Source organism: Triturus cristatus, chromosome 3_1 (assembly GCF_964204655.1).
Source record: "Triturus cristatus chromosome 3_1, aTriCri1.1, whole genome shotgun sequence".
NCBI classification, from domain to species: Eukaryota; Metazoa; Chordata; class Amphibia; order Caudata; family Salamandridae; genus Triturus; species Triturus cristatus.
In genome coordinates this window covers 600,971,697-601,043,785 of record NC_140583.1, presented here as the reverse complement: position 1 = coordinate 601,043,785, position 72,089 = coordinate 600,971,697, and positions in this window count along the sequence as shown.

The following is a 72,089-nucleotide window of genomic DNA, read 5'->3' as shown; positions in this document are numbered from 1 at the left end:
GGTCCGTGGGGAAGGTGGGGTTACCGAGGGTGGTAGGCCTCCAGGTGTTGTCCCGTGTGGAGGGAGTGGCTCAGAGGACTTCAATTTTCTCTGTGTTGAGTTTTAGGCAGCGGTTGCTCATCTAGGAGGCTATGTCTTTCATTCCTTCCTGAAAGCTGTGTCTGGTGTTGTCAGGTTCATTGGTGAGGGAGAGGATGAGCTGGGTGGGTAGGATACTCTTTTGATTAAGCCCAAACAAAGAAACAAAGTGAGTTTAGTTAAAGAATGTTCATTGGGAAAATCCCAGTTAGCTTGCACAAGGGTAGCCCAAAGGAACTCTGTTTTTGTCAAAGAGGTATGAGGGTGAGGGAGACAAAGAAGAATTAATCTACAAATTAAAGGTCATCTGTCTGATGGTATGGTGTCAAGAGGAGGATGCCATTGTATCTAGGGTACAGGGAGAGAAATCAAAGAGATTCATGTTGCCTTCAATGCACCAACAAACCTAAGCACTTTTGGTAGCAGCAGCCCGTATGATTCATCTATGAGACAGAAGGATTTGCGCAAAAAGTCACTGGTTCTGCATTTATTCATGAGACATGCAAGACACGTAGGGAATGATGACTTTCTAGGACCTGGTTGTGGAAGTTGTTCGAGTGATAATGAAGAACATCCAACAAGAGTGGTAGGAGTTGGGCAAGATATGTTGCCCACAGCAAAAGGAGAGGGAACCAAGCCAGAGAAGGACAAAATGAAATCACTAGAGACAGGTGAGTTCCATACCAGCATAGATAGTGCAGCATCTGAGGTATCAGGGCAAAGGGGGGGAGGTGTAACCAGTGCTCGGAGCCCAATCATGGAGAAAAGCATCTACCTCCTCCACTTCTGAGTCTGGACGTTGACACAAATGTCTCCAATTCTTTTTTGTGGCACAAGGCAAAAAAAGTGTGGCTCGAGTGGGCCCCACAGAAACTTAATTGTTAGGTAGATTTGATAGTTTAGCATCCAGTTGCTGGAGTTCTGTAGGTATTGGGAAAACCAGCCTGCCTCCAAGATGGAATTGTCAGCAAGATACTCCACTATGATTTGAGCTTCACATCAAAGAAGAAATTCCACATGTCCTGAGATGGAACAGCCAACTTCTTGGACCTGGTCCATCTAGTCTATTCGAGATGCTTTCCATAAGATGCAAAACAGAGCAATTGATTTTTTTCAAGGAAACTATTCATTCCAATGGCTCTGGCAAGCAGTTCCCGGAAGTTGATATGAAGGTAGGACTCTATCTGGGACCAGGATTCCTAGTGGATTGTCCTGAAGGCTGGTTTCCCTGCTCAGGTTCCTGTTATCCAATTTGATAATCAAGTCCAGTGTGAAGCTGAAATGACTTTCCAGATGCATGATTACAAATAGGCTAGTCATCAGCCCAACTCGTTCAAGCATTCCTTATCAAGAGTGACCTGTGCAGAATAGGAGAGGCTTCTCTGAACATGAAGGGCATTCCATCTCTGTAAGGCCCTGTAGTATACAGCATGCAGGAAGATGGCAATAATGGAGTAGTATAGGAGGCCTACAAGGCTGGCAGGCTCTCTTAGAGAAAGGGAGGGATGAATCAAGGCCAGAAGAAACCCCATCTTTATCCAATGAAGTGTGTCCCAGGGAAACCTAAGGGGGTGTGATTGGGTGTCCTTAATTAAGCCCAGGAATTCCATTGTGGGATAGGCCATATCAACTGACTTCTTAAAATTCACAATGAACCAGGAAGTGTAAGAGGTTGACAGTCAGTGAAGGATGGTAATGGATAGAGTCTCTGGGTATTGACCCAGCAAGAGTATGTCGCCAGATAAATGTTCAGATGATCACTGGGAGTCCTCAAAATGGTCATGGCAATTCGAAGAAGCTTGGTGAAGCATTAAGGAGCAGATGACAGGCTGAGGTGGAGGCAGGTGTACTGCCCCATTTGATCTTTCCAAAGGAAATTGAGGTACAGTTGGTGTTAGGGATGGAAAGGCATGAACAACTAGGCATCCTTTAGGTCCAAGCAGATAAACCAGTCCATCTACTGCAGGGTGTCCTATAGAAGAGGATTGTTTCTCTCTTGAAAAGTTGATAGTGGATAAAGGGTTTCAGAGGTTTTAGGTTAGTCACTGGTCTCAGTTTCTTGATGACCAAGTAGAGAAAGCTTACAAAACATCCTAGAAAAGGAACCCGAATGACAAACCCTTCCTTAACAGCTCAATAACCTCTTGCTCCACAAAAAAGAATCTCTTCAAGAGCAAAACGTTAAGTGAACGGGATATGGTGCTGAACCGGTGTTGTGACAAGGTCTATCAATTAGACTAAGATGGTTTGAAAGATAGTTTGAAAGCTCCAAGGGTCTGATATAATTTGTTTCAATTGATGGAAAAATTGCTGTAATGTTGTTACAATGTTTTCTTGTAACTACAGTCCAGTAGATCCTTCTTGGCCCTCATGCAAGCACAGGTATGTAATAACTTACCTACTTGAGCGAAAGGAAGAGATGCATCTCACACAATTTTTCTAGAGTTAATGTGTATTGGGTTAACAATCAGATCTTGCCAGAGTTTGTCAGTAATATATGTATATTTGTAGTGGTTTGCTGGCTTACTTTTACCCAAAATACACACACACCAATAGAGCCACACTGTTATTTTTAAAGGCTTTATTAAAAATGAAAGCCCAGTTTTAGTGCAGTATATGTCTGGCCTGGTTCCTCGGAAGATGCCCTCCTTATGGCAGCACAGACTCTGAGTTTTTTATTTTACCAGAGTATCGATGTGGCCAAATGGGGGAAGGGGATGTTAGGGTGGGTACTGCAGGGAAGGAGACCTGATAGGAAAAAGGTTAGTCAACAATACTTAGTTCTACTTTCACAAATAATTATTTTTACATTTCGCACAAGAACGCACTGGTTGTTTCCACTAAGTCCAGAATTTCACTTCCTAATGTTAAATAACACAACGTTTTTGATATTCCAAGCTTTATCAGTTCTTTTCAAGGTTCATTGCGAGTTCCCAAAACAAGCCTATTATATCCAAAGATCTCTACTGATTGGGAACTAGGAGTTACTTCCCAATGTGTCTCTCGTGCTATGGTTGGTTGATTTCCCTTCACCAACCACTAGTGCAGACCTATACATGTCCCCCAACTCGCCACCTTACCGGAGTGCTGTTTTTTCCCAATTCAACAGAAGAATTTCTACTTGAGCGTCAGAAGGCGGTACCTCATCCGAGCATCTGATGAAGGTGAGCGGGGACTGAAAGCATGCAGTTAGAGAGTGTGATGTTTGAAACATGTGCAGCCTTGATCTGTAGTAAGACCAGAACAGCTCTCTGAAATCAAGAAAAACTTTTGGGTGTTTGGCTTCTCGATGTGGCAGCTTTTTAAAAACCAAACCTGAATAGCAAGCGCAGCTGAAAGGACACAACCTCTTTAAATAGTGGTGTGGTCTCAGAAGGTGGTACCACCAGTTGATCGCGAGCTACCAGTAGCTCCCAGCCTTGAGTCCATTTTTAGCTAAAAGCTACAATAAATAAGTATTACATTTTCCTTTTAAAGTTAAGGAAAGGCTATGTTTAGTGTACATTATTGTGATAATGAACTGTGCTCCCCTCAGATTTATTGCCCTTGTGGGTCACAGAGGTTCAGAACTGAAGCACTGAGGTATTTTACTCTCAAATAAATGTCGTTCTCAACTCAATATTGGAGCATGAGAACAAAATGGTATTTCTGTATGCTTTTAAATCAGAGAAAATTAAAATAAAGAGTTAATTTAATGATAAAGTTAAGTCTTCATTTTAATTTTCTCCCTTTTCATAATGTCACATTTACAGGCAACTTGCTGCCATTGGCTGGTAGACACAGTGCCATATTTATAACTGAGAAATGCAGTCATTTTCTTTTAAATGGGAGAAATTCAAAGTGAAGATTTTTTTTTCTATCAAACAAAGTCTTAATGTTTTTCTCTACTTTAAACTAAGGCTAATTATGTCCTAATGTTTTATGAAGCATGTTCCTTCACTTTAAACTCTTCTCATTTAAACAAATGACTATATTTCCCTGTTCTAAGTATGGCACCATGTATACAGGCCACTTGGAGTAATATGCCTGCTATTTGATTAGACACTTAGACATGGGAGAAAATTAAAATGATGAGTTTTATGTAATGCATATGAACATAAAGTTAACTCTTCAGTTGAATTTTGTCCCATTTCAAAGTGTCGCAATTACATACAACAGACATCTTGCGCCCAGTGGCTCGTAGACACGGTGCCATATTTATAAGAAAACAATACAGCCATTTTTTAATGGGAGAAGGTGCAGAAAAATGTTCCTTTTTGCAAACGTTTTCAGAACATTTTTCTTTAAATTTCCATGGTGAAAAGTATGTCCTGTGCCATAAGTACAATCCACACAGTTGCTCAGTATCCCACACACATTCACGCAAATATTCATACATCACCCACAGACTATGCACTCACTGACACACATGGCAGGCCTATCTTGTAAATGTAAATGTATGTGTCTTGTAAAGCGCACTGCTGCCCTGAGGCGTCCTGGCGCTGTAGACCGCTGGGGAACCCGTCCTGGCTATCCCTGTGAGATGGTCCCTCCAGGGTATCTCCAAGGTGAAACCAGGCATCCCCGGCGAATGTGGGGGGCCGTTGTGGAGATGAGGCAAGCTAATGCCCAGAGTCGCCGAGTGTGATCCCTGGTTAGAGTAGGCACCGAAGCGAGAATTATCGAGTCCGCTGGCCCTGGTCCACAACCCTGCCGCGTCGGGGATTGAACCCTGGTCCCAGGCCATCCTCTGCTTCTGGGTCTGCTTCCTCTAACCAGTGAGCCACACCTCTCCACTTAGTACCTTAGCCACAGTATTTTGTTCAAACCATAGAATTGGGCTCAATGGACATTAGGTTTAAGCCAGGTGAAGAGGTGTTTGGTAATATGAGTTTCTTGGCCTTCAGTAGCTCACGAGGATTTTCACTTATCAGAAGTAGCTCTCATTACAGAAAAGGTTGGGGACCCCTGCAGTAGCTTAAATCATGTTCCAGAACTAATACCTGCTTTCAAAGGGAAACAACAATGAAGTCACCAGAGTCAGCACAATCAAGCAAGTCATCAGGGTCAAAGGGCCATTAAGCATGTTCCAGACCTGACACCTGCTGCCAAAGGAAACAATGAATGAATCATCAGCGTCAGCACAAACAAATGAGTCACATAGTGAAGCCCCCTACTGGCATAAGTGTTAAAGCACACAAAACAACAACAATAAAGGCATTACATTATTTCAACATATCTTGTAGTTTAAGCATTGGAACATTATTGGTTCAAACATGCCGATGGGTTGGACTTGTAATACTTGTTTTAATTCTTGCGGGAAGGAGTTTGTGACAGTATATATGTAAACATTTAATTGCAGAAACAATAATATTGGTGAGTAATATAACAACACAACATCTGAATAATATGAAAGTTGACAGCTTATAATGTGCCAATCTATGGTGGAATCCCTTCTTTTCTAGTCCTAGCTAATGTCTACACTAGCACCAAAATCTTGCAAAAAATAAGACCTTCCTAGATGGTGCATATGCCTACCTGTTCATTGCTCATATTTTTCAGTTTTCTGTCCGCCCATGGGCAGGCTAGATCTCATCTTTTTTTATGCTGCAATTCTCAAAATTGAAAATTGCGATCTTGGTGCTTGTTTGTTGTAGGTGCTCTGTATGGAATGGATGTGGCTCTCTACTTGAGATGTTTGTAAACATGCTTTATATAATATTTCTGACATTATTGTGGGAAAAATTAAACCTGTCATTTGCGATGAAAGGTGAGAATCGAAGCATGTTAATTTTTGTATTGCCATCCAAAGTCACAGTGCTTTTCGTAAATGTCACACTTAATGAATATATAACATATAAGCTAGAAATACACTAACAGAAGAATAACAAAGCATTGTTGTGTTGTAAATGCATGTGAATGAAATAGCTCAAAGCAGTTATACATTATAAACTACAGAAAAGGCTTTAGGCAATGATGAGCCTAACAAACAAATATACATTAAAAGGGGGTTCACAGGCCGAAATAAGTAAATATACACCACTCCCTGGTATAAGGGGGAGATGAAGGAGGAGAGGAAACCACTCCCCAGAAGTAGGTCTAGATTAGGCTCAGGAGGACATAGGCACCTCTGCCTCAAGTAAGGCCCCTCTGCCTCAAGTAAGGCCTCTTCTTCTGCCATAGAACCTTGCATAATAGAATAGAAATGAAATGAAATGAAAAGAGTTTTTATATAGTGCGAACAGCTGCCCTGAAGCGTCCAGGCGCTAGTGAATAGATGAACCTTCTGCCGAGGTGGATAGCTGAGGGGGTAGGTTATTGTTAATTTATTTTAGTTGAAGAGGAAGGTTTTCAATTGCTTACGGAAAGTTAGTAAGTTGGAGTTGGACCTTAGATGAAGGGGGAGAGAGTTCCACAGTTTGGATGAGTTATAGGAGAAGGAACGGCCTCCTGATCTGGATCTTTGTATGTGTGGGACAACGGCTAGAAAGGCTTTGGAGGAGCGAAGCTCTTTCCTGGGGTAGTAGGGGGTAATCAGGGAGTGGTTGATTGCAGGCCCGGATTTCCAGAAGGCTTGGTGGGTAATGCACATGGCCTTGAACTTAATTCTCTCCCTAATAGGGAGCCAATGCAGAGTTTTTAGACCAGGACCTATGGAATTTCTGCGGGGGATTCCAAGGAGAGTGCGGGCTGCGCAGTTCTGGATCCGCTGGAGTTTATTCAGGCAGTATTCAGGGGCCCCTAAATATAGAGCATTGCTGTAGTCAATGCGTCCGAATTAGGCCCTGGATGACTACCTGTTTTGCCACAAAGGGGAGAAGTGGGAGAATTTTTTTCATCAGCCTAATCAGACCAAAGCATGGAGCTGACAGTTTGGTGACTTGCGTGTTAAATGTCAGGGATTTATCTAGCCATACTCCAAGGCTTTTTATGTTGTCTCTGGGAGCAGGGGGGGGGCGCCTAAGTTGGGGGGCCACAGAAGCTCTAAGGTGGAAGGGGCTGAGGGGGCGAGAAACATTAGCTCGGTTTTATCCCCATTGAGCTTTAATCATGACTTTGCCATCCAGCTCTTCACCTGCTCCAGACAGGGAATCAAGTTGGTCGGTGATTGCTGACTGTTCCCATGCGCAAGAGAGACCACTAGCTGAGTGTCGTCCGCATAAGTGACGATCTTAATGCCATGCGGACGAACAATCTCTGCCAGCGGTCTCATGTATGCGTTAAAAAGCGTGGGACTAAGTGAGGAGCCCTGAGGCACCCCACATCCCAGAGGCTTGCTTGAGGAGACTGAGGCTCTTTCGAAGACTCGGAATGTGCGATCTTCAAGGAAGGACTGTAGCCAAGTTAGGGCTTCTCCTGATATTCCCAGGCTTAGAAGGCGGTGGAGGAGGATTTTGTGGTTCACCGTATCAAAGGCGGCGCTCAGATCAAGGAGGATCACTGCCACTGATCCCCCCCGATCTAGGATCCGCCTTGCCTCCTCTGTGACTGCAACCAGAGCCGTCTCCGTAGGACTTGCCCCTTTTTCCCTCATTTGTTTTCGTTTTTGTAGTATTGATGCAGATTCAGGGAGCCATTTTAGCTACCCCTGAAACTTCTGTCTGAGGGCCTGGAGCACAAAATGGTGGCCACCTGTGACATCACCAGCACCCACTGGAACCTACTAGCACCTTCCAGAACATTCCAGAACCCTGTGACAGTTGGAGGCGGTTTAGAATGTTGGGAAGCTAAGACAGAGAGTTGGCAGTTGGAGCTGGCAGTTGGCACCTGACTGGTGAGGAGAGAGCAGCAGAAACTTGAAGGAGGAAGGAGTGAAGCAGCAGGGGTGGAAACTTGTGCCTGGAGTGGGGTCCATAAACCCACCCTTGATACTAGTCCCTACTGACTGAGCCCAGCCTGGAGCCCTGTGTGGGAAGAAGCAAGAAAAACCATCCTAAGGACCTGGACAGCAGGAACAGGCCTTAGAAACAGAGAACAGCAAGATCCTGACCTGGAAACTGGTTTCCCTGGAGTCCGACGTCGAGTAGCCTGAGACCTGGAGCCCGAGGTGGAGAAGCGGCGCCGACTGGAAAGCGGACGTCATACCCGGAGCCGCCAGAGGTCGAGAGAGGGCGCCGTCAGAGGTCGTAGAGAGTACCAGAGGTCGAGGAGGAAGTCACCCGAGGTCGAGTGAGCGGCGTCATCGGAGGAGTGAAGTCCGCCCTCCGGAGTCGTCGGAGACCGAGGTGAAGCGTGCCGGAGGTCGGGAGTGGAGATCGCACTCCGGAGTCGCCGGAACCTGAGGAGAATCGTGCCGGAGGTCGGGAGTGGAGATCGCACTCCGGAGTCGCCGGAAACCTGAGGAGAGGAGCACCGGAGGTCGGGAGTGGAGATCGCACTCCGGAGCCGCCGGAAGTCGACATCGAGCCAAGGCCGGCCGACGTCATCGAATCCGAGGTCGCCATCGGACCGGAGCCGCCCGACGTCGACACCGAGCCAAGACTGCCCGACGTCATCGAATCGGAGGTCGAGATCGAACCGAGGCCGCCGACATCGAAACCGGAACCGCCTACCGGCGTCGTCAAGAACTGACATTGCGCCGAGGCCACCGACATCGAATCGGAACCGCCTCACGGCGTCGACACGACTCCAGCGGCGTCGGAGCATCAGAAAAAGGGCAGTAAGTGGAGTAGAGGGCGCCTAAGGCCCTGTGGAGACCTGAGAGACTGCTCTAAGGGGCTAGGGAGGTGCTGGAACCAGCCTGACTGTGCCAGGGGTGAGCTGAGACTAATTTAGAGGGGTTGTGTGGAGTGAGAGAGCCAGGTCTCTGGTATTCCCCCCTTGATCTACCTCAGTTTAGGCCTCAGCCTTGTCCAAGCCAGGGAGTAGACACCCTCAAGCCTTCCACATCCCCACAAGCTGTACCTGGGCCAAATCAGCCCTTAGGAATTCAAATGTGATCTGATTCTATGAGTGTCACTGTCAGGTTTCAATTATTTATTAGGGGCACTGTATTTATTGTATTTAACCTATTTATTGCTTCACTGTATTTATTGGTCCACAGTATTTATTGATGCACAATATTTATTGGTTTACAGTATTTATTGCCTCAGAATATTTAATTGTATTGCACTTATATATATGCCTTCATTATTTATGATCACCCCTATTTATTGAATCATTAAGCCAGTATTTATTTGACCTGCACTATTTAAAAAGTTTGTATATTGTGATTGTTATGTATTTATCTAATCAGCAACTAAGAGAAAAAGAAGATAAAGAAAGATATTTTCATAATTTTTACGGTGTAGAGTCGTTTTTGGAACGGATGCACGCATGGTTATTGTATGGGTATGTCGTATGCTTAGCATGGTGCCTGATTCCTGACCACTCGAGCCAAGCTACCACAGGGTATGTCTGGGAGAACACCACCACCCTTCCAGTGTGGGAGTGTTTTTCTAACACCCCCCGATCTAGGATCCGCCTTGCCTCCTCTGTGACTGCAACCAGAGCCGTCTCCGTACCATGCTTGGGACGGAAGCCGGTTTGGGTGACATCAAGCAGATGGTTACTCTCGAAAAACCTGGTTAGGGAGGTGTTAATGTGTTTTTCGAGGATTTTGCTTACCCAGGGGAGCAGTGAGATGGGGCGATAATTATTAAGATTGCCAGGGTCAAGATTAGGTTTTTTCAAGAGGGCACGGACCCTGGCATGTTTCCATGTTAGTGGGACTGTGCAGGTCTCTATTGAAGAGTTCAGTAAATCCAATAGTGTGGGAAGAATTACCTGACTGACCGAAATCAGTGTATTCGGTGGGGCAGGGTCACAGGGTGAGCCAGATTTTATTTGTCGCATTAGAGATTCTAGTGTTGCTGAGTCTAGCTGTGGTAGGTGGGCCAGGGTGTTGTGAGACAGTTCCTCTCCTTCGGCAGCTAAAGAGGGTTCTTGGGAAGGTGGATCTGAGTCACTATCCGGGAAAGATGTATAAATTTTGTGTATTTTGTTAAAAAAGAAGTCAGCTAGATCATCACATCGGGGGGACTCATTGGAAATAGCGACCGGCGGGGAGGGGAGCGTAGTTAAGCTTTTTACCGTTTGGTACATTTCTTTGGGCTTGCACTTAGCTGACATTATTTTGTCCTCGTAGTAGACTGATTGTGTTAATTTTATTGCTGATTTGTAGTCTCTAATGGCCTCTCTGTACGTGGCTTTGTCTGTGGCAGCATAGCAAAGGCGCCACTTCCTTTCCAGCCTCTTACAGATACGTTTTTTTCGCTCTAAGTTCTTCCGAGTACTAGGGCGCCGTTTTATGGTGTCTTTTTGAGCTAATAGTGCGGAGAGGTAATATGGAGTCTAGAGAGCTCGTGATCCAGTTGTCGTACTCGTTGTTGCCTTTAGAGGGGTCGCTGCTGAGTACAGGTCTCATTTTAGTAAGGTCATTTGCCCATTTGTTCAAACACAGTTTGGACCATTTCCTCATTGTGCGGGGGATGTGGGGGAGTGGGACACACTTGCGCGTAGTCCAAGTGAGAGGGATCAAAAAGTGGTCCGTCCAAGGAAGACGGCTGAGAGTGCCGGTTACTAGTTGTGGACAGTTGCTGAAAACAGGGTCTAGTAAATGGCCTTTTATATGCGTGGGCGAGGCGACAAGCTGTTTTAGTTCTACTGCCGATAAGCTGGCCGTCAGCTCTGTGGCGACAGTATCCTGTATATTGTCGAAGTGTATGTTGAGGTCGCCCAGTACTGTGAAGTTTGCCGGTGAAGTAATTAATTCGGCCACGGCAGAAGGCAACGCTATCGGGAACTGTTTGAGTGCCCCAGGAGGGCGGTAGATGAGGAGACCAGTGAAGCTTTTATTAGGGGAGAATTCAATGATAAAATGCATGCTTTCACAGTCTGCAATGGGCTCTGAGGGGCAACGGCAGGTGTAAATGTCCTTGTAGATGATGGCGAGCCCCCCGCCTTTACCCTGGACACGGTCCCGGCGTGCGATCTGATAGCCTGGTATGAGCGCTTGAACCAGATCGGGCTCTGAGTCCTGAGTTAGCCATGTTTCAGTCAAAAAGACTATATCTGGCATGAGCTCGTCCAGTAGCATTGATATTTCCAAACTGTGTTTGGGAGGGAATCTACAGTTTAGCAGCAGCATTTGATAGTCCCGCAGCTCATTCTTATGAAGAGAGCAAATGAGCTCTGTTTTACAATGGGGGCACAGGTAAGGGATTTCCAAGGGGTAGAATGCTTGGCAGCATTTGGTTTTTGTGGTGAACCTTAGCCTGTGAAGAGAGTCACTATTGTAGTGCCTATTTGTTTGTGGGAGTGGGGGGTTGGGAATAGGGGGGGTTGGCCCCTAGCCCCGGTCTGCCGCGGACGGGCGCAGACGGGCTTGCCTTTAGCGCGCCTTCGGCGCGCAGGCGGCGCGCCCGCTGCGCGCGTCTGCTGCGCTTCCGGGGAAGGTACATTGTTTTTAATAGGAAGGGGGGGGTGTGGCCTCACGGCCGTGGACGTGGCCTGTGGGCTTCGTGTGGAATGGCGGCAAGTGAGCTCTAACCCGCGGCAGCGCTGTGCTCGGCTGCGCGGAGATACCAGGTGCGGTTTAGGAGGGGAAGTGCCCAGGGAGGAGTGCACAACAAGGTAACACAATCACTTCCAATATTTTAAAAAACAAGCGTACTCCCGGCTTTCCGCCTCAGGAGTTGGTCACATCTATTGCGGGCGAGGAGTTCAGCGCGACTTATATAGTGAGCCAAGAGGGGGCGTGGCCTCACAGCCGTGGGCGTGGCCTGTGGGCTTCGTGTGGAATGGCGGCAAGTGAGCTCTAACCCCCGGCAGCGCTGTGCTCGGCTGCGCGGAGATACCAGGTGCGGTTTAGGAGGGTAAGTGCCCAGGGAGGAGTGCACAACAAGGTAAAACGATCACTTCCAATATTTTAAAAAACAAGCGTACTCCCGGCTTTCCGCCTCAGGAGTTGGTCACATCTCCTAGGGGGCTTGGACCACCCTGGGAAAAGCAGCTAGAGAGGTGCTCCTGCATCTAGTGAGATGTCACTTGCAGCCTCAAAACGTACTTCCCATGAACGACCTTCTAAAACTGTGGATTGGGTGTGCTCAAGGGAGAGAGAAAACTTTGACAAACTTAGAAATTTCCTCAAAAAAGGAGTTGTCGAAGAGCATACTAAGAGTCAGTGCTCATGTCAGCTAACTAGGAATCAAGGCACAAGATAATACATTCTTGTATTCAGCAGACAGAGTAAGGTTAGCATCTCGTAGGAGACAGACCACTCTTTGATTTTATTATTTTCGAATTAGTATTTATTGTGCACAAACAATGATAGAACACCTAGCTTCAAATTACAAAATCAGTAACAAACAAGATATGCACATATTTATTTTATATAGGAAATACATTCAAATAAACCAGTCCACTCAAAAAACAAAAGCAGTAGCAGGAAAACATGAATCCTGCAGAACACACTTCTTACATCATTCAGACCTAAAAAACTACAATAAATCTAGACAGTGGTGGCTGGTAATTTTTGCAGGGCGGGGGTGTACAGGACACGCACACATACTCACTCACTCATACTGATGCATTCACACACACACATTCATCGCACACTCACTCTCAAAAATTCATATATACATGCACACATGCACCAAACAATATAAAAATCACAGTTAAAAAAATCACACTTTCCTGCGCAGCTCTGCCTTGGAGGTCTCAGGAGGGCTGATACTGCTGCCTACTGGACCTCATCACAGAGTGGGATGTGCTCAGTGAGAGTTACTGACCCCACCCAACCCTGTGACAGGGTGTCAGTGATTGATACCCGACCCTGGGCACTTCAGGGCTTAAAACTGAAGCTCCCAGGTCCGAGGCATTCAGTGATGCTCCCCCTCGTCATAAGGGGGAGGGGCTCGAGGTGTTTTTCCAGGCTGGAGATGTCACGCCCACAGGAGCTGTGACATCTTTGGCCCGGCAAAGTTCATCTCAGGCAGCCAGGAGCCTGCACATTTAGCGCATGTCTAGCTGGGCTGCCTGACCTGAAAATAAATAGTGTCTTTCAGGCTAACCTTTGCTCAGCCTGACAGACACTCTTCTTGTTGGGCAAAAAGTGAGGGGTCATGGCCCTTCTGCCCTGTCGGACAGGCCCTGGCTGAATCTAGACCTATGTACAAATATGTAAGAAATACAGAGTACAATACTCAGGTTTGCAGTAAATGCTGTTTCAGCTTTTTTAAGGTCATCATGTTTTGTTCTACCCTCATTTTTTCGCAAGTTTTTTCAAAATGTGGCTTAGCGGCTAGAGCTGCCGACTTTGAATCTGGGGAACCAGGTTCGAGTCTGGGGGCAGTTCTGTGATTCTAGGCAAATCTGTGACATTCTGTAATTCTGGAGAAAATCACTTAATCTCCCCTTGCCAAAAAATGAATGTGTCCATCTGTAATGCAATTGGTGCTCATGTAAAGAGATTTGAAAACTTTTGGTCGACTTCACGCTATATAAAACTGAAATTGCATTGTGACCTTTAGAAATTTACCTTTGAATTTAACCAGTCACCATCTTGGAATATGCAGTATCTCATCTTGACTTGGCAAAGGAGGATGGTTGGGGTTAAGTGTAAAGGTCAGCCATATATTTTGGTTCCTTGTTGTTCAAAGCCTTCCTAGCAAGGTAGGGACATATATATAATTTGCTGCTACCTACTCATCTAGAGCAATTCAGCTTTTAACACATGCACATGGTGATTTTTCTTTAAGGAATAAATGGAACGGACAGCACTGTACCATTTGTAATTTTTTCATCTCTCAGAAGAACCAAATACATTGTCATGCAATGTTGCAACCTAGATATCACCACTGCTTAAACAACTAGCTTATGATAGGCAGAGGCCAGCATCAGATACATTTTAATCAACACATATAGATTAAATTTGGCTGATTGAATCACTGCCTGTATTTGTAATGAGAAAGAGAGCACTAAACAGGAACATAGCTATGGGGACATTTGAGGGCCCATGGCTATGCGCCCCCAAATTACCAACGCAGCTGGCACAGTATTTATCAAAACTAATTTTATCTAACAAAATATAGGCATGGGGTGAGGAATGCTGCAGCACCCCTAAAAACCCATGCTGCATTTCAGAAGGGGAATGAGCAATACAAGTTACTGAAAATTTTATTTTGTTTTTATCTTGTCATATTTGCTGTGTTCAAAGATGTTAAATGTCAGACTATGTCTTTTAACAAAATGGTGATGCTATGTACTTTCTTTCTCTGACTGCAAAGTGAGAGGTTTTTTTTAAAGTGAACTGTGTGACAAAGACTGTAGAATGTGAATTTGTTTCTAATACACAAAAAAGTGAAAAACCTATAAATGATCTCTACAAATATTTAAAAATATATCAAAAGTTATGGAAGCAAAAATTAAGCACATTTTGTATGTAATCCTAACGAGTGATGGAAACAAAGATTTTAATAGGATGAAAACAAATCTTGGCAATGCAGGAATGATAAATATCGTATTGTATTGTATTGTATTGCATTGCATTGTATTGTAGTATTTGTATAGCGGTTCCTACTCCTTTGTGGGGCACTAAAGTGCTTACCCACATGGGCCGCAAGCTACAATATAAAGTGTGTGGATGGAAGGGTGTTTGTTGTCTTTGTTTTGTTATACTATGTGTTAAGTGCTTCCATGTTGTGCATGATGATCACAAGGCGCGGTTATTGTGTTATGGGACGCAGCGCATAGCAGTGTGGTGGATGCTGAGGTGTGAGAGACACAGAGGTGCAGATTTTGTTTTTTCAATATGCTGACAGCTTTGAACAGCGCTGAAGCTCCCTTTCTGGTATTTCTGATGATTATAGTCTGCTTAGTTGGTTACTACACTAGGTTGTCCAATTAGAATTTTTGTCAGCCTGAGCTGGCATGATTAGAGGGAGAGAGAAGTGGAGAGATCTGCTGGGATGGGCATTGTTATTATCCTCCCATACCTGAGTGCCATTGTGAGATGTAAAGAAGCGGCCATAGTGTAGAGATATTTGGGACCTGCGGTCGTGGACTAGATTCAAGTTCTCTGATTGACCATCAGTGTTTGACAGCCCTTTTCAGTTATTTCGTGCCTGTTCATTTGGTGATGACTGATTTCTTGGCCACACAGTACTCGTGATGGACAATCCTCATTGAAGATTTGTCTTATCTGAATGTAAGAGGTGCAAATTGTAGTTAGCTGCCGACCTCTTAGTGTTATGTTATTAGTATTAATGAGGGTCAAAAATATTACATATGGAATTACATAACTATAAAATACCATGATGAACCATAGATTAGCCCTCCTTAACTTACCTGCCTATTAAAGTGGTCTGTTGGTTGAGTTATTTATAATATATGGATTGTAAACACAAGCTTGTGCTTGAGGGCGTTACTGTCTTCCTGGTTTCTGTTGCCAAGATATGGGGTAGTGTAGTTGTCTTGGCAACAGCAATGTTTTCAACTGTCTTCTGAAGTGTGTATGCTTCTGGATGCTTCAAATGCTGGCTGGTGGTGAGTGCCAGGGTTTGGTGGCTTGTACTGAGAAAGCAGTGACTTCTAGGGATTTCTATATTAAGGTGATATGATGTTTTGTGATGCAAGCCTGGCATGCAGTGTCCTGTTTTTTGTTTGTTATGTTTTTTCAAAAATATTTTTATTGCCATTTTAAACACATGGAAAGAATGTTCAGCATAGACACATACTTGAAACATCACAGTAGAAAGTGGACATTTCCAGCCTCCATCTGGAGCACTGACAAACAGTCAAGTATCTTTTCATTACATTCCCAAATATATATGTTGTATTATTTTCAAACAGTGCATTCTTTGCCAACAGAGTCTGGTAACCTCTCTATGTACCTACTCCCTTCCCACCCTCTTCCTTGTCATTATGCCAGCACTACATTATGCCTGCGCTACACCGCAGGGTATGCTGCCCATCACGTGTCAACTCATGTCTTGTTTTGTTAGTAATCATCTGTACCCAGTCATCTGTGGGGTGTTCCTAACAGCAGGATCCAGACCCGGGGGTATGGTGGACGGCTGTGCACCCCCATATCCCTTAACATTGTCTCCCAGCCTGATAGATCTTCCTCTACTTTTTCATTGCCCCGAAGCTGTTTCATTCGAACTGCCTCTGCCGTTGCCCATTCACATACATCCATTACCCACATCTTTGTCCTCGGTGGAGTATGGCTCATCCATGAAAGGACAATTCTGTATTTTGCAAGTACAAGTCCAAGCCTCATAAATTTCCCACTGTGTTTTTTATTCTTGGGGTATGGTAATAGACCTAACAGCACTCTACCAATCTCTTTGGGAACCTCCCACCCTGTACCTTCTTTCAGCTTGGTAAAATTTCAGTCCAATAAGGAGCCAGAACTGAGCAGGGCCAGGCCATATGTACGAAGTCCGCGTCTACATCATTACAGCGGGGACAATGCAGTGATTTTGATGAATTCTACTCAGTCTCTTGGGGGTAAGGTAAGTTTGGTGTACACAGTTAAATTGCACCAGTTTAAACTGTGTATTCGAGCTCACTCGCTTAACCTCTTCAGGTATTTCAATCCAATCCTGTGTTGTCAGATGGTCATCCAGAACTGCCTCGTACCGTGTTTGAATAGGGAGTATCTGGTGCATCTTATCATCCTGAATTGCCCAGTACAGGTGAGAAATAAGTTGTCGTCCCTGAGCCATAAAAAGCATTATGTGGAGCACATTTGCAATATGGGGCTCCTCCTGAAATGAGGACCATAATTCCTGAGCCACCTGGGAGATCTTCCTATATTGCAGGAACTGCCAGTTCCCTAATTCAAAGGTGGTCTCCGCACTTTCTCGCGTAATATATTGTTTATTTTCGAAAAGTCATCCATTGTTAGGCAACCACCCTCTTTCCACCTGCGGACCAACATAGGGGCATATTCTCAAGGAGCTATCGCTGATTTAACGGCACTTTATCGCAGCCAAAGTCACGATAAATTTATCACCCCAGTCACAAGCCGGTGCTAATAGCCCACAGCACCAGTTTACCTGCGATAGCAGCCGCCAAAAACATCGCCACAGATGACCCCGGCAGGTATCGCTAATGAGATGCAGAGTAGGCGTTCCCGAGCAAAAAGCCACGACAACACCACTCCACAACATTCTCAACGACCAGCCACATCTGCGAAAAGACCACGAAACATGGGATAAGGTGCGTTAGCTGCAGGAAATTAACACCTGCTCTGACCTGGTGCAGAGTCAGACGACAACCTGCATCAGAAAAGGGAGCCCAGCCCAGAGCCACACCTGCAGAACAACAGATGCCATGGAGCCCCTGAACATGCGTGACGGACACCCAAGAGTGCCACAACACCCACCGCCACCACCCACAGGACCACCCCCCTCCTCCCCGGGCCCCACCCCGGGCACCCCCCACCTCCCCCGGACCAAGACACTGGACATCAACGGCACAAAAACATGAACAAAAGCACCCGTCTGATGTCGCACAATCGTAACTATCAACATACATGTGAGCATTGAAACCCTGATCCATACATTCACCATTGAAAGACCAAACAAAATGTCACATACTCATTTGTCACCAAACAACTATTTTAGAGAGTCATGGCGGGGCATCCATGGACAATCTGTGACTCACAGCCTGCAAGACAATATCCAAGAAGGTGTGTCAGGCACTCATCAAAGGACAGGGAGAGAGAGAGAGAGAGAGAGAGAGAGAGAGAAAGAAAGAGAGAGAAGGAGAGAGACTGAACATGGAGCGCAAAGCCAATCGGGCCCTTGGCTCATGCAAACATGCCAACAGCTGCGTGTGTCTCGAAATCTGTGCACCCCAAATCACAGGCCTGGCATCAAAGTCAGCACAAAGTCCACATCACATTTAAGAAATGCAAGCAGTAGCCAGACTGAATTCAGAATGAAAGCCCCTTTGTCTCAACACACAAGGCTGAAGGCCAACTGAACCCCCGACCTTGGTCCTGAATGCGTCTGGCACACCCTGCGCGAGATACCATACCAGCCTTCGACGACTCCCACACCACGAACTGCGCTAATGAAACCCTAACGTGCCCACACCCCACACACACTTGTCCCTGCACAACCTACACCTGCAAGAGATGCCCTTGACACATTGGCTAAAAACTACCCATACATCCAAACATTGCACACACATACGACTCATTACCCAGAGCTGTCCACCGAACTGCCGCCGGTCTGAGGAGTGCCGGTGCCACAAGACCAAAAAACGCAATGGCAGGCATTCCCAGGCACATGCACAACCCCTGTCACGTGGAACTGTACCGTGCACGGATGCTGCATCTGTTGGGATCCCTGCCAATGGCAGTGTGGCGAATCAGTTTCCATTGAAGTTTCTGTCTTACCTACGTCACCTGCCTCCAGCCCTGGTTCCACTGTTGATCATGCGCATTCGAGGGGCCCATGGAGGTCTGCCTATTCAATGCAACGGTAGCTGAATTGGATTATGACCTGACAGTGCGCCCCCTGTTGGCCCGAGAACATGATTGTCACCGGGATAGCCGTGCATGGGATGCACTGATCTTTGGCGTATGTGCTGGCAGTTGCGCATGGGAGATTGCACAACTCCTTGTGTGCAGTGACCACATGGAGGTGCTCCCCTATTGGGCTGTGTTGCGGATTGGTGAAACGGCGTGGACTGAGCACATCTGCCCGGACCAGTTAATGGAGTGGCTCACCGTGGTGTTCCTTGAACCCGACAATGACGTACTATTGGAACACATTGAACATGAAGCTGCGCTGGCATTCATGGACGAGTAACTACATTCCTGCATCCACATTGGATTGTCACCCACAGCACAGGTCCCAAAACCTTGTTGCATGGTGGGGAATGCTCACATATCCCACTACAACAGAAGACATGTCTGCCTTCATCTGGACACTGAATGCATGTGTGAGGGAGTACGCGTGTGTAACCACACCTGTGCAAGGTGATGCAGTTCCATGGTCGGAGCAGCACAGCGTCGTTTGGTAACGTTACCAATTCGGACACACTGGTGAGGGGGGGAGAGCACACACATGGCAATGTAGCACGACTTGTGACCTTGTCGGACCCTTTCACCTGATCACTGTCAGCAGAGCAGACAGTCAGCGCAGTCCGGTGGCAGAGCACTATGCAGACACCATGGGCTCTAAGTCGTGCCCCCTCACACGGGGCAATGGGCAGACGCCAAACAACACATGACTCGTCCAGCAAGGCAAGGTGGGCTGAGACCGTTGCCATCCGTAATGATTGGTGTTCTTTTCTGCCTCCCCATTTACTGCACCTCAACATGTTCCCATGCTGTGTGTAAGTGTCTTAAGCATGTCCCTGCATGCTGTGGCTGTTGCCTTGTCCGTACTGACACGCACATGCCAATAAAGTCTACGCAACTTCACTGGTGTCTAACTGTGATGAGTGTTGATTAGATTGACCACTCGTGTGCCACAATGAGCATCGTCCCTACACAGGGAGGGTCTGACTGACGCATGTACAATGGGGGTGGGTCACTTTTGACAGCTCCACCTCTGTGAGCCAGACATTGTCTTGGGATAGTTGCTGGCAGACCTGTGCACTTACGTGTCTTCAGCAATGTGAGTATGGTGTCCAACCTCTGACCATGTGGAGCAATGCCATAAATCATAACAGAATGTGTCCACACAGATGTGTGTGAGTAGGTATGCGACGTGAAGTACTGTTGTCACTTCTGATGTATATGCAAGCGTTGCCAGTACATGGTATGATTAAATTTTTCTAGGTGGTGTAGGGATTCCAATAACACCCCACAGGCTGTGTGCCATAAGGTGAGGGGCTGTGGGGAGACTCGCCTCTATGTCTCTCAGTTTCCCTTCCTGTACCTTAACATCCCTCTCAAGCTGGCAGAAGTGGCATATATCTGCCCTCTCCACCTGGATCTTATACAGGGTAATGTATCACACATGAGTTTCCTGCAAACATGCTATAGATATTCTGTATCTTTTCAGATAGGCAAACACCCGTCTCCGCTTTTCAAGCATTGCTATACCCCGTACATTCCAGGCAAGCATTTTCATCATGGGGGAACCCATATTGACCAACTTTCAATATCATCTCTTTGCCCCCAACCTTTCCCCTTTACAAAGGTAATCTTCGTAGCGCTAGACTGACTTTCATGCATGGAATCACTGAACCCCCTCTAAACCTTTGCAAAACACAATCAACTGGTTTAAACCCCACCTCCACCCCCTGAGCAGTGAGGCGGGTCCATCCCTCCCGGTACCATGGAGAACTAGAATCCGAGTCCCTCGCCTAATTTCTCTCACAAGTTCCCCAAAAACAGTAACTATCCTCTGTATCATTGTCCATATCATTGGGCTAAATGTTCTCATTTTTCTCACTGTGCAGTTGCCGTGTCCCCATTGGTAGGTGCATTGCCATTGGCAGAGCAATCGTTGGGATGCGAGGCCAAGGCCTCCAGCTTCCCGTGCGAGTCCTGCCTCTGAAGGGGATGCGGTCTCCCCGCTAGCCACAGGGAGTCTCCCCCACATACAACACAATCTGAAATCAAACCCCATAAAGTACTTATCCGAGTATTCTAGAGGGTGGCCGCACACCATCTTTTCAACAAGCAGTGTCTCAGGAAGCATTAAAGTCAAGTAGTAAGTCCTGCGTGGCCGCATCAGAGTCAGACATCATCTCTGCCAATTGTAATGTTCCATCGGAGCACACCTGGACCCGACAGGGAACGTCAGCGTCCTCCCGCAACATCCCCCCAGGCAGCCGGCCTCATCTTGTAGAACGATCCGAAGAATTTGTGGATTTGGTTGAACCAGAGTGTTAGTCCCAGAAGGCATCTGCCCCTCTCCTGGCGTCAATCCATTCAGATTCCTCCACTGCAGAGAAGAAGAATACAGTTTTGCCTTTGTGCTCGACCCGCAATTTGGTCGGGGATCGAAGGCTGTACTTTACCCCGGCATCTCATAGTCGTCTCTTGACCGCTATAAATGTCCTCCGTTGGTCTTGTATACATTGCATGAAATCATGGTAGATTGCGATCAAGCGACCTTTGACTTGGAGGGATTCCCAGGTGCGAGTGGCCTGCAGGATCACTTCCCTATCTCAATAGTTAAGGAATCCGGCAATGATGGCTTTCTGTGAGACCCCCGGTTGCGGCAGAGGGACCAGTGCCCAATGGGCCCTTTCAATATTAAACAATTTGGACAACCACTTAGGGGCAAGTACCTTGGTGATTCAGTCCTCCATAAACAGCTCAGCTGAGGGACCTTCCACACGTTTGAAACCTCACTAATCTCAGGTTATTTCTTCTCGACCAACCCTTCTGATCTTCTGCACGGTCATCACGTTTGATCGCCTTTTGCTGTAGGTCAATGACCATTTCCCTTAGTGATTTAACCACCTGATAGGAGGACCTCTACGTGTTATTCGGTCGTTGTGACCCTATCAGGCATCTTACAGAGGTGGCAGCATAGGAGGGTGACATCAATGGCTACCATGTTTATTCTGTTCACCATGTCATCTCTGGTAGATTGAATCGCTGCCAAGATATCTGTTAAGGAAGGGTCTCGCTTGATCGAGTTCGGGGCTTCCTCCCCATGTTCCTCTGCACTCGCCTCTTGTTGGTCTGATCCCTGGGGTAGAGGTTGCGCATAGTTTAGGATCTTTTTGGCCTGCACTTGGTTGCTCTTATCTTTCACCATGTTGTCTGTACCCCCCTATATGTACTTCTGGGACAGGAGCAGTCTTTACCCCAATCCTGAGTCACTCTTCACCTATTTAATACTCCAGGCGTCCAAACTAGTATGGAGCTGTATTTGGAGGTCCTCTGTTTCTTATTGTGTCCCTATTCTTAATAAGGGAGTTTGCTCCTCTACATGAAGTATTAGGCTCCGGAGGAACCCGGCTGAGGCACACACCCCTCCTGCTCTCCTGCTCTAGGGGTCCGGAGATCAGGTGACCCTCACTCGAAGTGACCATGTCTTCTGTTCCCCTGCAGAGTATCCCACTCACCCTGGTGTTCCAATGATTGGCACCCAGATGTATGGAGGGGCCATGCTTGTTTTGCTCCTATGATGCCCAGAAGGTAGTCAAGCCCATCAGCAACTGAGGCATTCACCCTTATAATGCCTCCCAGTGCTCTCGCCGCAGGGCCCTTGCTATGCCTTCATATTGTTGTCCCGGGGTAAGCTTGTACTGGTGTGCCCCCATATTCCAATACAAGCCAGTCCAGAGCCTCCCAAGTTCTTGGTAGGCCTCGGGCGCACAACAAAATCTATCCAGTCCAGGCCCACCTCTTGTGCAGGGAGCCGAGGCTACCTCCCCTGTCGTCCAGATCATCAACAGGTCCCAGATGTACTGCGGCCCAGAGGACGTTGTGCCCCAACCCTCTGCTGCTCCTCTAGCTCTCCGCTGGTCCACCTAGCTCTCCAACACAGTGACTCACAGCCACGGCCGGGAGCAGAGGGCCAGCCATCCTCACCGCAGCCAGAGACGCGGGATGTCAGGGAAACTCGGTCACTCTGCCGAGACCTGCCTCTCCCTGCTCCGACTAGCACTTAGCTTCCCTGAGTCGGCCGCTTCGTCTCAGCCTCCTCTATGCCGCCAGTGATGCAGGTCCTCTTCCCAACCCCATCGCAGGGATGGCCTCGTGTGCGAGGGGAGCTCGGTCCCTCACACGATCCTCCTCCCCATTCATATATGGTATGCCAAACACAAATTTGCTGTGTGAAAAGATTGCACAGCTGTGCAGAACATTGAGTCATGTTGCTCATAAGCCAGAAACTTTCATGACTTTCCCATGCCTGATACATACGTGATTGTCACTACCTAAACCCACCAGGCATTCAGAAGCAATTTCCAATCAGAAAATCTCCAGATTCTACTATGACATAGTGCTTCATTGGCCTATTGGGCTGGGGCAGAGTCATCACAAGTCCGGTACGAATTACATTTGACTGATATTGTTCTGGCCTACACTTGCCTGTTGTGAAATGTAGCCAAGTGAGATCATGAATATGAATCTGCTTTTGAGAGCTTTATTTTGTTTGCAGGAGCCAGATAGTTTGTTAGCTTAATGTGCCTTCTGCAGAGGGCTGCAAACACCCTAAATAGCAGTAGTGTGAATCTGAAATGATCCAATATAGCCTGCCATGTCACAAAGGACTGCTATAATGGATTATCTGTCTTCAAAAAATGGTTCAATATCTAGAAAAGCCTGCCAGGGTCAACACGCTGAATATTAATATATTTTGTGAAAACCATAATCAGGGTACTTGAGGCTGAAAGCATTTGTATTGTAACTGATTTCTCACGACCTCGCCTCACACCAACTAACAATTTCAGATTTTTATATATTGTAATCTAAGATCTATGTAGCATCTATCTGTTTTTTTAAATGTATTGACTCCTCTGAAATACTGATTTATCTTTATATAATTTGTAGTCATACTAATTAAACCACAGTTATGAGGCCCCATGTAATTAATTTACTAAATGCATAACATTTGGTGGACACTTGGGGTACTGTTTTTATTGGGAGAAGTATGGGAACGTTGCATGGTAGGAATTGTTCCGGAATTTTCCTTCACAGAAATATGAGACAAAATATGTGATTTATCCAAAGTTTTATTTATTTATTCAATGTTTTCTATAGCGCGAACCAGACCCAGAGTTTGGGTGTCTGAGCGCTTTTCTTTTCAACCATCTTTGATATCAGCAGATGTCCAATTCCTTCACGTCAAGAACATGTCTATGTTTTCCACTAACATTGGCATATATTTATCCATACACAAAACAAATAAAATGAGGAATAATATAAATCATCAGATTACAATCAAGATTTTCATGCCGTACTTAAATTTTCAGATAAGACCATTCCGGAGTTCTTCTATCTCCAAGCTGGTTGTAGTATTGTAACGTTCAACACATTGTTCATTATGGGAGAAATGTACCCATCAGAAAGGACCTAGTCTCCTTTGTGAATCGTGGAGCACAGGTAATTCTTCTGGTGGGAGCGAATTCCAAATCCTTGGTGCAGCTCCCGTGAATGCTCTATCGTAAGTTTTTTCTTACGGAAGAATGCTGGTTTCAGTAGAAAATCATCCGATTCCCTCGAGGGTCTAGTGCCTCCAGATAGCGTAATTTTATGGGCTAGGTAATGTGGAGTTTTGTGGTGTATTGTCTTGTGTGTAATCCATGCAAATTTTAGCTCTATTCTTGCCTCGTATGGTCGCCAGTTCAGCACTTTCAGATGTGGAGTGATGTGGTCGTATTTTGAGACAAGCTTTTAGGGGAGCTGTTGAGATCTTAGGGAGTCCTGATAGAGTTGCACATCCATATTTAATTATTGATATGACCATTGCCAGTACTGCCATTTTCAGAACCCCAGGATCGATGAGTGGCTTAATTTTTCTGACGTAATTCTGATGAACACGAGTGTTTTTTGCCATTGTGTTGATCTTCTTTATCCAGTGTGATACCAAGGGATTTGGTTGAGTCAACTATCGTTGGGATACCGTTTAGTGCTGTGATCATCTTGGTCCATTCTTTAATCTTGGCTGAACTTTTAAGAGGGGAGATCAGAAGGAAGGAATTCGTTTTTTTGTGAGTTGAGCTTAAGATGATTGTCAGCTAGCCATTCAATGGTTTTCTTGAGTGCTTGGTTCATAGTGTTAATCTCTTCCGGAGATGATATCTTCATGTACAGCTGGGTGTCATCAGCATACATGTTAAAGGAAATGTTAGCCCTATGCAGTACTTCAGTTAATGGTTCGATGTATAGGTTAAATAGTGAAGGGGATAGGGTTGATCCTTGTGGAACCCCAATTTGAATCAAAGATGGTAGGGATAGCTTGTTGTCCACCAGGAATCTTTGCAATCTGTCCTCTAGGAAGGAGTAGAACCATTTCAGTACAGTTCCCGATAAGTTCATCCTGTTTTCCTGGTGTTCTTATAATTTGGGATGGTTTACTGTGTCAAATGCAGATGACAGGTCCAGAAGGATCAGTAGACAGGTTTCATTCCGGTCGAGGGCTAGCAGAGTGTCATCTACTATGTGTAGGATTGCTGTCTCCGTACTGTGGTTTGGTCTGAACCCTGATTGGCAGTCATTTAGTAGTTCAAATGCAGTAATGTGTTGACTTAATTAATTATGCACACATTTTTCTAGTACTTTGGCTAGTAGGGGAATGGTTGTTACTGGACGAAAGTTGTTTGGGTCCGATGGGTTCTCCGTAGGTTTCTTTAGGAGAGGGGGATAACCTGGCCTGTTTTTAGGCCGTCCGGAATTGATCCTTGGGCAAGCGATTCATTAATTATCTTAGTCCAGTAGGATATGACCATGCGGTTGCAGGAGGGCCAGCATTTTGACGGCAGAGGGTCATTGTAATGATTATTTGGTTTCAGAGATAGTAATATTTTGGTAATGTTATGCTGATCATATAGTTTGAAGGTTGACCAATGGGCATTATTTTTGGGAATTACTTGTGTCGGTAGGGCAGGGTTCCTCCCTTGTTCACTCCTTAGAATTGAGGCTTTTTCAGCATTATTCTTGAGTTCTCTCTCCAATGAGCTGGCTTTATCAGTAAAGAATGTTGAAGAATCTTCACAGTTCAGATCTGATGTACATGTTAATAGGGAGGATTTGGCTAATTTGTTTGATTGTTCTTTTAGTAGATCAAAGAGTTTCCTTGGTCTGATCTTTGCGTTTTCAAGTTCATTTAAAAAAATATCTTTTTTTGATTTAAGTACGCTTTTATTGTAGGTTTTTATGGTCTTTCTTAGTTGTTTTAAGTGGGAGAATGACGGAGTTTGTCTCCATATTCTTTCTGTTATTCTGAGTTTACGTCTTTCTTCATTAAGTGATCCGTTGAACCATGGGTTTTCATCTTTGATCTGTAGTCTTTCAAGTTTTAGGGGGGCAATGGCGTCAATTATTTTAGATATCGTACGATTGTAGTGGTCTGTAAGCTCGCCGACGTTCGTTAGTTCAGAAGGGGGTTGAAGTTCTTTCTCGCCTTGCATTGTTAGAGTCTCCGAGTTCAGGTCTCTAGTGTCTCTCAACCAATGTTTGGGTTTTATAGGTTGCGAGATTGTTTTCTTTTTTTTGGCTGGTATTTGGGAAGTGATGAAGTGGTGATCGGACCAGTCACAAAGAACGATTGAGATTGCTTGGATCGTATTTTCTTTGGAGTAGATCCAGCCTAATGTGGCTCTTTTGGAGTGTGTTGGTAGGGCACATGCTTGTACTAGTGAGTTGTCGGCTAGGAATTCTTTAAGAATGTTGACCTGATTATCTTGGATTTCATTCCAGTGCACATTGAAGTCTCCTAGGAAAATATAATTGGAGTTAGGTTCTTAGTTAATTTCCATTAGATGGTCTATGAAAGTTAGGTTTTTGCCTGGGGGGGGGGGGTGATAGAATGTGTGTAATTTGTACACTTGGTTGTCTGTGAATCATGCTGTGAGCCCCAGGTATTCACATAAGTCTATAGGGTCTGAGAGAACTTTAGAGATGGTGATGTTTGATCTGTGGATACAGGTCACTCCTCCTCCCTTTTCGTTTAGCCTATCTAGTCTTACAATGTTATAGTTAGGTGGCACCAGCAGGTCGAGTCATGGGGAGGTTGATTCACATAACCATGTTTCAGTTAGAATAGCCACGTCAGTATCTTGAGTCTTGATGTTTGCATGGTATTCTGGGTAAGAAATGGTATTAAGGCCCAAGCAAGCCACATCACCCCAGACTACCGTAGGTGCCTTGTTTACAGATATGTCTAGGCCTGACAGGTTTCCCTATATGCTGGCTGAACCCTGGTTTATATACTGAAGCTACCCACATCGCCAGAATGGATCAATTTGTAAGGCAAAAGCTTGATGTTTCCTTGTTGCGTTTTGGGCCTTTACTTCACGGGTTATAGCCCAGTGACACGAGTAGGCTACTATTGTTATAGAGAGATGTGTAGGAACACTGTGTGGTAGGACATTTGTGGATCCCTGCAGATTCCATTAGCCCAGTCTGCTTTCACTTTTGTTTTGCTGTGTAAGGTCAGTGGACACAGCATGCTGTGCAATGCATGAAAACAAAAAAAATCAAACTCGGGAACTCAGGGAAACATTTCCCTTTTGCCCCAACTTTGATGTTGCAAAATAAAATGTTTCTGGGAGTTTTACCAGAAAAGTGTTCTTTACCAGATCTGTTGTTGACCAGTTGAAGTCCACTGCACTGTGAAAGCAGTGTAGTAAATGTCAATGGATTGTCTGCCCGAAAGCAGTTAAAGCCCACAAAATCCATGCAGCCTGATGTCCTCTTTAACAAGAATGGGCAACAAGCTACAGGAATATGATGGCCACAGTGCACTAACTTCTTTGTTCCATAATCGTAGGGGACTTTTCCAGTAGCAGAAGGTTCTCAGGTTGGTGTGCTTCAGTGACTGTGGAACAGCGAAAATAACAGTGACCAATGAAAGGTGGCAGTTGCAGCTCATGACCATGCGCACCCAAGAGAAGGTTTCAGTTGCCATACATAGTCTATAGAGAAGAGGGCTAATGAGAGAATAAAACAATATTGAAAAGAACAGAGAAGATAGAAGAGAAGACAGAGAGAAATATTTCTAGGAGAGGAGAGGGAGAGAAAGAAAGCAGAGTAAATAGAAAAAAGCAAGAGAGAGCTGAAGAGATAGAAGGGGAAGATATATGCAACAGCAAACAGAAAGGGGTAGTGGGGAAAAGGTTGAGAGAAGCAGTGGTGACAGTGATTGGGAGATAGGGAGAAAAGAGAGAAAGTAAGCGAGAGTCCGTAGGAGCAAAATGAGAGCTAGAGATGTGTGGTGAAATGGTGATTGGAGGTTTTAAATAGTATTTATAGATTATTGTGTTTGGGCAATACACCTGACCCAATGTGATTTCCATTCCCAATTTAGCACTTTATTTTCTAAAAGGTATCTTAATGTAAAATCCAAAAATCACCTTGCATAGTGGTCTTTAAAGTCCTATTAAGGTCTAACCATTGTTACATGCTCCACATTGCTTTTTGTAAATTGCTTAACAGTAGAACCCCCTTGCTGTTTGTTACTATATACTCCGGTGAGTGTTGATGTCTTCTCTTTTAATGCATACAAGCCATATCTACATTTTCTGGTATATAGTCACTGGAAAATATAATCTAATTGCTGAGAAGTCCAAGTTCTATTATGAAGGTGAATGGGCTTTCTAGTGAAGCCTGACTTTTATCTGCAAATGTACTGATGCCGAACAATCCCTCTGCAAGTAAATATTTTACATTTCTGGTACACATGGCAGGCTTCCATGCTTTCAATATTTGCCACTCAGAAAAGTGCATGCTCGTCCTAGCAACGTTAGGCATATAGAGGGTGCCCCTAGAGGATTTATGCAAGGAGTTTAATATATGTGAAAGAGAGGAGAGTGTCCATAATTCCAGAAGTGAAGGACTATGTAGAATCCAAATGGGACGTACCATGAAAGCAGCATCAAAGAGAGAGGTAATCACAGAGCAGGATCCTAAATGCAAACAGTGAAACCACTACTCAAAGCCTAAGAGGCAGCAGCTCTGTGGAGATGGAACTAGTGTCCTCAGCCTGGACACAGCCCTCAATTGACCGCTCCCAGGCTCACACAATCACTTATCTTTTACCGTCCCTAACCGCATTGCTGGTTGATGTATGACAAAGGACTTCTTTTGTACAACACCTTTCAAACAACCAGCCTTTAACTTTGAGAGGTACATGCCAATGTTCAAGCATGCTTCAAGTCCATGCTGTTTGACTGCTGCTTTTAATCAAATGTATTGAACTATCTATTTTTTGTCGCAACCTTATATTGAAAGTCAATTCAATTCAATAATCTTTATTCAATCAGACCAAAATTGAGCATTAAAGATAGACACATTACAAAACAATAAGCATGTATAATATTTCAAATATGTTAAAAAGTACACTCCACAATATAATACCTTGTTTAAAAATTTCACCAATAGGACATAAAATACAATTTTACATAAAGTGACTGGTATAAAGGACTCTGAAAGATAAGCTATAAAGTGCAGTTTAGAGTGAACAACCATTAATTGGATTAACATAGCTTTCCTCTGGCATGGAATACTTCTCAAGAAGTAGCCAATTAAATAACAGGTGTCATGGTCATTAGGTTGCTGTAGAATCAGCAAAGCAGCTTTACACTTAGTAAACTTCTGCCTACGCTGTAGGAGCAATAAGAATCTCCTAGTATAAGGAGGATAATAATTGCAAAAGAAGACAAAGTAAATAAAGTCTGAGTTCATTGTTCGTCACATGGGAAAATAGATTTATAGGCAGGGAAGTGTTGCCCTTGTGGACAACATAACAACCAGCGTATCGTCCCTAAACACATTCTGCATGAAAAGTAAATAAGGAGCAGTCCCAGCTGTCATCGGAATCAAACAATAGTCCCTTACAGCTGGCTTCACCACCTCTATGGCCTCCCTAGTGGCCTGCCTATGATTAAAAAAAATCCTTAACCCAGGTTTTGTCTTTTTTATTGATGGTATATGGGTTCTCTAAAATAATATTCACAATCCAAGGCCAAAGTGGTGACTTTTATATACTTTAGCCACTGGATATTCCGCCAATTCACTGTTGGATCTTCAGAACTTTTCCTTTAAAATGACTGTTTTATTCTATTTAGTTTTCACCATTGTTGCAGTCCTAAATGTTAAAATACAGTGTTTGCCACAAATTTTCCAAAATACTCTTGATGCTGAATTAAATTAAAACTTCACTTATGAAGTTGGGCAGGATTAGGAAACTCCACACTTTACCAAGCAGATGAAGTTTCCTAACTTTTCATGAGATAAGGTATATTCCTTTGGACCTTCTAGGAGTGATGATTTCATGATGCAGAAAGTCCCAGGTAGTCCTCCAGCATACAAATGCTGAATGTGGAGGTGAGACATCCACCACCTCAGGTAAGAGGTGTTGGAGAGAAGGTCCTGAGCTGAAACCAGCTTTCCCCCCCCCAAAAATGGAGAAAAAAACTTTCATAAAGTTTAATTTCACAAAGTTTGAACAGTTTAGAAAATACACAAAGTTACGAGTCAGACAAATTTACAACTTTATACCCCTCTAATTTAAATACCAACTAATTGATAGGATTCGAACTTGGATTGTCGAAAGTTGATTGAATATGCTTTGATATCTACCTTGAAAAGAATCCATGTAATCCTTTACACAGAACCACACGGTGTGCACTATGATCATTGAAACTAGAATATCGATGGCATAGAAGATCGATGACATAGAAAATCGTATCCAAACTATTGACAGGCGAGTGTAGATTTTCTATTTCTTACTTCACATAAATTTACCTACACAACATATACTTTCAAAGATTGAGTTGTGGAGTTATAAACAGTAAATCTATAAATCCCTATATGCACTTGCTCCCCAATATTCTGTCCTAAATATTCATGTACCATTATATTTCGGGGGTCAATATTTAGTAGTAAAACCAGTATTTGGGAAAATATTGCATCTACAGTGCACAGCTTTATTATTTAGTCATAGCTGAGAGCCATGCCTCACGAAATGTATACTTCTGGCAACCCCCCTGTATTACTATGGTTATACTTTGTGACAAGCTGAGGGGGTTCGTAAACCAAGGCGATTGCCAATTTGCATCGACAACACAGGGGCCACCTGACATGCACCTCTTGGAACACTATTTTTCTGGTCTTACTGAGTAAATAGGATGAAAGGCAAATATAGAATTAAATGGTGACCCAAATAAGGTCAAGTGGGAATAATGGCAATGAGGAAGCTTCACTAGGCGGTGCTATATGTTGGAGAAGCCTTCAAATGATTCCCCGGACATTTTCTATTTTGAACGAGGTGGTTATGGTGCTGAAAAACCAAAGAGGGGCCATGCATGATGTTTGTGACCCGGGTCTACAAAAACATCTGATTAGTCTAGAGTACCATGAGGACTGCTATACAGTAATAGACACCCACTGGGCTAGATGTCGAGATACATAATGGGTTAAGAAGGCACAGACATTTCCACTGTAAAAGAGTCTCTCTCTTAAACACTAACTCAAGGGGATACTGCCCCATGTACCCTGCAACTGGAACCAGAGATGGACTGGGAAGCCTCAAGGCACTTGCCAGGTTGTCTCGAGTGGCCCAGGAGGATGTTCCTCTCACAGCCCTGCACACTCTGACCCTTCACTCTGCAGAATTGTTTCTGAGGGATGAGTACTTGTTTACCTGGTAAATGGGATGGGGTGGTGCAGCATGAAAGGTGTGTGGAACAATACGACTTTGCAAACACTGTTTTTCTTTTAGAGATGGCAATAAAGAGGAAATTTGCTCTGACAGTGACCTAGCCCTAAAGCAGTAGCAGGACTGCCCATAAAAAGCACAGGACAGGCCCTAAAGCCGTGAATGCAACCTGGCACATCCATCATTCACCAGATTGAGTTAATGAGTGCATGATGATGCTTCTGGCAGAGGCACAATACCCACAGATCACACAGAACCACACACATAACCACAGGCGAATATACTATCACTTAAATAAGGAAAGATAAGTATGGATCCACACCAAGGACACATTCTGAATCCAATACAGGCTCTTTCTATGACACCCTAAATGGTGCAGGAGGGGCATTAGGATGAAGACTCTTTAAATAGGGCAAAAGGGAGATCTTCGGGACAGATTTACATCAGGTCAGAAACATTTAAACGGAGGGAAAAAATTCCACCACAGCTACTAACCATGGAAGAGCACATAAGAAAGGAACAAACACAAGGAATGGGAATAAACTGGGTTTAGGACAACTTTGACTCTAACAGAGAAAGCTCCCATTGGGATAGTAAGACTCTGGGGAAAACTAAATTCTGTTACTGTCATTAGTTTAAACATAGAGTCCCTGGGAGATGGAGAACTTGAGGCAGGAACAGAATGAGGCTGGTAGAATTTGGGCATTTAATACAATTGACAAGGATTTGTTGGGATGTGCTGGCAATCATCAAGGCCAGTATGGACACATTCAGAACCACATTCAGACTGCTAGGTACCTTCTACTCGCTACTAGGATCAGAAGTATTTTAGCGTAGTTCCTCTGTCTCCCTCATAACCATTTCCAAAGCTCTAATACATTGGTTCTTAACCTGTGGTCCTGAGACCCCTGGGGGTTTGTGAACCCTAATCAGTGGGTCTGCAACTGCTCATAACATTTAATATTATTAATAGATTAATTACAGTGTATTTCAATAAAGAAGCAAAATGCAAAATTTAATATTATAAAACATTCCCTAAATGTGAATGGATTTGAAATTGAAGGGTAAAAATGACATTAGTGAATTAAGATTGATTTGTGGCAGCAGAGCAAGTGCATTCCATAGAATAGAGGATGAGTGGCCTCAATTGAATTAGGAGGAGGTCTAGCTGTACATTAAAATTAAAAAAATCGATTTTTTATATTTGTGAATGAAATAACATATTTTATCATTTGTGTATTTGTTTGATAAATGCTTGTTTCTGTATTTTTTGTGGTTCAAATCACTGAAAATTCTTAGGCCTGTGTTCTCCGCTTCCAGTAAGGACTCTTTGTGGGTCCCCAGATTCCATTAATGATTCAGTGAGGGTGCTGGGTTCCGGTAATGATTAAGTGGGGGATCCACAGAAGTCAAAAGGTTAAGAATCACTGCTCTAATGAGAACACAAGACGAGCAGTCGTCTCTGGGGTCCTGTGAAATGAATAGGTTACCCAGAGCCATGAAAGAACCAACCATACTCCAATGAAATATATGTCACAATCTCCACGTAAATTTAATGCCATGGACGCCCAGTTCATCATATTTATATGGGTTGTTGTACGGGTGCAAGAACAATATACTTATGGATATTCTCGAGGGGATAACCAACAACCTGCTGAAAACAGTCAAGGACACAGGAACGTGGGGTGAGCGAGAACAAGAGAAAGTGAGGCGGTCCAGTGAAAACAGATCAAGGGAGCAAGGAAATTCTTTTTTTTTTTTTACACAGATTTTATTGAGTTTTCCAGCTTTATGCATGCATACATTATATTTCCTCATCAATACAGTAGTTTTCAAATTACATACAGGGATTGTAGTTATAGGAATTGGTATCTTGAAACTGTCGTATATTTAGCCTTAAGATTTAATTGTTTGCATGTATGTGCCACACAAATGATGCATAGTTCAGAAACAGGATATACGCTTTGTATGAATAAGTTTTACGATCTTAAATTTCCCCTCAACCACCCCCCACTTATAATGGTAAAAGCAATAAGATACTCCCAGGTTGTTTCTCTTTCTTCTCTCTCTCTCACACACAAACACACACGTACACATGCACATGCGCACACACATATGCACCCCTCACCCCACCCACAAATTATGGGGGAATTTTTTGAGCCCGAATCACCCATCGGAACACGTTCTAGTTGGAAAATGTCACAAGCCAACAAAGTTACACAAGAGACCATAAAAAAACCATACACTGCCCTATACACAATCTATTCATCAAAGAACAACATGCTACTTGGCTTTTCCTGCTATCTTCACGTTCACCATATATTGAAGCCCATCAATATCACTGGTTTAACTATAACATTCATCCCTACTGTCATCAAATCCTACTTCTATTTCTATTACAGCTACTACTATTACCACAACTCAACTCACTGATCTATCTATCTATCTATCTATCTATCTATCTATCTATCTATCTATCTATCTATCTATCTATCTATCTATCTATCTATCTATCTATCTATCTATCTATCTATCTATCTATCTATCTATCTATCTATCTATCTATCTATCTATCTATCTATCTAACTATCTATCTATCTATCTATCTATCTATCTATCTATCTATCTATCTATCTATCTATCTATCTTTCTTCTTCAGGGCAGAACATCTTGCTCTCTCTTTACCTTTACCCACACTTTGTCCTGATAATTATGATTATTTTCGCAGCAACCTCTGGTTACTGCTAATATTGCTATCAGTGCAATGTATTATAAGCATGCTCTTCAACTACAATTTCTGGTTCTACTACTTTTCATTACCAGTAACATCTACCACTAACTACTACCCCTAAAAACAGTAATAACTAACATTCCTCTTCCATTTACTTACAAATCCCTGAAAGTTCAATGTCATGTAAATAAAAGGTGTCACGCTGTCTTTGGAATTTGGAGACAGTATATCAGTTAAATCTTCGCATTTTTCGTCTTTAGTTTCAAAATTCTATAAACCGTTAAATCCTATTGCTCCTTGGTGCGCAGCAAGCCGCGTGCTACACTGCTTTTGTCTCTCATGAATGGATGACACCGAATTCAATAACTCATATCTCTGCAGTAGAAAGGTTAATGGGTTTACATTGTGTAATTGAAAGCAGGGCCGAGGATGAAACTGATTTCATAGATCCGTTTTCTGGGTCACCGACTAATTTATTTCCGGGGGCTTACATTATATAGCCTCGGCGACGTCTGAAGACATCATCACCGTAGATGTTTTCCACGGAGGGCGCCTGAGTGTGTTATGTACACGGAGAGCAGGCTGTGGGGTGAGTCACACTTAGCTGTCAATGACCTCAAGTGTCAGCAATGTAAATCAATTCATTTTATTTTCCACTTATGCGGCACAATATAGAGGTTAAACGCACTCGGTACGGGCGTTCCTATTATCAATTGCAATGATACTCATGGTATTAACCTCACAAAAACGTGAGGCTAAGTGTACCTGTCAGGATTGAGTCATGAGGCCGGACGGCTGCACACCTATCTCTGTAGTGGATGCATTAGTCGACTAAATGTTTTCACCACAATTTTATGCTGTCTTCTACTGCCCTAAATCTCTTCCAAGCCTCCCCACCCCCCCTAGTACATACCGTATAAAACAGAACGCTGGCCGCTTGCTGCCTCACCTCATTCATTTCCCTCCTGTTCTATCTCACCTTCCTAATGATCTAATCTGGATTTGAATTAATAGAAAACAAATGTGAATGAGGATTGACAAAGCCAATAGGGCTCAGTTCTAAATAAATGGGTTATTGGCTTTATCTGTGCTTTTTTCATTGACATTATGACAACAGAAGCGAACAGATAACGTTTGACATTTTATATGGCTCTTTAAAAAGGCACATTAATACATTTTTACCTAGTTTTGAGACGTTACCATTTTTACATTTTAATCCTGCGCCCATTATAAACTCACCTCAGATACGAAACGTAGTTTTATCGTTTAACATAAAGTGACGTTAATATTGTCGGTGAAAACAAATTGCATTTGAGGTAGAAAGTCTTGCACTTGGAAGATGATCAAATACAATAATATGGTCATTGCTCCACACGGTCGTAAAGCGATTGGGGGCCTATTTATGCGCCGCTCTTGCACCATGAGACAGATTTTTGAAACCATGCAAAGCCACTTTGTGTGGCAATGTGTGCTGCACTCAGCGACACACATAGAAAGAAGGATATGCCTCCCAGGATTGTTTTTGTGGAGGAAGGTGTCCCTTCCTTCCATGGTTCAAGGGTGCCTGCATTGGTGCTAGGCAGCCAAAAGGGCGCCAGCTCAGAGGAAATGAGAGGAATGCACCGTATTTCCTTAAATATGGCGCATTCCTGCCCTTTCTCTGTCAGGCAGCGCAGGGCAGTAAGGTGACTTGCTGCGCTGCATGACTTCCCCATAAATATGCCCCTTGGATTCTTTACAGAGTGTATTTGTTATAGACAAGGCCACTGGAACACAATCAAAAAGGCAATGTTAGACCTGGCATCTTTTGGCGTGATTTCCTGTTTTTGATTGTGTGCTGAATTTCATTTTTGCTAGTTTTAGAACTCTGGGCACTTTATCACTGCTGGCCAGTGCTAAAGTGCATGTGCTCTGTGTCTAAAATATAATGGCATTTGGTTTCTCCATGAATGGATTTGCTGATAAGTTCCTAGCACAGTTCACTACATGTGTCCAGGGCCTGTAAATCAAATGCTACTAGTGGGCTTGAAGTACTAATTGTGCCACCCACATGAGTAGCCATTCAAACCTGTCTCAGGCCTGCAATTGCAGAGCCTGTGTGTGTAGCCTTAAACTGACATGTCAACCTGGCAAGTTCACCTACTTGCCAGGCCCAAACCTTCCCTTTTACTACAAGTAAGGCTCCCCTAATGTAGGCCCAAGGTTGCCTCATGGGCAAGGTGCAGTGTATTTAAAAGGTATTTTTAGGTTGTACATGCCCTGGTAGTGAGCCTTCCTGACCTAGAGTGGTGGGAGTAGCTGACACTTGCACCTGAATAGGGCTGTGCCTGTCCCCTCACAAATAGTTGCCTACACACATATTGTCTGGAGCCCGGAAGGGCATGGTCTTGTGCACTACAATGACCTTTCTTTGAAGTCTCCCTACATCAAAAGCTAAAATGGGTATAATACCGGACCTCTGACACCATATACTCAGAGCACTTCTGGACTGAGGACATTTTGCCAGGAAGAAGAGCTGTTGTGCTGCCAGGAGGGATTGCCCCTTTGCTGCTTGCTTTGCTCTGTAGACCTGTTGCTTCTTTCCTGGGAGTGAGAGTACTGGACTTTACTTTCTGCATCCTGCTTTCTAAGGTTCTCCAAGGGCTTGACTGAGCTTGCCTCCTGTTGCTTAAGTCTCAGGAACATACATCAAGGACTTCATCTGGATCTTGCTATTAGCACCTAGGCTCCTCTGTTGTGTGTCCTGCCATGCCAAGTGGTGCCAACTCCAGTTCTGGGCCCTGGGAGGTGAATTTGGTGCTGTAATCAAGAAACTGATGCATTATTAGGGAATTCATCTTTGGGGATACTAAAAGATCCCCCAAAAGATGGGTTCTCAATAAAGCTCTTCTTAATGATGAAAAATGGGTCTCTGAATTAAAAAACGAGATCAAATACTTTATAACTCTTAATACTGGCACTGCCCCTATAAGTATTATTTGGGATGCTTTAAAGGCCTATATTCGCGGAATCATCATAGGGAAAGATGCGGCCATTTCAACTGCATCTAGGGCTGAAATAAAACTACTGGAATTCCGTATACATACACTTAGTGTTCAAAGGCAACAACATCCCTCACGATTGGTTAAAGATCAATTAAATGAAGCTAAACAAAAATACACCACATTTTTATATGAGCAGGGCGAGGCATTTTTTCGTATTCAATATCAGAAAATATACGAAGAAAGTAATTTTACTGGGAGATTCTTGGCCTGGCAGGCTAAGGAACAAGCAGCATCCAATTTAATTCGGGAGTTAAAATGTCCTGTCTCGCATCAATCTATAACTGATCCAGATAAGATAGGTGAGATAATGCATTGTCATTATCAAAATATATATTCTCATCAGCTTAAAATTAACCAGACGAATTAAATTCTTTTTTGCGGCAGGCTGTGATCCCTTCTCTTTCCCAATCTGAAGAATTAACCATGGCAGATGGATTTTCTTTGGAAGAGATAGAGGCGGTGGTGAAAGATCTTCCATCAGGGAAAGCCTCCGGTCCGGATGGGCTACCCGCAGAGTTTTTTAAAGTTTTTTTTCCCTACTTTTCAAATCTGTTTCTACTATTGCTTAACTCTATGTTGGCAGGAGCTTCAATTCCAGACTCTTTAGATGCTACCGATCCTAATTCATATCGTCCCATTACTCTTTTGAATTCGGATTACAAGATCGTCACTAAATTATTGGCTATTCGATTTAATCGAATTTCTTCGGATCTGATTCATAAAGACCAAAACGGTTTTATTACCGGTAGACAGCTCATGACTAATACTCATTATCTGGCAGAAGCTTTGGATTACTTTGAGACACGGCGGATTCCTGCACTTATTTTGTTATTTGATGCGGAAAAAGCTTTTGATTTGGTGGTTTGGGAGACACTTTTTATTATTTTGCAGCACTTTCATATTCCATCTAACGTTATTAACTTTATTCGTAATCTTTATTCGGGTGCTAAAGCTAATATTATTATTATTATTATTAATTCACATTCGGTTGGATCAGTTTCAGTCAATCGCGGAGCCCGTCAGGGCTGTCCCTTATCACCGATTCTTTTTGCTTTTTTTATCGAACCCCTCGCAATAGCTATTCGGAAGTCTGCAGAGATCTCACCCCGATTCCATTTATGTCGAAGATAAAACTTTATGCAGATGATGACTTTGATGGGGAGAGCATCCGTGAGTACCTTGGGGCTGTCTTTGAATGGTTTCAGGGTAACAGTCTCAAGTGCAACTCAGACAAATCTGAGGTGCTCTTCTTTGGTTGCGTGTCGGACCCGAGTTGGCAGGAATGGTGGCCTGTGAGCATGTTTCCACCAGCGAGCTCTTCCCAGCTTGCTAAGAATCTGGGGATTAAGTTTGACAATGGGTTGTCATTGAAAACCCAGATTCTAGGTCTTACTGGAACCTGTTTCGGCCTCCTGAGAATGTTACGCAAGTTTCTTCCTCTTCTTTCCGAAGAGCACAGAAGGACGACGGTGTTGGCCCTGATTGGCTCAAGGCTGGATTATTCTAATATCTTATATCTGGGCCTACCGGAGTATCTTTTGCAACGGCTCCAGGTAGTCCAGAACTCGGCCGCGAGGGTGATCTTCTGCCTGCATAGGCGAGCCAATGCTTCCTGCCTCTTACAGTCATTACATTGGCTTCCGATCCGGAAACGGATTATGTTCAAGGCCCTGACGCTCACGCACAAGGCCTTTTATGCCTCAGGTGCGAAATATCTTCAGAAGAGGCTCGTTTTCTATCATCCGGCCCGAGCTTTGAGGTCCGAGTCTCTTTTTTTGGCCGTAGTCCCCCGTGTTAGGAAGGCTCGCATTGGGGGGCGTTCTTTTAGGTTTTTGGCGCCACAGCGCTGGAATGCGCTGCCTTTGGCCTTGCGTTGCACCGCCAATCTGTTGGCCTTTAGGAAAGGCCTAAAAACCTGGCTTTTTACTCTTTAGTATGGTAGTCTTCCTCTTATGTTATGTTTCTGCTTTCTGTCTGTCTCACTGTGTCTGCTGTCTTTAGGCTGGTCTTTAATAAAAGCGCCGGGACACTCTGTAGAGTAGAAACCCTTTTTAACATAACATAACATAACATGATATTATGTTACTTATCAAATCCGATTTGCAGTCTCAAGCTCAGGCATTTCAGATTTTTGAGCAATTTGAGACTTTTGGGGGTTATCGGATCAATAAAAAAAAGACCGAAATACTGATTTGTGGCAATCACATTCCCGAATTATATCCGGATTTAGGTGGCTGTATTAATAATAAACCTAAAAGATATCTGGGGGTGTTTTTTTCATCTTCAGTTAAAGATCTTTTCGGTTTGAATTTTGTTCCCCTTCTTCAAAAGGTTCGATCAATGCTAACTCGCTGGAACAAATTACCTTTATCAATTTTGGGTAGAGTCGCCCTGATTAAAATGTCTATATTACCATTATTTAATTTTTTGTTCTCAACAACTCCGTGTTTTCTTCGAGGTTCATATTTTTCGAAAATAGAATCCTTATTTTCAAGCTTTCTGTGGTCACATAAAAAGCCACGTATTGCAATGACTACTCTTTATGATGGTTTAGATAATGGTGGCCTTGCACTTCCAAACATTAGAGATTATTATAATGCCTATTTTGCTCAGTACCTGACTCGATTCAAGGTCCCAACTCCGAACCCAAATGACTATATTAGTTTTTTCTTCGATTTAATTTTTTCAGATAGTCAAATACCTTCCCCTCTTCAAGTACCTAAATCTCCAAAATTGGTCAGGTATAAAATAATAGCATGGTTTTTTAGGAAGCGTTCGGCCATGATTAGCAGATACTCTCTCTCTCTTTTTAACACCTCCTCCTTGCTGACTAATTTACTCTCATTAAGAGGGCAGGGGGTAAGCTCGGATTTAATGAGCTATTGGATTAAGGCCGGCTTTAGCAAAGTGGGCGATTTTTTACATTATTCCAGGTGGTTAACTCCGCCCGAGATGCGTTTATTAATTTCAGGAAATCTTTTGTTAGCCGGGTCTTATAATATAATTTATAAACTTTTGCAGCAGTATGCTCCCACTTCCTTTACTCAGACTTCCCCCTTAAATAACGATCTTTTTTACAACAGTACTTTAATAAGGAAACCTGGTGAGTGGAAACGTCATCTTGCCCAGTCTAAACAAGACGATCTAGGTTTCAAAGCAGTCAAAAAATGGTGGGAACAAGAAAAACATGTTTTATCATTAACGACGTGGCGGACTATTAATAAATTTAATTTTTCCACATTAAGGGGAGCCAACTGGCGCAGAATGCTATTTTTTGGAAAATGGCTCCTGTATTATACCCCGGCGGCAATCACTAAAATGTTTAGTAATTATATACCGATCTGCTTTCGTTGTCGAAATTTCGCCCCAGCTAATTGGACACACGTCATAGTTGAATGCAGTATGGTCAAAGAGTTCTGGGCAGACATTTTTGGTTTCATATGCTCTATTTTTCATATCCAGATATCTATAAATGTTAAATTGATTCTTTATGGCTTTGATCAGAATCTTAACCTTTCTGTCTCACTCGCTAAATTGCTATTCATCTGCATGGCAGTGGCCAGATCATTGCTACTCCAGAATTGGCGTACTATTCAGACACCATCTTTCCATGAATGGCTACTTAAACTGCGAAGAGTTAAGATTAGTGAGTGTAACTACGCGGCGAGGATTGGAGGGGGGAGAAAATTTGAAAAAGTTTGGGGATTTTTTTTTTTACTTTCTTTTCATTTATTGAATTCTAAAACTGTTCTTGTTATTTTAGATGGAAGTTGGTTCGCTGTATGAGAGATGTTTGGTTTTTGTAATTCTATATTTTCTGTATTGAACTTTAATATTGTATGACACCTTTCAGTTTCAATAAAAAAGTTTAAAAAAAACAAAAAAAAAACTGATGCATTGACTCCAAAGCGTCCGTTTCGGAAACCGGCGCATCCTGAAGGCAGCCCAATTGAATTCTGTTCTGACATTTAGGAGACGAGAATAAATAAGATCTAAAAGATTGGTGAGTTTTCCAATTAATTGGTAGTCTCTTAAGGAGAAACAATACTTAATAGCCTGGTTAGTGGTTCTGATATCGGCCATGAGAAAGTCTGCTCTTAGGTATTCTCCCCTTGGGTCCAGTACCAATGGCATAAATAGATTAAGTGCTCGCTAGACACATCCTTGTAGACACAGGCATTACAGCTTATGGACGTTGAGTGCTGCGGATTCTATGCACCCTCAAATTGAAATATTGCAATATGCATTGAACAGAATCTCAGATCTTAGTGAGCAATGGAGTCACATCGGGGCATATCATTGTCTACTTAGGGCATTACATCAAATGGACTGACGGTGATGGTAGGAATGCTTGCAATAAGTCTAAACAATGTCAATCACTCTGGGTAGCATACAAACCCATCAACGAACACCAGACTGAAGAGGCCCAATAAGTCCGAGACCAGTCTTAGGTTGCTTTTGTTCCAGTTCAGCTAGGACCTGGCGTGGCATTTCAGGTTGGACTGTTCCTCTTGGAAAAAGTTCAACACTGATTTGTATATGATTTGCATAAGGCTGAAGTCGCATGGTGGGCAGAAGAAAGATGGGTTGGAATGAGAGCAATTGCAAGTGATTAGACTTATCGCAAGCATTCTTCCCACCACCTTTTGCGTGTTTGATTTATCTTAGAGTTGCACCAGTTGAGTGTATTGCATTGTGAGATGGGTCATGTTCTTGTATTTTGTTCAGTTATGTTGTAGTGCAGTTCAATTTTGCAAGAACGTCTTCAATGTGTTGCATTTGTCTGTTTAATAAGCATTATGGGATGTGAACGAGCGTTGTTGTAGTGCTAAAAGGCTATGAAAAAAAGCCTTGCTCCTATTGGATGACCCTCTGATGGGTAAACTTTTGATATAAGGTTTCTGTGTACTAATTGGTGTATTTTATTTCTGATAAATTGTTCCTGGGATTGTGTTTTGTTTTTGTTTACCGATGGTTCATTTGCTATTATAAAGTTCTGAACTGTATGGAGGATTAGATGGCTTTTCATTTCTATGGAGGAAAGATGTTACCATTGGCTTTGCAATCATTATTGAGGGATTCAGGAAGTATTTTTACAGTGGCTGTATTTGAATGACAGTGGAGAGAAAGAATAACAATGAGCACGAGTTTAAGGTGCAAAACTGTTGTTTGTCTGGTTTTAGTTTGTTTCTGGTGGTAATCAGTATGTTATGGAAGTTGAATGGGGTAAAGGAATGGTCTGTGTAACCAAGTTTATTTCAAGGCGCGGCTGAGGGACGACATAGAGGAGAGTAGGAGATAGAGAGTATTGCCTAGGATGTGTGCAAGTTTAAAGACATGTTGCTTGAACGTGAAAGTATTTAAGAAGTCAGCGGATGCATGAGTTTAGTGCAAATATATACTAGTAGGTTCCTCTTTTTATTGTTGTGATTAAATAATAGATTAGTCATGAGATCAGTGATTTCCTCAGAGAAGGTGCTGCAGTGGTCTAATGGCCTGTAGCTGTGATGAAAGTAATTTTCTGTGGGCACATTTGGAGAAGTTTCAAGTGAAGAGTTCCATAGAGGTGGGGATACAGAGTTCCTGGGGAGTGCATAGCCATGCTGTTTTGTGGATGATTGAGTCCACCTCTATGTGTGTGCGTCTGAATGAGGTGTTGAGTGCTGTACTTTTTCAGGATGACGCATTTAGTAGGTGTACGGATATTGGTATGTAGTTAAGTTTAATTGATGAAGAGTCCATCAAGTCTGTGAGAGATGGTAGGTTCTGCTATAACTGCTGCATGCTAGATTGTGAATTGAACATTGATGATGAGTGAGAGTTATTATATTTTTGTTTTCTGCTGATATATTTTTTTGTTATGAAGAGTGGGATGTAGACAATGTCTCAGGGGTTGGAGTGACCTGGAATGAGTAGTGCCTTTGCCTGTGAAAGTAATAAAGGGTGGCTTAGACTCATGTACTTGATGGTGACTGATGGGCGAGCAGATGATCCGGCCCATAGGCCTTTACAGGCTCGTAGAAGATTAAACAGACTTCATCGCTGTCTTTGACCGCCCCTGGCTTCTGATGCCACGGTGTGATGACCTGAAGATCCAACAGAAGAAAGGAGTATGGAGGCAGCTTTGTACGAAGGTCCTCATTACCAGCCTAGCATTGTGCCACACGATCAATGCATCAGGCAAATACTGATGGAGTGGATTCAGTATTTGCTTAGTGAGTTTTGTCACAGCCCAGGAGGAGAAGACTCAAAATGCACACTGTTTACCGTCACAATTTGCAAGAAGATGTACTTGATGAAAATCATACAAGCAAAACATGTGGGAGCACAATTTGAGCCGAAGCTAAAATCCCATTTATAAATGAAATGGAATCCGTGCAGCTTCCAGAAGAAAGGCCGAAGCCTGATTTACAGGCATTGGGAGAAGGTGACCTACCTCTGACCATGCGTACTCTGGATTGACAAGCCTTAGCACAATGTGTTATTCAATATTAATTATGTGAGCATGGGGGGGGCGTGGCCGAGCCGAGCTGCAAGATGGCTGCCGTGTAACGGGGCTCTGCTGGCCGAACGCCTAAATCCGTCAGTTCATCCGTTTTACGCCGACATCCTGGCCCGACAAAGCTGAGGCGGAGGGTGCCCGGACGTAGCGGCACCGATCCCTGCAATCCGGATCGAAATCGGTGGCGGCGATCCGGAGCGGTGCTCCCTTGAAGCCCAGGCGGTGGCTCTCCTGACTTCCGGCCGGAGATCCCAGCTACGCAAGTCCCGTGTCGCGGGCCAGAACACGACGTGCAAAGGCCGCGGCTGCCGGAGGGGGGACGAATCCTGCTGTCCCGGGGGGCCCTAATCTGCGGTGATCTCCCCGCCTCCTGACAATCTACGTGAGCACTGACGGGACGGCCCTGGGGCTGCGAGAGCGACGCCAATCCTGCTACCCTCGACGGTGACCCGGGTGGTGGAGTGCGCCTTCCATCAGCCTCCGCCCGGTGCATAACTATCGAACTACGGTGGATCCAGGGACTGCGGAGGGTGTGCCCGCTGTACGGCCGCCCCAACTGCGGGTCACTAGCGGTGTGCCCATTTGGAGGGCCTGTCCCGGCCTCGGACCCGCACGTGGTGAGAGCTGCAGGCCTGCTGGGCCCGACTGTGCGTTGTAGATTCCCGCTGGCGGCGAAGACGGCCGGGCGGCCTTGGGAAGGAGCAGATTGGGCATGGTGGGCCCGTGACTTTGTCCGGACTCGAAGGCCTGTGAATACTCTGTTGGGCCCATTTTTCCTACCCACCCTCCCGCTGAGACTCTGATGGTGTGACCCCTTTGCTGCGCCATGGGGAAGACGGATGCTAAGCAGAGGAAGCTCCAGTTTGGGAAGCACATGGCTCAGGACACTGAAACTGTCCCAGCGTCCCAGCCGTCGTTCCCTGAAACGCAGCTGGAGCCGACGCAGGACGCCGAGGATGTCAAGAGCATGTTTCGGGAGTTGAAGGGCTGCCTAAAAGAGATAGACGGCAAGTTGGACTCCATGGCCAGGCGACTGGACGGAATATCGCACAAGGTGGATCAACACGAAGAACGACTGGTGGCGGTAGAGGCGCGGGTTGCCGACTGTGAAGAGAGTAGCGGTGATACCCGGGAGCAGCTGCTGCGCATGGACAAGGTCCTGGAGGTGATAAAGAGTCGCAACGAAGATTTGGAAGCCCGCTCTCGCAGAAATAACGTGGGAATTATTGGTATTGCGGAATCCGCGAACATTGGCACTATGGAGCACTTCGTTGAAGGGATGTTCCGCGACCTGTTTGGTGAGGCCCTGTCGGCCATGTTCCTGGTTGAGAGGGCACATCGCACTCTGGGGCCCCGGCCGGTGCCGGGGGCACCGCCGCGCCCGATCCTTGCCAGGATCCTCAACTATCGAGACAGAGACACGATCCTACGGCTGGCACGTGAGAGAGGTGAGCTAACATTCCAAAACATGGCAATATCACTGTTTCCTGACTTCACTCAGGCTGTGCAGGCCGCCAGGCGTGAATTCCTCCCGGCGAAGCGGATCTTCCAGAAAGTGGGGACAAAATATGCGATGTTATATCCTGCTAAGTTAAGGGTCCACCACGGGGGGAAACCGATGGTCTTCACGGCTGCGACGGAAGCACTCAAATTTGCGAGACAGGCGGAGCGGATGCTGAGAGACAAACGTTCCGGGCAGGGGACACCGCCGCACGACCAGCTTAGCGACGTTGAGTAACTATGCCTACATTTTATGTACCCGTTGAACTGAAACGTATAGAGACGCCGGACAGCTTGGTTGTACCGTATCACTTGTTGCTCTATTACAGAGACTCTGAACTTATAGAGTGCCGTGGCTGCCGTGGGGAACGGAGAGGTCAAAGGATACGAGGTTCGGGGACTACTCTTGTACATTGACTGAGAACTTGTGAGGGGATCGGTGTTGGGCTTACCCCGCCGCGGGCAGATAGTGTATATGTTAATGGGCGGTAATGTTCGGCCACCCTGTCGCCTTTTGGACAGGGGAGTATGCCGGTGACCCACGCCCTCACAGGGATGATTCCCGTAATTTCACTGATGCAATATAGTTGTTGGGTGGGGTGGGGGGGGGCGAGTGTCTCAACCTGATTGGGGGGTTGGTGTGGGTGGTGAGGGGATTTGGTTAATGTTGTTTGGTTTTCTTACACTGCACCATTTGTATGTAATACTAGAGGATGATGTGGCCCTGCCGCTGACCGCTGCCATGTTCTTTTTGTTGTTACGAAATTCAGAGCGAGAGCTCTTCCTGCGGACCACATGCGCGCTGCCGCTACTGAACCCATTGCTGCGTAGGAAACACCACCGCACACATACCTGACCGCGCTGCGTTGTTTTACTTGGAATATTCGTGGTCTGAATGACCATCGCAAGATCAGGTTGACCCATGCATATCTGACACGACACCAAGTTGACATCTGTTTCCTTCAGGAAACGCATTTGCCCCAAGTAGCCGGGGTGAGGCTTCGACATGCTAGATGGGGCGAAATACACACGTCTGGCTACTCCAGCTACTCCCGGGGAGGGGCCATTTTAATACGACGAGGCCTACCCTGGCAAACATATCGGGTGCATGCCGACACTGAGGGGCGCTACATAATATTGCAGGGGAAGCTTTTTCACATGCCAATGACACTAGTCAACATATATGGCCCAAACTCGGACGACCCTGATTTCTTCCGACACGTCTGGCACAAGACACAGTTGCTGGGAGAGGGCGCATGCATGTGGGGCGGCGACTTCAATGCGGTAATCTCGCAGGAACTAGACAGGGAGGGAGCGGCCCGCGTGCATCACCCGCATGTGGCTGACCTCCTCCGTGGCCTAATGACGGACTATCAGCTATTAGATTCGTGGCGCGTTCTGCACCCCGAGCTGCGGGAGGGCACCTGCTTCACCCCACACAGGGGAGCTTGGTCCAGGTTGGATTTTTGGCTTTTAACCCCACAGGTACATGCATGGGTGTCGGACGTCGCGCACAGGGCGCGCACCCTTTCTGACCACTCGCCAGTGGAACTGATGCTACGCGTGCCGCAGCCATATGTGACGCCCTTCGCGTGGCGCTTACCAGCGCAGGCCCTGACCGATCCGGTGTTTCGGGAAGACATATACCAACGCGTTACGGAATATTTTGAACAGAACACTGGCTCTGTTACGTCGGAAGGCACCCTGTGGGACGCTTTCAAGGTGGTAATACGAGGTCACTGCATCGCGGGACAGGCCGCGGTGCTGAAGACCATCAGGGGAACACTGAAGCGGCTGGAAGACGGCCTGCATGCTCTGGAGGTGCAGTACTGTTCGGACCTATCGGCGTCAACTCTGGCGGAAACACGCACCAAGCTCACGGAGTACCAGGCTGAAGCCGATAGGGAGCTTAAGTTTCTGACTAAACAGGCGGTGGCCCGCAGATATGGCGAGGGGGACCGACCGGGCAAGACGCTAGCTCTACTGCTGCGTTCGCAGCGGCCATCCCCCTTCATCTCCTCAGTGGCGACACCGGAGGGCGGGCATGCGTATACTCCTCCAACAATTCTAGATACGTTTCGGACTTTTTATAAAGAATTGTACCGCACCCGGGGTGCGCCGCCGCTGTCGGAGCTGTCGGGATACTTTGATACGATCCAGCTCATTTGGTTCAATGCACACCAAAAGGGGTACTTTGATCGCCCCTTTGAGATCGACGACATTAAAGAGGCGATAGGCGCATTGGCGGCCGGGAAGGCGCCGGGGCCGGACGGGTTACCGGCACAATTCTATAAGGAATATGCGGATCTGCTGGCCCCCAAGCTACTGGCAGTATATACTGAGGCCGTTGAAGCGGGTGTGCTCCCTGAATCGATGAGAGAGGCGGTCATTATCGCCCTCTTAAAACCGGATAAAGACGTGCAACACTGCGATTCCTATAGGCCGCTGTCCTTAATTAATACGGATGCAAAGATTTTCGCGAAAATGCTAGCATTGCGGTTGCAACCGGTACTGCCGCTCATGATACGGCCTGACCAATCGGGCTTTGTGCCGGGCCGCTCTACGTCTCACAATCTTCGAACTTTATTTGGGGTGCTGCACTACTTAGCCCCGCATGTACAAGCCGTAGCGGTGCTGTTGGACGCAACAAAAGCGTTCGACTCCCTGGAGTGGGGATTCCTGTTTCCCTTGCTGCAGCGAATGGGAATGAGTGAGGCATTCATTGGCTATATTCGCTTGTTGTATACCAACATCACTGCCCGGGTACGGGTTAACGGGCTAGTCTCTGCGCCCTTCGCCATCGGGAGGGGTACGAGACAGGGCTGCCCCTTATCGCCCCTGCTATTTGCCATCGCCACAGAGCCCTTGGCGGCTCGCATCTGACAGCACCACGCAAACCGGGGCATAGGCTTTTCGTCGAGGGCACTGACCGTGTCTCTGTACGCGGATGATATCACCTTGTATGTAACCGACCCGCGGGAAAACCTTTCAGCCATGACAGGAGAATTGATAGAGTATGGCTTGCTATCAGGTGTAACCATAAATTGGGAGAAGTCGGTTATTCTACCTTTGACGGCCGGGACGACTCGCTTTTCCCCGAATTGCCCGCTGAAATGGGCGGACGGACCGGTGCGATACTTGGGGGTCTGGATCAGCACTGATATGCAGCAAATATGGTCGGAGAATTATGGGCGCGCACTGGGCTGGGTCGAGGAGCGGGTCGGCCGCTGGAAGCATTTGCCCCTTTCGCTGGCGGGCAGGATTGCGGTGGCCAAGATGGTTATCCTGCCGAAATTCTTGTATCTCTTTGGGAACATTCCGCTGCCCCTGACTGCTAGTTTTTTGCGCCAATTGCGCTCGCAGATGGTGGAGCTGGCGTGGGGCGGTAGGCAGCCGAGGGTGGCGTGGGAGACCCTCACTCTCCCGCAGCGACAGGGAGGCCTGGCGGCGCCGGATTTCCCGCTTTACGCCTACTGCGCGCAGGCACAGTTTTTACACCACTGGGTCCACCCAACGCCGTTCCAGCCACATGTGGCGATAGAAACGGATAGAGCGGCACCGTTGCCACTCGCCGTGGCCCTATATGCGCCGCACAAACGGCGATGCGCTGACATAGACCCGGTGCACGCACTTAGATGGGCCTGGGATGGGCTGTGACGCAGGGCTGGACTGGACCTCTTGTATGCTGGATCGATGCCGCTGCGACATAACCCGATGTGGGCCCCGCTGCAGAATATGCGCACTGGCGAGCGGGCTGCGGCGCACGGCCTTCGCACGGTGGGTGACTTGTTCCCGGGGGGTTCCTTCATCACGCTGGAGCAGATGTGTGGCGAGGAGGCTCCGACGCTGTTAGACACGCTACTTTACTACCAGTTACGCCACACAGGTCAAAAACTGTTTCCCACGTTTCCGGATCCTCCGCCAGATTTACCAGCCCTGGAGAACGTGCTGGCGGTGGAATCAGGGCGCAAGCTTATATCTAGATTGTACCAACGTATGCAAGCTAGCCATCCTGTCGTGATCCCGGCGGCCCGTGAGCTGTGGTCTGCGGAATTGGGTTCCGACATTTCTGATGAACACTGGGATCTAAGCTGCAGGCTCCTGGGGGTCCTATCCCCTAATTACCGACTTCGCCTGATACACTTTAAATATATTCATATGATATATCGTACCCCTCACCGGCTCCACCGCATGGGATTGAGAGATTCCGATGCTTGCTGGCGGTGTCGCGCAGGCGGGGCGACCTTCATACATATGGCGTGGGACTGTCCCCCGCTGGCGGCATTCTGGGTCAAAGTGTTAAACATAGTGGGAACGATCACTGGTCTGCAGATCCCATGCACCCCGCAGGCTACACTGCTAGGTATATTGCCTATGGTCAAGCCCAAACACCGGAAATTGCCAGCGATGCTTATCCTACTAGCCAAACGCCAAGTTGCGATGCACTGGGGGGTGGCTACAGCGCCTAATATCAGGGACTGGGTGCGAAGCGTAGTATATTGCCAGTCGCAGCTAGCGCTATATTGGGAGATGATGCCGATGCGTTCCAGGCCAAAGGATATCTGGGAACCCTTTACTCACTGGTTGGCGCAGACAACGCTTCAAGAACTGTAATTTTCAAGTTCATTCCCTGCTATTGCTGGGGGACGGATGCGGGTCGGATGGCATGTAAGGCACGCTAGACTACATAGATGGGGTCGGGAGACAGTACGGCGGGAGGGGGTGGGCGGATGGTTGGGTCAAGCGCATGGGGTTCGAACACTTTGTGAGGGAGCATATCTATAGTATTACTAGTGGTGAAGTGGTGGGCGACAGTCTCGTCCATAACATGTTATATGTACACTGCAGTGGATTGTGTTGTTTTCTGTTGTTTAAAAATGCAAATAAAAAGAATTAAAAAAAAAAAATTATGTGAGCATGAGATTCTGGAACAATATTACAATTCAATGTGAAAGCCTAGGCTAAACTTCTGATACCATGGCTACTTGCAGACAAATGCTAGCTTCGTATTTAGGCATTGCCAAAACACCATTGTATAAAAAACATAAACAGAGTACCAAGACTAAAGTGAAAAAATGCATAAAGGAATCAGGTAATATAAATGTTTGAAAAAATGGCAAAAAGCACCCATATGGAATATAGGGCCAGTTATGTAAAACAAAAAATTAAGTCACAAAGGGCCCGATTCGCAGGCCCGATTCGATGGTTTTTCATATCAAAACCTATTTTACGATTTGGTAAACTAATATAGGACCACAAAATCGGTTTGCAATTCAGTATTAGGAAGTGGCGCGTCGAGGGCATCCCTTCCTAATAGCGACTCGCACTGGTATGCGTGAATGTTTTGCGACCGAAACGTGGTTGCAAAACATTTACATTTTACTGCCTACTTCAAGTAGGTGGTAACCCATTCACAAATTGGAGTGGGTCTCTAACGACCCCTTCCCCTTTGTGAGTGTTTGTAAAAACATTTTTAAGAACTGGCAGTGGTTCTATGGACCACTGCCTGCTCCTAAAAAATGAAAAGAAAGCTTTTCTTTCTCTTTTCTTATGCATCCCTTTACCTTTAAGGAAAACAAGCTGCATTGAAATATATATTTTTTTTAAACATTGCTTTATTTAAAAGCAATCACAGACGTGGTGGTCTGCTGACCCCGGCAGGCCACCATCTCTGTAATTTTACTGATTCCTAATGGGTCACAAATTGCGACCTACCTTATAAATATTAATGATGCAGGTCAATTTGCGACCCACTGGGAACCGCAAACAGTGTAAAACGCTATTAGGGAATCGCAAAAATAAACCTATGTACAACTATCTGGCCCTTAGTGTCGTAAAGGTCAACATTAGTTCTTGTGTATTACCAACAGCAGCCATCAGAGGTCACCCTTGCACCATAAACAAAATAATTTTTTTTTTATCATAAACTGTTCCGCTTCACAGAGTCTGGAATAAGCATGGGTGGAGTCGGTTAAGTTTCAAGCTGGTGTGCTCAGATGCTTTCCGGTGACTCCAGTCAAAGCTACAAGTAGGAGGCAGACCTTTCTACCGCAGAGTCCTGCTACAACCAAGAGTCTAACTGGTATATGTACAAGCCCCTATCGCCACAGGAACGTCACTTTTTGTGACGTTTCCGTGGCGATAGGGGCTGTGCCTTATTTACAAGGTAGCGTTAAGCCACTTCACGTGGCTTAATGCTGCCTAGTAAATGAGGCCCCCTTTCACGCTATGATTAGCATGAAAGGGGTGGGCAATGAGTGTTGTAGTGGGCATTCCACCGCAGCAACGCAGACCGGAGGTGGGGGCCCATTGCCACAGCTCGTGCTGGATGACATGGAGGAGCTGGTGTCGACAGTCATCAGTGTGGATACTGTGGCCAGAGTCGGGGGACCGGACACTGTTCGACAGGACACAACACAACTGCAACAGGGTGAGTGACCACCAGGTACTGGGGGGACGGGTGGAGATGGGCACGATGGCACACATCAACAATCAAGCAGGGCACAGTACACACCCACAATGACCCTGGCACCTCACCCAGACCAACAGACTGTCACAATGTACAATGCCATGCTGTCAGAATGTCAACCTGTACCATGCGGCTACATACATGTGGACATATTGTAATACACCATCTCCCCTTCACATCGCAGGGGCTTCGTCAACACCTCTGCAGAGCAGTCCCAGCCACTCTTCACTGATGACGAGGAGGACAACACCAGCATTGACGCACAAGCCCTCCTAGACATCATTGACCTCATCCGCGACTCACCTCCAGGATCAGGGCAGCCCAGCTACATTGAAGAGACCCTACCCACCACCCAGGAGGCATCCACAGCCCGACACCCTCCCTAGTCCCCCAAGAACAACAAATGGCCTTACAACGCTGTGTGCTGGAGGGCCAGAGAGAGACAGCTGAGCAGGTGCGGGTGGAGTTCGAACTCATGGCTGCCAAACTGGACGCCATCCTTGGGTGTCTATGTCTGCCCCATGGTCTCCAACGAGCCCTGACTGACATTGCTGGAGTCATGACGTGGAGAGTAGAACAGCTGTCCGCTCAGAACTCCAGCGATACCAGCCGTGAGCTGGCACACATGCGGAGGCTCATGGAGGACATGGTGCCGATGGAGGCGGAAAGGATGGCAGCCACTGCTGCACATCATCGAAAAGTAGCTGGGACCTATCATGCCCTGCAGACCTCCATCATGGCATTGCCGCCACAAGGCATGGCGCTGATGAATGCTGCTGCCCCCACACCATCCACATCCCCGCTCCCTGGTGTGTCAGTGCCTCCCAGTGCGGCAGGCATATCCACTCAGGCACCTGATGTGTCAGTGGCACACAGTGCCACAGCCGGTACTGCAACACCCACAGGTGGGGCAGAGCACACATCCGTGGACGAGGACATGGATGGGTTTGTGATCAAAAGGCACTATCATTCATTTCCACCACCTGGCCTGTTTCTGCTTGGTGCCGCACATGGCCTCATGACCTTCCACTGACCCCCAATACACTACGATGCACTCACCTTGGACAGCGACATGGACTGCCACATCCTGTTCGATGACCAATGACACGGCGGACAGACTGCAGACTGTACCCTTCCTCTTCCGCAGTACATGTCATCCCCGGATGGACTCTGGCTAGACCTCCACGGGCCCATATTGTGTTGTGTGCTCGGCATTACCCTGTACCGCTCCAGCTGCATAACTGCACTGGATGTGCAAATAAACATCCAGTGACGCACTGCTTTGTCATGTCTTACATCATTCAGGTATGGATGTGTGGATGAATGTGGGGACAGTGCCTTCCCTTGCGTCAATGATGTTCATCCTGTGGGATGCGAGTCAGAGGGTGTGACATTGCATTTTGTGTACCTGGTCCCGTCCAGCACCAAACGTGAGACCTGTTGGCCTGTGGAGCGTGGCTGCGTGTTGTGGAGGGTGCCATGTCCTTGGGCCCTGGGCTTGTGGCTTGCAGCGGCACGTGGTGGGATCTCCTGTCTACGCGCCGGTGGCAGAAGGTGAGCAGTGTGGCCTGGGTGCGCAGGGGCGGCACTCTCTCTCTCTCTCCCTCTCTTCCTCTCTCTCTCTTCCCCTCTCTTCTTCTCTATCTCTCCCTCTTTTCTTCTTCTCTGTCTCTCTTTCCCCCTCTCTTCTTCTCTCTCTCTCTCTCCCTCTCTTCTTCTCTCTCTCTCCCCCCTCTCTGATTCTCTCTCGCTCCCTCTCTTCTTCTCTCTCTCTCTCTCTCTCTCTCGCCCTCTCTTCCTCTCTCTCCCCTTTGCTCTCTCTCTGTCCTTTGATATGCGCAGGACACACCTTCTCATCATGTTTTTTGTCTTGCAGGCTGGGACCTATGGATTGTCCCGAGGGGTGCGGCCATGTGTCTTCATTTCGATTCAGTGTTCATTTTAATAAAGTTTCATTTGTTGCTTCGAAAGTGAATGTGTGCTGCTCATTTCTGTGTCGACACATGCATGTCACCAGTTGTGATTGTGCGACGTCAGGCGGATTATTTTGTGCATGTTTAGGTGTAGCTGATGTGGCATATCTTTGGTCGGGGAGGTGCCAGGGAGGGGTGGTCCTGGGGGTGGTGTCAGTGGGTGTTGTGGCCCTCTAGGGTGTCCGGGCCGCATGATGGGTGGCTCCACGGCATCTGTTGCCCTTCCGATGTGGCCCTGGGCTGTGCTCCCTTTTGTTGTGCAGGCTGCCATCCGACTGTACACCAGGTCAGAGCAGGTGTAGATTTCCTGGTGCTAACGCGCCTTATCACCTGTTTTGTGTTTTTATCGCAGTTCTGTCTGGTCGTTGAGAATGTTGAGGTGTGATTTTGTCCCACTCTGCATCTCATTAGCGATAGTTGTGGGGGCCCTCTGTGGCAATGTTTTTTGCGGCTGCTATCGCGAGTAAACTGGTGCTGTTGGCTGTTAACACCAGCTTGTGAATGGGGAGGTAAATTTATCATGACTTTGGCTGCGATGAAGTGCCATTAATTCGGTGATAGCTCCTTGTGAATATGCCCCTTGGTATTTTACACCAGACTGATTCTGTTATGACTGTTTCCTGACCAGGGGCAGTGAGGTAGTGTTTTTTATGTGGAAGAAAGAGAAGTTTCCTACTTTGTCTACATTTTGTCTATTTACATCAAGCATGTGTGATATTAAGTTATTAATTTAAACAAGTATATGATTGCTGATTGTGTCGCCTGGAACACCATGAGAGAGATGCCATGGCAGACGGGGACGACTCCCACACCACGCATTCCGCAAATGAACTGTCCGACTCATCCACACCCCACACACAGAAGCCCCTGCCTGTGGTACCCCCGCATGGGATGCCCTTGACAGTCACGGAAACAGCAACACACTCTCCCCAACGTTGTACACACATTTGAATCATTGCACAGAGCTGTGGCATATCCTCCACACAACTGCCGCAGTTCAGAAGAGTGCCGGTTCCACAAGACGCACCAACGCAATGGCAGGCCATAGCAGGCACATGCACAACCCCCGTCACGTGGAACAGTACCGTGCACGTATGCTGCATTTACTGGGTGCAGTGCCAGCCCTGGTTCCACCGCCGAATATGCACATTCGAGTGTCCCATGGATGTCTGCCTATCCAACACAACGGTTGATGAATTGGACTATGACTTGTATCTGCGCCCCCTGTTGGATCACAACAAGGAGTTTAACCGAGACAGCCGAGCATGGAATGCCCTGGCATATGTATTGGTAGTTGTGCATGGGAGATTGCACAATTCCTTGTGTACAGTGACAACATCAAGGCGCTCCCCTATTGGGCTGTGTTGCGGATTGGTGAATTGGCGTGGGCTGAGCACACCTGCCTGGACCACTTAATGGTTTGGCTCATCCTGGGGTTCCTTGAACACGACAACAACGTACTATTGGAGCACATTGCACATAAAGCTGCACGGGCATTCATGGATGAGTAACTATGTTCCTGCAGCCACATCCGATTGTCACCCACAGCACATGTCCCAGCAACTTGTTGCATCATGGGGATTGCTCACACATCCCATCCACAACAGAGGATACGTCTGCCTACGTCCGGGCTCTGGATTCATGTGCGTGGAACAACGCGTGTGTACACACACCTGTGCAAGGTGATGCAGGTCCATGCCCAGTGCAACACAGCGTTTGGCAACGTTGCCAATTCGGACACACTGCTGGGGGAGAACACACACATGGCAATGTAGCACAACATGTGAACCTGTCGGACCCTCACATCTGATCACTGTCAGCAGAGCAGACAATCGGCGCACTACGGAGGCAGAGCACTATGCAGATCCCATGGGCAGTGAGTTGTGCCCCCTTTACACGGGGCAATGGGCAGACGCCAAACAACACATGACTCATCCAGCAAGGCAAGGTGGGCTGAGAGCGTTGCCATCCGTGATGAATGTTGCCCATTTTAGCCCCAACATTTTCTGAACTTCGACATGTACCCATGCTGCTTGTAAGTGTCTTAAGCATGTCCCTGCCTGTTGTGGCCGTTGCCTTGTCCGTACTGACACGCACATGCCAATAAAGTCTATGCAACTCCACTGGTGTCTAACTGTGAGGTGTGTTGTTTGGATTGTCCACTCGTGCGCCACAATGGGCATCGTCCCTACACAGGGATGAAATGACTGATGCATGTGTAATTGGGGGTGTCCCTTTGGCAAGCTCCACCTCTGTGAGCCAGACATTGTTATTGGATAGGTGCTGGATGTCATGTACACTTACGTGACTTCAGCAATGTGAGTATAATGTCCAACCTCTGACCATGTGGTGCAATGTCACACATCACAACAGAATGTGTCCACACAGATGTGTGTGAGTAGGTATGCGACCTGAACTTCGGGTGTCACATGTGCTGTAGGACACCACTCCTGGCCTGCTTTAGTTTGGATCAGTCCTATTCAATACATGGACGTGTGCCTACGTTTGGGGGTTGTGAGATTGTTGTTGATGTGTAATGGGGACACAGCTAGTACTCACCTTCACAGTCATCCAATTGGCCATGTGTCTCAGAGATACACATGCGCATAGATGTCAGTTACCAGGGTGTAAATATAAATTAACAACAGGAGAGAGAGGGAGTTTTTGGAGCCACTCTTAGTCCCCCAGGGCTAGTATAGATCAACAACAAAAGAGTGTGTCCATCAGATGTGAACAAGTGCAGAGCAAATTAGAAAAGTGAATCACTATGTTTTTAAAAGAACCCTCACTCACCAACCTAGTTGGTGACATGCTTCATCATTGGGTTCCCACCGGAGAGACCGAATGTCTCCCCGGTGTGCTACGACGCCTGAATTACAGCGGAGCTGGTTTTTTGTGTGTGGATGCAGTGCAAAGGGTGATAGTGTAAGTTTAAAATATGCCACAGTTTCAACCAATAATGAATTTTAATAGTGGTAAACCGGACACAGTTAAAATGGTGTGGCGGACGATAGGAACTGGTGATAATTAGACCAGCTACGTCCTAAATCAAGTGCATAGTGAAAAAAGTGGTCAACATGTTTCTGCTTCTTGCGTCAGTGCACGAAGCATTCGTCAGGACCTAAAGTGAGACCACCACGGCGGTATACGCACGCTAAGGCGTACCCTAACCTGTGGGGTCAGAAACCGCTTAAGACTTACGGTCGAGTTTACCCTTCAGCAATTTCTGAGAGGTTCAGTTCTGTTGGAGTAAATAGAGAAAGACAACACAGAACAAACAAACAGTGATTCACATCATACATATATAATTTCACATAAAAACAGACTTGGGCTAATCACACAAGTGTCGTGGAGATATTTCATGCACACACATGGTGGGAATTTCCCATTGTTCTGAACCTACGGGGAGCAAAATTCACTAGTATTAGCCCGTGTTCAAATTGTAAAGGCATGTGGTGCTCTTTAGCGCTATCACTAATTGTGCCGGAAAAGTGATACACCCTGTTTTTGGGGGTGATACGGCAAAGCGGCATAAGTGTATCGCCTTCACACTGATGGTCAGCACTGCATTATGGCCGACTTCTAGGAGGCGATAGGGAAAATAAAATGCTTAGTTTGTGATGGAGATTCAAGGGTTAATGTATCAAATGGAATTGTGAACATCAAGAGAGCCGATCACAGTGCTTACGTGATGTTCAATTCAGTTTCACTACATGAGTCCGGGTGGGAGGCGGGACTTATAGTCACACTCTGGACGGGGAGCGAAAAGAATAAGAAGAGTTAAAAACTTACACGGTTGAAGTAAAGGTATAGAGATCCGTCCTGCAGCACCTTTACTTACTACTCCAAAGTCACCAGCCCTCTGCAACACCTATTTGGCCCTCCTGCGGACTCGGATGTTGATATCCGGAGCAGCCGAGAGGAAAAAATAGTGAGCGTTTACCAATCGGAAGGCGTCACGTCATCACGTGAATCACGTGAGACGTGGACACGGGGGAAACAAACTAGACTGCTGCTTGTCAGGGGGTAAAGTAATACTTGGTAGACTTCCGGGAAAGATAGCTCGTTGTCTAGAGGTACGGTGACAAAAGGGTGAAAAAGAGGCTATTTGCGTTAACCTGGTTATGCGTACAGCCTGCAAAGCAGGTTTCCATACCAACTCTATCTGCGGAAAATACTTTTTGTGGAAATCATGGTCTCGCGTGTTGCAGTATTTAAATATGGTAATGCTCTTGAAATAGAGCCAAAGGATGAGTGTCAAAATCATTGCCTGGTGCGTGTTCAGTAGAGCAGGGGCTTAGTCTAAGACATGTCCCCTAGCTCAGTTCCTAGTGTTCTAAGCCCGTGGAAATGAAACTTAAATTAACGCATGTGCTCTAAGCCCGTGGTAATGAAACACATTTTAATGAAGGCAATTGCGAGAGTGTGTGGAAAATTGCCTATTGGGTGTTCAATGAGGCCCAGATTAGTTCATTTGAAGGGCATCTGCAACGAGGAACACAGTTACGTGTTGTCATAAAGAGGAAGCAAAACCACAAGGTGACTGGTTAGGAGTTTCATTGGCATATTATCTTTATGACTTATTATCTTTTTAGTACTGTGCCCCAAGGGATGTTATCGTTGAAACCTGTGGTGTGACTGGACAGGCGATAAATCCAACGTTGTTCCTTTTCGAACAGGATGTTGGTCGCTCTGATCCCTGGATTAATTTGTTCAATTATAGTCCAGGTTAGGTCGTCAGGGGTGTGTTTGAGGGCTGAGTAGTGTTCTGTCATTTTGGTGATACTCTTCCCACAGCGGATTGTACTTCTGTGTTCGACAATGCGTTGTTTGATTTTACGTGTGGTCATTCCAACGTATCTGATCCCACACGGACATGTAAGTAGGTAGATGACATTGGATGAATTGCAGTTCGTGTGGGTACGTTGACTCCACACTTTGTCTTGTTCCAGATTCAGAGTCTTACTTGCTTTTGTGAGGTGGCACACACTGCACTGCCCACAAGGAAAATGCCCTGTCACTGTGAAGTCCCCAGGATTGTAGGACAGACGGGATGTTGTCAGGTGGTGATATTCGTGGTCTCGTGTGTACTAGGGCATCTTTTATGCTTCTTGCCTTCCTGAAAGAAAATAGGGGTTTTTCCCATTTCAAGTTGTTACTCAATAGGATGCCCCAATTTTTGCGAATGGATTTGGTGACAGCATTAGAAGCCGTGCTGTAAGTCGTTACACATGTCAGAGGGATATCTTCTGTTGTTTTTACTGAATCCTCAAGTAAAGCCTCTCTGTGTTGATTTCTAGCCCTCTTGCAGCTGCGTTTTAGAATTTTATCTGGGTAACCCCTTCTTTTCAGTTTTGTTGATAGGTTATCAGATTGAATGCGAAAGTCTTCCATGCGACTGCAGCTGCGTCTGATACGCAAAAACTGACCAAAAGGGAGGTTTTCCCTAAGCGGTCGTGGATGGAAACTTGAGAAGGCTAAGAGATTGTTTTTTGAGGTCGGTTTATAATATGTTTTTGTGAGGAGCTTGCCTTCACACTTGGTAATAGTGAGATCCAGAAAGATTATTTCGTTCTGGTCATATGTGTTGGTGAACTTCAGACTTGGATCGCAGGTGTTGATCCATTCAAAAAACTTGACGAGTTGGATTTCAGGTCCTTTCCAGATCACCAGGATGTCATCTATATATCTTTTCCAAAAAGATATATAGAGTGAGAAAGGGTTGTTGGGAGTCAGTATGTACTTCTGTTCGAAATCATACACGTAAAGGCCTGCCACACTAGGAGCAAAGGTACTCCCCATGGAAGTACCGGTAGCTTGGAGGAAGAGGGTCCCCTTGTATTCAAAGAAGTTCTTTTCTAAGGCTAGGGTTGCACAGTCAACAATGAACTGTTTCGAGGTCTGAAAGTCCCAGGGACTCCTCTCCAAAGTTTCACTGATGACCCTGATGGTATCTTCCTGGGGAATGCTGGTGTATAGACTTTCTATGTCTAAAGATACCAGGAAGGTTGGATCGTCTGTCAAGGTTACATCCTGTAAAAGTACCAGCAGGCTCTTAGTGTCTTTCAAGTAGGTGGATGTGCTCTGGATCAAGGGTTTTAGGAAAAAGTCACAGTATATAGAAAGAGGCTCCAGAAGGGAACCAATTCCAGAAACAATGGGACGGCCAGGCGGAGGGGACTTATTCTTATGAGTTTTAGGTAACGTATAAAAGTAGGGAATAATCCCTTCACTTTTAGTTAAGAAGTCAGCCTCATGTCTGCTTATATGACCGTTGGACTCTGCCTCCTCCACCAGGTTAATAATCATTGTCTTCAGCTCAGGGGAGGGGTCAATGGTTAAGGGGGTGTAACTGACCCTATCCGCAAGGAGGCGTCTGCATTCAGTATCATAGGCTGATGAATCCTGGATTACAAGACCCCCACCCTTGTCAGCTGGTTTGATGACAATGGAAGGATTAGACTGGAGGGTTTTCAGTGCCTGGAACTCATCGGCACTCATGTTCTTGAAGGTGCCAGTGTCTTCATAAGCCTCAATGTCATTGAATACTGCCTGCTCAAAGGCAATAAGTTCTGCTGGGACAGTATGAGGCGGTGGGGTGAAGGTGGATTTTAGTCGTAATCCTGTGTCGCTCTCTGGCAAGGAAGGACTACTGGCTTGATGTTTTTCAAAGAAGTGTTTCAGTTTTAGCTTTCTGAAGAAATCAGACAGTTCACAGTGTAAGCGAAAACGGTCAAGGCGAGCGGTTGGAACAAAACCTAACCCCTTCTCTAAGACTCGTTTTTCAGTGTCTGTGAGTACGAGGGAAGACAGGTTAGTCACTAAGGTCTCTGGTTGCTCGGTCCTGCTTGCTGAGCCCCCGACTTGCTCCTCGTGTTGATCCCTGTCTCCTCGTCTGGTCCCCAGTGTACCTGATTTCTTCTCCTTCCTCAGTTACCAGGGTGTACCTTCATGTGCAATCATTGTACCTACATCCAGTCATACTTCCATACGTGAGTGAACATAGTGATGACACATCTGTGTGATTTAGAATGTTTTTTTTCACATTCAGTTGATTGCAGGAGGTGGGGCTGTACATGGCCATCCAACCCCACTCAGACACCCACATATGGCATCGAGTTTGGCTGCCATGAGCTCGAAACCCACCCGCAGCTGTTCAGCCAACTCCACCTGGTAAGACCACACACGTTGTATGTGCTCCATGTATTGGTCAGGGGGGTCCTGGGAGACAGCCGCGGTGGTGTGTGTTTCCTGCTGTGTGGTCTGTGCAGGTGGTGGGGTCACCTTGAGGCAGCTGGCCTGCCCTGCTCCTGGGGGTGGGGTGCAGAGGCTGTCCAGTATCTGTTGGAGGGTATCTTGACATATGTGCAGGTTGTCTACATCATCAATGATGGGGTTTGTGTTCTGCTCTGCAGTAAGTGTTGATTGTCTCTCTGCAATGTTAAGGAGAGATGCAGGTTAACAGTGTTTCACATGTATGTTGTTGATTTGCATATGTTTACATTCAGACTGCATGCCAATGTACATTATGAATGTTTTGGGGGAGCTGGCTATTCAATGGCAGTCAGTGTGTTTTCCGAATACATGACGGATGTGTGGTGGTACCCGTTCATTATCATCACACTGTGTCAGGCAATGCCAGATGTGAGTGGACAGTTACTACACATGTGTGGAACCTGTTGTGGGCTCTGTCCTGTGGTGCTGGTGTTGCACATTGTACCACATTGCCGTCATTGCTTATGTCCTGTGATTGCTATGTGTGTGTGCTGCATTGTGGGGGAGTTGCCCATGCAGCTCTGATTTCATGTGGCCTTCTCCCTTTGAGGCGGAGTGCCTTTGAATTGTGTGCTTTTGGGGGCCTTATTTGCTTTTGACTTGGGTCATATGTGCTCTCGGACAGATTTTGTGGCCTGGTGCATTGTTTGTCTGCTGCGTGTATTGTAAGGTATGGGTTGTGGGTGCACGTGGACATGTCAGGGTGTGAGCTGCTCCTTTACGGATGTGATCCGCACTGGGCTACCTCCATGTCGATTCGTGGGTCATGTCATTTTTTTTTTGGGCTGCTGCCATGCTATCGGACATGCAGTGTTACTTCCATAGTCAGTGTGGGTCACAGAGCCGCTACTTTGCTGGATTCGGCACATGTGCATGGGTCGGTTGTGATATTGGTGATAGAGGGGGGGCCCTCTGTGCACATTGTGGATGGGGGACTACTTGGCGTTTCTATGTGTGCTGCAGTGGGCCAAGGCAATCAGGGACATGTTCCAGGGTCATTGTGGGTGTGCAGTGTGCTACGCATACATGTGCATGTGTGCCATTGTACCCATCTCCCCCGGTCCCACCGTCCCTGGTCGTTACACACCCTGTTGCTGTTGGGTCAGGTCGTATCATGCTGTGTCCAGGCCCCCCAATCCTGCCACCGTCTTCTCATACTGACTGTGGCCACCATTTGCTCCAGCCCATCCAGCTCCTCCTGTGTCACAGGAGGCCCACCTCTAGTCGCCGTTGCTGCCTCCCTGTTGGCGGTGAGCTTATGTTTGGTCTGCCTTTTCAGATCATGCCCAGTGCCTCTGGACCTCCTCCAGTGACCTCCTCGACACTCCGACTGCATTGACGGTGGTAACGATGGCCTGCCATATTTCGGTTTGGGTTGTCAGTGCTGCAGTGGAGGTGCCGAACAGTTGTTAAAATTGTTCGGTCACCTCCGTGATGAGGATCCGGTCTTCCTGCGGACTGAACCCTGTCTTCCTCTTCCGCTTGTCCTTGCCCTTCCACGAACGCGGGGTTCCTGGCTGGTCCTCCGTGGGGCTTGTGGTGTTCTGCTTGTCCTCTGCACTCGGTCCGGGTGCATCCATGTTGCTACGCAGTTTGAATTGTTTTTTGGCTTTTTTCCTTGCTTTCATGGTGCTTTTCCCCGCCAGACGCGTGGGATTTGCAGGCCTGTGGCTGGTCTTTGCTGATTTGTGTACCGCGATTGTCCTCATTGCATGATTTTTCGCGTCCGCGTTTTGCATTTTTGCGGCGTGGCGTCGATTTTGACACTGACATTTGACGCGTTATCTGGTGTCTATTGCATGCTACCGCCTTATTGTGAATTCCACGTTGACACCGGTTTATTTTCCCGCAATGGGCTGCGATATTGAAAGTTGCGTTACGCTACTCTTGCGGTAGTTATCACACGTTCTTGTGAATATACCCCCAACATTCTAACCAGGGTTAGTGCTGGAAGGAACCTTCCAATTTATCACGAGTGGGGTGATGGAAGAACAAAAGAAGAGGAAATAAAATGTATACCTGATATAGCATTACAATACATTTGCACAAGAAAGATATTTTCCAGAAGGTACATAACTTCACAAAATCTATTTGCCAATCTAGGGGTTTGGAAAGCCTTTTAGGTCTGTTCAACATGACAAATGAGGCACTGTTTCATGACTCCCCTGTTTCCTCAGTTTTGTGAACAAAATTACAATATAACCTGCAGATTTTGCCCGTGATCCAGTATTTTCCATTTTCCAACATCACCACATTTCTCTAAACTTTAACCGACTTATGTACCTCTGAATATTTAGGAACCTTTCTAGCTTTGGACTATGGTCAATGGCCCTGATTCACAAACTGACCTTTTGTGTAAGTTTATGCTTTTGAGTATTTTTACTACTTATGTAGTGAGGTCAGCAGTGCAGATGGCTAACCACTGATACTGCAACATTCTCCCATAGAAAATAATGGAGGTAAGGACTTGAAATAAAACCATATTAGAAATAATGTTAAATGAAATTGCCATATTATATATAAAAAAATTAAAATATAAAGAAACATATTTATTATTAAAATACAAATAATTAAATATTTTAACAAATTCTAAATGATAATTTCTAAATTATAAATTACTAAATAATAAATACATACTATTTTATATATATTTTAACATTAATTTATATTTTTAACTATTTTAATTAATGTAATTCAATTTAACATTATTTCCTGCGAGGTTTTATTTTAAGTGCCTACCTATATTATTTTCTATGGCATGGTGTGGCAGTACCAGTGGTTGGTCACATGAAATTCTGGACTTACTATACAATTGTAAGTTGATACAAAAAGTGCAAGTTGGTAAATCAAAGTGTAACTTTCTAAAAAAAGTGCAGTTTGTAAATACCAAAAAGTAGCAAACTTACTCAAAAGTGTAAATGTACTCAAAAGTGTAAGTTACCTTTGTGAATCATGCCCCAAGACCTTGCACTGTATCTCCCACTTTCCAAATTTTAGATTTTGCCCTGGGAAGCAAGTCATAGCTTCCCTTGAACCTCCCTTGGTGTAGTCTAGCCCTTATTATAATTCCTTCTCTGTCCACAAATCTTTCTTTGTTGTCATGCAGCCAAGAGGATGATAGTTAGGTACCTGGTTCTCTACCTGTGAGGAAAACAATCCAGTTACAGAACGAGGAAAGAGTGATATGCTCACTCATCTTTAGCAGACCTTCCCATCTTTGCAAACCATTCACCTAGCCATCTGGAGGCATTCCTTTATCTCTACAGTAAACCATTGGTACTACAGCAGTATTAACCAGTCATCAGGTATGTGAATTTTATTTCTTGTAAAAACATTCTGATTTCTTCCAATGTTAATTGGGCACCTTGGTCACTCACCATGGGGTCTGGAATTCCCTCTTGCAGGGAGGTGTCTCTAAGGAAATGGATTAACTTTTGGTGGAAGTGTGGTTAACTGTCTTGAGGAAAAACCACTCCGAGTGGTAGCCCACTATAATAAATTTACCTACAGACCTTTGGCTAGGACTGGCCCGTGATATCAAGTACTAGTTTGACCTACAGTTTGGCTGGAGCACCAAAGGAATAAGGATGGGTTGTGTGCCACTTTCACCTAGTCATTGTTAGCAAAACTGATACTGTCCCTAACTTTGTGTCCTATCATAGAATATAACCCAAGCCACCAGCATTGCGATTTCACACGGTTCTTTTTATACTTTTGCCCAGGAAACCCTCATAGCTAACTCCAGAATCCTAGTCCACAGGGATACAAGTGGTATCAACTTTTCCCTTCTATATATTTTGCCCTTGTACAAATGTGCTCCTCTTGTACCTCGCCAAAGGCTCTAAGCTCACATCTAAAAAATATTTTTTAGGCTAACCTACCACAATTATTTTTACTGTTCTAATATTTTGTCCTCAGTCTCATACCATTGCCACTCATCCTTATCAATCCTCTCAGTGGTGACATTAAGAATAACATGATCATCAATACACCCTTCCTCATTGACCCCCTTGAGGAGTGGTAAGCAAGACAAGCAGTCCACAACTACATTTCTTAACCCTGGCAAGTACTTAACTGTAACCCTTAATTCCCAGTAACTAATGATGTGGTGTAATCAGAAACGTTGGTGGTGAAGGTATGAATGATCATCAGATTGAGAGGAATGGGGTGACCCAAACCTACTTGACGCACAGCTGTAGACTAGAAAGTCTTTGGCAAATTCAATATGAACGTAAATTATCTGAACAGCAATATACATAAAACATTATCCTGTGAAGTTATTGCAATGTAAATCAAAACATGACAAATTGTGTTAAACAGAAGTGTATATTGTTTGAGGTATAACAAAAATACTCTCTCCTTGAAGTCCTGTTAATTCACAAGCAACATGCATAGAGAGGATAAACATAATCTTCATTTCAAAGAAAAGTCCCAATGCATTTCGGGTTTTTGAACCCTTCTTCAGCGGATAAACATGATCAAGAGGAAGTAAGTTTCCAATAAGTCCACCGTATTTAGAACTACAACAGAACAAAAAATGGCATTATGTTCATGTGTTTGTACGTGTTACATTTAGGATTTACATTTTGGATTTGCACTCTAGGGTTCAGTACAGCAAATTGCTGGGTGAAAAGACAGAAAATAAACTGGTGCTGAGGTGAGGTGCATGCTGTCACAAGCCTAATCACCAAGATAAAGTGCAGAGCGTCGTCCGGGTGAAGAAATCAGACACAGTGATAGTGAAAAAAGTCAGCGGTGATACGCGAGAAATCTAGCTTCCGTAAGTGTTATTCGGTGCTCAATGGTGAGGGGTGAATAATGGGGAAAAAATTAAGGTGGATTACGCGAAATTAGGAGTGGTGCACTAAACGATAGAAACAGAACAGAACGTGTGAGACAGAGTTATACTCACTACAGAGCTTTTCGCAATTCTAAGAATGGCGAGAGAGTGAAAAAGCTTTCCCACGGAGTCTTTAATGCTGCCAAATGAGAATGAATTGTAAATATACTGCCAAGGGTATGAAGCGAAAGCTAATTATATAGTCCCCTATGTGATCACCCATGTGTTCAGTATGAGATCTTACCTGATAAACTCGAGATGCGAACAACGCGACTGTTCGAAAGGGGGCTGAAAAGTAAATGGACGTGAGTTCACAAATACTCAGGGAACCGAGGGTGTTGAGATATGTAAAAAGGCACCAAGCCTCCAGGATTTAAGAAGGCTTACCTGCGCGACGATAAAAGTTTGGCATTCTCAGTGTTCCAGCATCGATTGAAAGCGTACGTGTAGACGCGTACGTACTCGTTGCGTGTTTAAAGGGGCCGCGATGTAAAAAATGTGACTGTGATTGAAAACTTTATTGAGAGCGTGTGTAGATGCCAGAACGGGGTCTGACATTTGCGTGTGGTGCATAAATTAAAGGAATAAAGGAATAAAAATAAAAATAAAATAAAAAATATATGAAAAGGATGATAGTCTTAGAAAATAATGGTAAGAGAGGATAAGGAGAAGAGTGCAAATCCTGTACAAAAAGCTACACGTTAAGCCAACTACACACATGAGCATGCCCTATACACGGTTGTTTATAAGAAGCACAGCAGTTCCACATGGTCATTCAGCCCGCCTGGAATCAGCATACCAAGCTTTTTAATCCAGAAAGTCTCTTTGCGTGCTAAAACTGTGTTGAGGTCTGTACCTGTGGTTGAGTGATTTTTTTCCAAAATGGTGAAACGTAGTTGTGGTATAGTATGTGAAATATTGACCCAATGTGCTGCTAAGCATGATTTAAGATTTTTGTTACGTATGGTACTTTTGTGTTCCACTATTCTCGTTTTTATTTTTCTGGAGGTTCTACCTACATAGACAAGCCCACAAGGACATTGAATCGCGTAAATTACTCCCTCAGTATTACAATCAGAAGAGTGTTTCAATGTGATCTTTTGTCCTGTCTGGGGATGTCCACAGGTACAGACCTCAACACAGTTTTAGCACGCAAAGAGACTTTCTGGATTAAAAAGCTTGGCACGCTGATTCCAGGCGGGCTGAATAATCATGTGGAACTGCTGTGCTTCTTATAAACAACCGTGTATAGGGCATGCTCATGTGTGTAGTTGGCTTAACGTGTAGCTTTTTGTACAGGATTTGCACTCTTCTCATTATCCTCTCTTACCATTACTTTCTAAGACTATCGTCCTTTTCATATTTTTTATCATTTTTTATTTTTAATTTTATTTTTATTTTTATTCCTTTAATTTATGCACCACACGCAAATGTCAGACCCCGTTCTGGCATCTACACACGCTCTCAATAAAGTTTTCAATCACAGTCACATTTTTTATATCGCGGCCCCTTTCAACACGCAACGAGTACGTACGCTTTCAATCGATGCTGGAACACTGAGAACGCCAAACTTTTATCGTCGTTCAGGTAAGCCTTCTTAAATCCTGGAGGCTTGGTGCCTTTTTAAATATCTCAACACCCTCGGTTCCCTGAGTATTCGTGAACTAACGTCCATTTACTTTTCAGCCCCTTTTCGAACAGTCGCGTTGTTTGCATCTTGAGTTTATCGGGTAAGATCTCATACTGAACACATGGTTGATCACATAGAGGACTATATAATTAGCTTTCTCTTCATACCCTTGGCAGTATATTTACAATTCATTCTCATTTCACTTCGGTTATGTAGATTTAGCAGCATTAAAGACTCCGTGGGAAAGCTGTTTCACTCTCTCGCCATTATTAGAATTGTGAAAAGCTCTGTAGTGAGTATAACTCTGTCTCACACGTTCTGTTCTGTTTCTATCGTTTAGTGCACCACTCCTAGTTTCGCGTATTCCACCTTCATTTTTTTCCCCATTATTCACCCCTCACCATTGAGCACCTAAGAACACTTACGGAAGCTTGATTTCTTGCGTATCACAGCGGACTTTTTTCACTAACACTGTGTCTGATTTCTTCACCCGGACGACGCTCTGCACTTTATCTTGGTGATTAGGCTCGCGACAGCATGCAGCTCACCTCAGCACCAGTTTATTTTCTATCTTTTCACTCAGCAATTTGCTGTACTGAACCCTAGAGTGCAAATCCTAAATGTAAATCCTAAATGTAACACGTACAAACACATGAACATAATGCCATTTTTTGTTCCGTTGTAGTTCTAAATACGGTGGACTTATTGGAAACGTACTTCCTCTTGATCATGTTTATCCGCTGAAGAAGGGTTCAAAAACCCGAAATGCATTGGGACTTTTCTTTGAAATGAAGATTATGTTTATCCTCTCTATGCATGTTGCTTGTGAATTAACAGGACTTCAAGGAGAGAGTATTTTTGTTATACCTCAAACAATATACACTTCTGTTTAACACAATTTGTCATGTTTTGATTTACATTGTAATAACTTCACAGGATAATGTTTTATGTATATTGCTGTTCAGATAATTTACGTTCATATTGAATTTGCCATAGACTTTCTAGTCTACAGCTGTGCCTCACGTAGGTTTGGGTCACCCCATTCCTCTCAATCTGATGATAGTTTACAGAGAGGTTAGGGCTAAACCCCAGCACATGACAGCACGCTTCACAGGATCTACACTATTAAGCAATAGAGCATTAAGTTAGATTACTTTCATTAAATTGGTGTGCAGGCCCATCTCTTATTTTAAGAAGGCATGAATGAGACATATGTGGTCCTCATCGAAGGTGCACTCTGTGCCCCAAAGGAAGACTTTGAAGTGTTTTACCACCCAATAACGGGAGAGCTTCTTGCCTCACAACCGTGTGATTACACTTTGCGCCTGCCTTTGGGGCAAATACAAACATACAGTCCTTGTTGTTAATTGTTAGAGTAAGAGTGTCCCAACCCCTCGGTGCTATCATCCATTGTGAATATTTTTTTTTCTTTTTATGTCAAAGCATCCCAATGTGGGGGGCATTAGCAATTTCGTTTTTGGTGAAACTAAGTGCTCTTTGACATTCTTCGCCAAAGTAAACATGAATACTTTTCTTTAAGATTACCCTAAGGAGACGCACAGTTTGCACAAAGCACTTAAAAACTTTACAATAATATTCTGCAAGGCATAAGAATGATTTCAGCTGGTTCTTATCAATTGGTTGCCTGTGTTAACTGCTAGGATTCTTCCTTCCAGGAAGATGATGTGTCAAAGTAGTTGACTGAACCAACCCTAATCCTATTTTTGTCTTTCTTATGGGATTGAGACCTGCGACCATCAATATGTTTCAACTTTTCTCATGTTTTTATTATGTTCCATTACATTAGCCTCATATACTAGAATATTGGCTTGAAAGAAAATGACTTTGGGGAGGTACTTAAGAAGATGTTGCATGATGTGTTGAACTGCTGCTGCTGAAGCGAGGCCGCATGGCATGTGGAAGAATCTATAGGCTCCTAGCAGTGTCATGAATGAGGTGTCTAGAATTTAAGTGGAGATCCATATGGTGGTAATTGGAGGCCAAAGCAAAACCAATAAAACAGATGGCTTTTCCCCACAATTTAAAGCAATTAATCCATGTTTGGCAAGGGATGCTAATCCACCAAGATTCCAGCACTGAGCTTCTGTAGTTCAACACAAAATCTGATTCCACTTACGCCTGATTTGTTGTCCAAAACAGTGGGAGCAAGTCACTCTGAAGCATTGACAGGTTCTAATAGTCCCTCCTCTCCATCAACCTGTTTAGAGCCTCATTCAAGGGTTTTTCATGAGGGGCAGTATAGGACACATGTCATAATTCAGAGATCTTAGAGTGCAGTATTATTCTGTGTTGAACATTTTTAAGAATGTCCAGTTGGTCTGTGATATATATATATATATATATATATATATATATATATATATATATATATATATATATATATATATCGGACGAGGTTGAAACGCGTATTTTTTGTCTTGAAGTGAAATAAATATCCTACCTGATCGAGTGGGCTCGTGGATCTTATTTGGATTGTTTCCGTGGCGTATGGAATATATATATATATATATATATAATTGTCACATAAGGACATAAGGAGATATCAATGAGTTAGACTGGGTCAGGGGTGTTAGCACCCAGTTTGATTCCCAAATCCCTTTGATGTTCCCACCCCAATAAATTTGACTCTTGTGCAGTTATGAACACTCTACCAAAAGCAGAATGGACTCTAAAAGCAATGTCCATGACAGTCATACCAACCAATGGAATAGGATACCTATTATAACTCCCTGGTTTGATGTTAAGCAGTTGCAGTTGGTACTTGTATCCCTGTTAGGAAACGTATCAAAGACACTCTAGTCAATTAATGAGAGAATGAATCTGCAAGGACTTTCACCACTTAGTTGACTAAAACAATTTCACAGATGGGGGTTGGACCATCATTTTTAAACAAAAAGGTGACACTGTTCCTGAGGCAGGGTGCATAAAGTCACCCATGCGCCTTGAAAAAGGAAGGAAAAAGAAAAGAAGAGAGATAGACTCCTAGGTAAAAGAGGGCCCACCAGTGAAAGGGATAGAAAAAGTCTTATCAACTATTGCCCTCACACACCCCGAAGAGTGTCATGCTGCATCATCGGGCGTGTGCTCCTCGTAGAGCCGGCGGTTGGACCATAATGTCACTGGCATGTACATAAAAAATTTACTTACTGACATCTGGTTCCAGCTCTTCAACCATACATACTTGTTTGTGTGTATTTTAACTACACGGCTATGCGTAGTGCCCTTTTTGTATCATCTCTTACATTTAAAACTTTAGCAAATCATTCTTTGCTACTGGCAAGATGCATATTACTACCACACCTAAAATTTGGTAATTTAGTATTTTGATTAGAAAGTTAATGTTTAATTCCTTTGATTGCTCAAGGTTTGGAAAACTCAGTCAAAGTTTTCTGTCTTGTACCTCAGAAATAAAACGTTTCACTATGGGTTTATTTTCTTTAATCCATGCCAATGTGTGCTTCACGTTCTTTGCAATTTCAATGACACATTTAAGAAAAGGGTTGTCTGCTAACAATTTCTGCTGAATTCTGGAACTGAATGGGCATTTTGCGAGTTGGCCACTTATCAATGAATTGCCTAACTCTTCAAATTCAAATGAGTTGGATAACTCCCACAATACTGCTACCTATGTTGCAACGTTTTCATTTTGTTCCTTCTACACGAGGAAAAAAATTGTGTCTTTCAAGCACCACCGTTACTTTGCACCAAAATGTTCTTCAGCTTTTCTAAAGTGATTTGATACACATCCTCTTGTTCTCCCCCACCATCCATCACAATCAGATCAGTACAGTTCCCGTTCACTTTGCATCCTTCTATACACAGGTTGTGGAATAAATCTGATGCTTTCTCAATTGGGACAATCTCCCTACCCCAAAGCTATTAATTATGATTCAAACAGGTTTGCCAATTGTTTGGATGATAAAATGGCTTCACCAACATTGTTTTAAAAGGGGGGAGGTTAGGACGTACTTGGTCACTGCCATGTTGAATGAGACTGTTGTGAGAGGCTGGTCTGGGAACAATGTCCACTTATGTAAGTGGGCACCCTGCACCAGTTCAGACAACGCTTATGGTGATTTAAGAGGTCTTAGACAACCTTAGAAAGCTCTCTAAGTGGTAGCTATGGAGAGCAGCCTTCAGACTTAGTCCAGAAGGAGTGTAAAGCAGCTTGTTTTACCAGAATGCAATCTTATAAGTATAGATTAAGTGAAAAAGAACCACACAATGTATTTATAAAAATATGTATTTATTATAGAACACTCACTTATATGTACAAATATCACCTACAAGGAAATATATATAATGCACACAATACTTTGCATAGAAATCAAGTAAATAGCACAGAATACACAGTGGACCCAAGGGTGGAACCAAACCATATACTAAGAAAGTGTTATAAGAACCATTACTGGTGTCAAGACAATGTCCAGAGGATGCAGAAATGCTGGGGAACCAAGGAACCACACAAGGTAAGTAGATAGCGACCCCACGGAGAGTGTGTGCAGTGTAAGAACACAACTGCGTTCTCCGTACAAATCAACATGCACGTCGCAGTTGTAATTTTAAAGATTAAGGACCCTTCCCAGTGGACCCTGAAGAAACCCTGTGGAAGACAGAAGGTTGGAGAGACACCCACTCGTGGATACCCTAGTACCCATGTTACCTACAGAAGGGAAGCTGAGTGCATAGGTGTGAAGTGGTGTCGGAAACAGCCGTCAAACCCAATGGAGGACTTCAGGAAAATGCCGCTGCTGT